The following is a 60,948-nucleotide window of genomic DNA, read 5'->3' as shown; positions in this document are numbered from 1 at the left end:
AAAGGCTTATGGTGGTTCATGTTACAGCTTAACAGATGATGTTGGTGGGTGATGTGAGTCTACAACTGCAGCAGTGGCTAATAAAGGTGGGACTGCCGACAATGGTGAAAATCATAACTTGGTTTTATGCAATGAATAAGAATGATAGTGTTTTGAGTCCAGAATGTGATTGTGATCGAGTCCAATGGTTGTAGTGGTAGCTAAAGGAATGCAAATATAGTAACATTTGTGTCTCTGACACAATTCAATCTGAGCCATATCATTTTTTGAAAAGTATTCTGCACCAAATTTTACAAAAGATAAGGTGAAATGAAACCATTGTCTCCTATTTTTTTTTTCTTAGTATTATCAATTTTCACTAATTGTAAGTGGCTATGTTTTGTAGTTGCACATCCCACTTGGAAAATGAATTCATTTATGATAATGACTCACAGTAAATAAAATAACTGTTGGTGATAGTGTGTTTGATATTAATACTATTGGTCCACATTCTTAAAGTATAAAAGCCCCTTAAATTTAAGGATTTCATACATGGTATTAGGTACTTGATTCAATTCTCGTAGACCTCAAGTTGTAATAGAAGCGGGCCAACAATAAATATAAAGTATACGAGTACCTACCCCTATCTGCAAACCTGCCCAACTACCTTGAATGGAATGCAATCCTAGCACATGGAGAACAGAAAAATTAACTGAATCTAGGTGGTCACAAAGACGTGGCTCAGAGACATTCAGAGCAAAGAGGCTGTTAACTTAGTTCCCTTTAATTCAAGTGGGTCATATTTCAGTCTCAAGAAAATAAAAGCACAAAGAGGTAGTTGGCCTGGATTTTCATAATTTGCAAAATCCATTAACTATCAAAATTTAGAAAATCATACATTTGGTTTTCCCAAAACTCAGGCAGGTTGGCAAATTCTTAACCTTCTATATTCTATCCCATTAATTACGATGGTAAAATCTATCACCATAATACATGATTCCACAATATAATTAGCCAAATAACCCCATCCTGAAAGATTAGGAACCAAATTCCAAGCCCTATAACCATAATCACTGGTAAAATATATCCAATCAAAATTTGTGTGTACCAGCCCACAACAAAATGTCCCCAGAATAACCCATACAATAACTGTAAATTAACATATAGCTACTCAATAAGTAATAAATGGTACTTTTTAGTACAATTCGTGAATGTATGTTTCTTGATTGGTACCAAATACAATTTTAAATTCCATGGCAGCATAGCTAAGTCAGTTTCTCCTTTGAATATTGTAACATTTTCATCCTAATATTTAAAAAAGGAATTCATTATTGATCTTAATTCTCGCAAGCATTAGAAAGACCATACCTCTAGATCTTTTAGATTTAACTACTTTCCTGCATGAGGCCATTCATGTTAGAAGGCTCCTTTTTTTGTCTCCAGATTGCCTGTACTTCATCAGTACGGAACCGCTGGGTGAAAGTCGATTCCTCCAGTGGAGTTACCATACCATGAACATAAGCAAGGAGACCAGTGTATGCAATCATTGCTCCGTTATCAATGCAATACCTGTCATCAGTAGCAAACAACTTTCCACCACGCTCTGAGCACATTGTTCTCATCATCTCCTGCAAATGCTCATTGCAACCAACACCACCAACAATAAGAACATCTTTTGTGCCACAGTGTGCCATTGCCCTTTCTGTAATCTCCACAAGCATTGCAAACAAAGTTTCCTGCAACATATTACATATCAAAATATTACACATAATATATGTCAGAATAATATAAATAAAGATAATTTTGGGTGTATAGGTAAAATAAAAGAGAGAAAACTGTATGGCCTAGTATATGTAACTTTAGAAAAGTCCCTCCCACAGAGGGTGAGTTAGCTTTTGAGAGGAAGAGAATTAAGGCAAAGAACTAACAAACATATGATGATACAACATCTAATGATTGAGATATGAAGAATAGCTTAGTTCAAATACAAAATATTTTATGACTACAGTTTACCTGCAAGGAGTACCACAAGTCCGCAGGGGTGCACTCATTATTTTTTTAGCTTCTCCACAGCAGTGGCTTCAATATAGCTCAATATGCCACTAAAAGATACATCCATCCCTTTTACAACATAAGGAAGGTCTATAAATTTTTCTCCTTTCTTTGCAAGCCGGTGAAGAAAAAAATAAAATAATATTAGGCATGTCAACATCATTTTTAAAAAGCTGAAAATAAACTGTAACAAATGAGTGTGGTCAAGCATTTAGAATGAATCAACAACCAAATCAAAGAGGCTCTAAAAAAATAATATGTGATAGAATAAAACATGAAACAGCATAGCAAACCCAACTGCAATCTAAACTTTTCTGAACTTTAAAGTTTAAATCTAAACTAAGCCACCCTAAAGCTTTAAAGAACCTGCTGTCAGAGTTTCTTTACATCTTGCTTTAAAAAATACAAAATAAAATCCCAATTTCCTTTAACTTTTAAGCTGTCAGGGATCAATCTTTTGTAACCTGATTTCAACCACAAATCCTCTAATTTCCTATCATATTTTTTAGAACATTAAAACTTTGTTCCCCAATTTCTAGGAAAATTCTACTTTGCTACAGCCCTATGTCTGCTCAGTTGCATATGTGGGAAGCAATTATTTGCACTGTATCAGACGATCTCCTAAACCATCAAACTTTGCACCAATGAAAGATCAAAGAACATTAGCACCAAGTGTTCTTCCTCTCTTCAACCCCTTCATAGACGGTTTCTATCCTCCATAAAATAGAATGAGGAAAAACAAAACACAAGTGCAATTTCCAATAATAGAAAAATTCATTTCCAGAAAAGAACCCTCCTTGCATCACCTTATAAATAAATAATTAATATTCTAGTAAACTAGCCATCACTATCCAATGAACTCTTCCTGCACTAACCCTATTCAGACTAAGAATCACTTCTATACACTAAAAAACCTACCAAAAATCACACTTCACTCCCACCTCATCTTCAAAGTCAAAAGACATCCCTCTCATTTGGTCTTGATTGCATTCACATCAGGAAGCTGTTAGCAATGAAGTATCATTGCATGTAAAAGAGACCAGAATTTCATTGCAAGAGTCTCCAAATTATTAACAGGTAAATTTCTCAATACATAGCAAACACAGGACAAATTCTCATCTGCATTATTAATCTTTTGATAAGTCATGTGCCATTAATCTATACTTAATGCCGATACAGCTACACCAATTGGTTAAAACCAGAGTAATCAAACCCTGTCGATAATGCATAGCGACACATTGTGCTGGAAATCCACTAGAGTACTGGACACCTTGGAGAACACATAGATTATGGCTATTATAGAATGAAGGCACTAACTGTAAATCTTCAAAGAAGAAGAAGAGAAACTCCATAAATGTAATATTAATATATTGTCAATCTAGATACAGGATATCATGAATCATCAAAGTATTGACTACTCTTATTTAACATTAGATTGCACGAAGTAAGATTTCTCAATAAAAATCATTTTGTTATTCTAGATAAACCAATTTGACCTTTTAAATTTTGGACCCAATAGAGAAGGCACTTAACTGTCCATACATATATCCTCCATAAATTGAAGTATTTTAAACAGTATAGTATGCTGAGTTTAGTATACATTATGATTAGCCTATGCAGATGCCAAAATGACAAGCACATCGCATTTTACATTGTATGATCATCTGAAGCAAATAAGGATATAAATATGTGTCTACATATTCAACAAGCAAACATTTTTTTTATAACCAAGTGCAAGTTACATATGCACACGGTGGATCTTAAATCCATGGCCTAACCATTCACCCAGGGGCGGAGCCACCTTATGCATTGGGGGGGCCATGGCCCCTCCAAATTTTTTTAAAACCTCTCTAATTATAGGTAAAACTAGGGTAGAATTCTTTTGAGTTAAGAGTTGGCCCCCACAAAATTAATAGATTGGCCCCCCTTCCAACACATCACTCATAAAATTCTTCCCATCCCAAATCCCAACTGTGCAATCATAAAAATTAACTCCTTTTGTCTTTTTCATTCTTCTCTAAAGCATGATAGCCACCTTCATATTTTTCTAGTATTTAATTATTCAATTTTTGTGAAGGGATAAAATTGAGGTGTAGTATATCAGATTACCTGATTAAAATCATATGTATTGAATTTAATTGTCCCTAAAAATAATAACATTATTTGTATTTTTTTTTTTTTTTGAGAAGCACATTATTTGTATTTTATTGGTCATGTTAAACATGTGCTTGAATTTAATTGAAGAACCTAATGTATTATACTTAGGATATTGTACTTAAATTTTGCACTTCCTCAAAACTATTACAATATCCCCTTCCACTTAAAAACCACTGAAAAGACTCTCCTCATCACTTGGTGCTCTCTCTTCGGTTACTCTCATTAACTCTTCCATGGGATGCTCTCATCTAATCACATTTTCATTAGTTTCTCCCCCATCCTTAACAAAGAGTTTTCTTATTTAAAGCTAAGCAAATATTGAGAAATACCAACTTCCTCTTTTTCTTCTTTTTCTGCAGTTTTGTTGTATACTTACATTTGATTTCTATGAATGTTGTGGACTTATGGTTTTTCAAAAGAATAGGAGAAACAAGGAAAAAAAGACTTAAGATGCTCAATTGGTCAATTAACTTGTTAGTATTTTGATATTTGAGTGCTATAGAATTACACCAACAAAAAAAATTCTATCAATAATCCTGTGTTATAAATATACTGTACTTTGAGTTTTTCGTTGAATTGCAAATCAAAATGATAGTTTTACCTTGGCCCCCCCAAGCAAAAATTTCTGGCTACGCCCCTGCATTCACCTTGCTTTTATAAGGGAAGGAGGTGCCATTTGGGCAAGAGCTTATTGGCCACGTTCCACACACTTACATGTATATTAATCTTAATAGTCCTCATAGTGAAAACGATTTTGTCTTAGTTATATTTAACAAATAAATTAAATATCAATATATTCAATAAATAAATCAATGAAAACAAATCTCTATATAAATAAAAAATAAAATAAAAAAAGGAACCAGATGAAGAAGCATTGAAAATATTTATATGCAGGGTCAGCTATATAAAGTGAAAACTCCACCCATGTTCAGATACATATCTGCTCAATGTTATATCCAGGGTTTGGATCATTGGAGAGTGTTAACACCCTAGCAAATAGATCCAAGAAATTTCCAACTGCAATATCAATGGTCTCCCGAAAGATCTGGTACCGCCCCTCACTATATGCTATTACCTGTGTGTTCCCACCACTAACGTACAATACAACAGGATCATCTGCCCCAGTCACAATCCTCCCCATCTCAATATGTGCCACACGGTGGTTAACTGCAACAATGGGCTTCTTCCACAGCTGCGAAAGAATCCAAACAACAACAGCAGCAACTTGTAGTGGTGCTCCCATGCCAGGACCCTTGGTGTAACATAGGCAATCTATTTCATCTGGGGTTATTTGGATTTGATCAATGGAAGAATGTGTTGGAGATGGTGTTGAGCAGTTTCTCGGGGAAGGAATCCTTGGCCAGGAGGGGTAATGTAGGTATGGTGTGGATTTGATAGAATGGTGCCATCTAAAGTTACAATCCAATACCAATCTTGTTGGCTGAACCCTCAAAGCCGAGGGCTATCATCTTCTTCATTTTTAAATTAATACCAAGAGTACCCTGTAATTCAAGTCCATAAACAAAAATTTAAGTATCTTCCACTAATTAAAATCTGTGAGAAAAGATGGATAAATTTACACACAGACAAGGAAATATGAAGATAACAAAGATATATATTTTTTTTGATAAGTAAAGATAACAAAGAACTCTCTCTAACAATAACATTGAATAAAACTTTACAAAGATCTTTGAAACATTATACTTAGCAAGTCTGTCTAGCTACAATTCAGTTTTAAAAGGGTCTTGAGATTGGGAAAATTAAAAGACAAGCCTAAGCCTAACAAGTCCAAAATAATATCATAATCATATTTAGTTAAAAGATGTAGCTCACATTAACATTTGGTACTTTATCATCAACATACTAACCATTAACTGCATCAGACCAAAACAATGACCCTAAACTGCTTCAATTATTTCAATGTAAAATGTAACACATTCCCTCTTTCAGTTCCTCAACCCGTGATTCAGTCAAATAGACAAGAAACTATAAAACCATCAAAAAAATATTTCTTTCAAATCCTACTTAACTCTAAACAGTTGTATTATATCCTTTTATCACCCTTGGAGTCATCTTGCCCATGAGCTATCAACATACTAATAGATTTTATTGCAATGAAGCCACCTCAAGAACATTACTTAGAAAAAGATAGCCTAAAGAGTATCTATAAAGAAAATTACACGCAAAAAGAAATAAAATTAGCAAATTCTGTTAGGGTACCACTGTCAATGAGACCTATGACTGTGGACCATCCACAGAGTAATCTAAGAAAAGAAAGCTTCAGTGAGCCAAAGCCATGGATTTCCTGTAATTAGAAACGCCCTATTTAAGATGTTTCCTATGAAGTCGCTTGATCATGATGGTTTTCCTGCTTTTTTTTATTTTATTTTATAAGTAAGTAATATTCTTTATTCAAATAGAACAGTACTTCATGTTCACAATGATGAACACAAAATACAAAATACAAAAAGGAAAAAAGAAAAAAAAGAATCATACATTCATATTGAAGAGGGTCTGATGTAATTTGAGCTGTGCTATCAGCGCTGAGTTTGGGCATATGTTATAGAAAATCAATCATACATTCATATTGTTCTCATTCCTAACCCAGAGAATATGGCTTATTTCAGACCAATGTCCTTATGTAATGTTTTGTATAAGGCGATTGCGAAGGTATTGTCTAATAGATTGAAGAGGGTGTTGCCTTGGATTATTTCGGACTCACAGAGTGCTTTCTTTCTAGGATGGCTTATAACTGATAATGTTTGCATTTGAGATGCTTCATTTGTTGAGTATGAGGAAAAAAGGACAAAATGGGCAAATGGCTTTAAAGCTTGATATGAGAGGTGCATGACAAAGTTGAATGACCTTAAACTTTCAGCTATATTGATTTTTTTTTTTCTGTCTCTGCTTGTCTGGTTTGGAATCAATGAAATAGTATTCTCTTTGAAGCTAAAATGATACTGTATCAAGTGGGTCATGGATTTTCAGTAGCAACAACAGCTGGGACATGTTCTTCTACTGCCAGATATTATAACCCAGCATATGCCACTGTGTCAAGAGCCTCAAATTATGTTTTTTTTATTTTTATTTTTTATTATCAATCCTAGGATGTTGTTGAGTGTGTTCTGTAAAATCATATAATGGGTTTTCGATATTTTTAATGAAATTCTACTATTTCTACCCAAAAAAAAGGAAAATCATAAAGAAAGCTACTTTTATATCTTAATATGTGTCCTGCCCATAATAAAAAAAGGAAATTTTATTACACATATTGGGTTAGGTTTCAAAAAGAATAACAGATTTTACTGGTGGTTTCCGCTGTAGCCGTGTAGCGGCGAGCGGTGGCGGGGCTCCTCGCTCTCTATCTCTACCGAACTGTCCTTTGATTGTTAGTTGCAAACGGTGTTAGAATAATTTGGGTAGGGGTTTACTTTAATTTATGGTTTAATATAATATTTTATGAATGGTAGGACAAGAAATCCGCTGTAGCACATTGGCAATCATGCTTTAGGAAAAACCTGAATAATTGATTCCGGGTTCAAATCCCGGCAGCGGAAGATCTTTTTTGCTCTTTTTTATTGGGTCCGTACAAGAGAATTGAGATCTTCTCATTAGGCCTGCACTTCCTACAAAACCCAATATGAGTGGCCCACTTTCTTTCCTTTTTTAATTTTATTTATTTAAAAAAAAAAATTAGTTGAAATCTAAAATTTTAGGGTGTAAAATTCAAACACTCCTAAACCTTTCGGAGTAAAATCCATTAGGCTTGCACTTCTTACTAAACCCAATATGAGTGGCCCACTTTCTTTCCTTTTTAAAAAAAAAAAAAAAATAGTTCATAAATGAAAACAAAATTTTGAAACTTTAGGGTATAAAATTCAAATACTCCCAAATTTTAGGGAGTAAAATCCAAAAACCTCTAAAGTTTAGGAGGTAAAATCCAAATTCTAAAATGTCAGAGTGTAAAATATAAATACCTCCAAACTTTATGAGTATAATTTATAATGAAGAGGGTTTGATGTCATTTGAGCTATGTTGTGAGTGTTGAGTTTAGGGCATATGTTATAGAAAACCAATCATATATTCACATTGTTCTTGTTCCTAAAGTTCGTAACCTAGAGAATATGATTGAGTTCAGACGAATTTCCTTATGTAATGTTTTAAATTAAGGTAGGCAAAGATATTGACTAATAGATTGAAGAGATTGCTACCTTGGATTATTTTGGACTTACATAATGCTTTTGTTCCAGGATGGCTTATAATTGATCAAGTTCGCATTTGAGATGCTTCATTTGATGAGTATAAGAAAAAAACGATGAAATGGGAGAAAGACTATAAAAGCTTGATATGAACAAAGCTTATGACAAAGTTGAATCGCCTAAAACTTTTAGCTATGTTGATTTTTTTTTCATGTCACTGCTTATCTGGTTTGGAATAAGAAATAGTTTTGTCTTTGAAGGTCTCAAGTGGGAAGTAGGTCATGGATTTTCAACAGCAATAATAACTGGGCCATTTTCTTCAACTGCCAGATAATATAATCCAGCATATGTCATTATGTCAAGAGCCTCAAATTGTGTGTGTGTGTGTGTGTGTTTTTTTTTTAATTTTTATTATCAATCCTAGGATGTTGTTTTGTGTGTGTTCTGTGAAATCATTTGTTGGGTTTTTGATAATTTTAATGAAATTCTACTATTTCTATCCAAAAAAAAAATAAAAAGCCCACTTTTTTATATCTTAAAATGTGTCCTACCATATGCCTGTATTAAAAAATCCGCAACTTTTATTGAGGAGAATGGTTTAAAGACAAAGATGAACAAATTTTACTGGTGGTTTCCCGTGTGAGGTGACAGAAGGCGTGCCACGTGAGGTGGTGTGTTGTGGCTGGGATCCTTAATCTCTCCTCTAGTAGAGTGAACTGAACTATCTTTTTATTGTTAAGTACAAACGGTGTTAGAATAATTTGGCTATGGGGCCTAGGGATTTAATTGTTATTTCAAAAAGTTCAGGGTTTAGCTCCTTTACTTAGAATTTTGGGTTTAATAGAATTTATAATGACAAGTATGACATGAAATCAGTTGTAGCACATTGGTAGTTCATAACGAACATTGAATTTGGATTCAAATCCCAGCAGTGGAAAATTCTTTTTTACTGTTTTTTTATTGGGTCTGTGCATGAGAATTGAGATCTTCTCTTTAGGCCCGCTTTTCTTACAAAACCCAATATGAATGGCCCACTTTTAATTTTATTTTTAAAAAATATGTTCATAAATAAAATAACTTATGCCAATCAGACACACCTAATATGCTCACTCTCATTGTTCGTTTTATTTTTATTTTATTTTGTTTTGTTTTTGACTACTTAGTTTATATACTCGCTTTCAAATTTCAATTAAGAGCACATGTTAGTGCCAATAGCCTTATAACTCAACCAAAACTTTTTGGTATTTTCAATGGAGACATATAAGGTTTAAATTTCCTCATTTCCATAACTGAAGAATAAAGCCTGTGTTAGTGGATTTAGGTGTGAGAGGTAGAGGTAAAGGGCTAATTAGGATATGTGCTAAAAAATGCAAACAGTTGTAAGATACAAAACATGATAAGTGAGTATTAAATTTGGGGTTTTTGTAAACCTAAAAATAGATAGAATATTTAGATCCAACTCATTAGTCAGCTCCCGATCAAGTATACCTCCTGATATCCCTGATATTATCAATGAAGAAAATTATTCTGTTGAAGAAGAAAGCTGCTTAGACTTTAATAAATGGACTATTCCTAAAATTAATGTTAATGCAATTTATAAAACAAGCTGGCTCAATTCTACTTTTAAAACTGAATTTAATGTTAAGACCATCAAACGGGCTTATGCTATATCTAGAGTTCACGAGAAATGTTGTTTGTTTAACAAGAAATCTATTCATGATTTTCTTACTAAAGGATATAGATTCTTGCATATTGGATTTGTTCAAGTTGCTGTTAAGCCACTAACTCGTAATAGTGTTAATGATTCAGTTAACACTAATATGTTAATGGTTCAATATTGGATACGTTTACGTGATGCTAGAGTTAGAAAATTCGAAACTAGCATACTTGGTATGATTCAGTCATCTTCGTTTAATGGCCCTTTTTTATTTTGATTGTTTCTAATTTAAATCTTGCTTTAGATGATCGTAATAGTGCTAAAGCTTTAACTTTAAATATCCTAACTTTTGGTTATGATATGGATGAAGGTTAGAAGGTGGTAAACCTCTTGCTATTGTTTATTATGTTTATTATAAATTGTTAAAAACCAATTTAAATCCTCATGCTAGAATTCAACATTCCAGTTATAAAACCTTACTAATTATGAGTTCTACCCCGAATGCTAAAATTTTACTGGTGGTTTTCAGCATGCTGTGGCGAAAGGCATGCCACGTGTGGGCGGCAAGCGTTGGCCGGGCTTCTCTTTCTCTCTTTCTTTCTATCTCTATTGTAGTAGCGTGAATTGAACTGTCCTTTTATTGTTAAGTACAAATGTTGTTAGAACTTCGAATAATTTGAGGGTTAATTGATATTTTAAAAAGTTCAGGGTAGCTCCTTTATTTGGAAGTTAAGGTTTAATAGAATATTTAATGATATATAAGACATGAAATCTGCTGTAGCACATTGGTAATTCCATTGATTCTATTGATTGAATTTAGGTTCAAATCCCGGTAGCGGAAAAATCATTTGGGTTTTTTTTTTACTTATTTGGTCAATGCATGAGAATTGAAATCTTCTCATTGGGCTTGCATTTATTAGAGAACCTAATATGAGTTAAAACCTTTTGGTACCATATTGATGCATGCTTTCTTTAGTTGCTTGCATTTCCTATTTCTTGTTTGTAACATGTGGGGGATTGTTGGTGTGGGTGTGTGTTCTAAACACTTTTTATTATTATTTATTTTTTGGCAGTTGGGCATTTATGAGTAAAATAGCCGTTAGGCAATAATGGACAATATAGCTGTTGGGCTTTTATGAGTTATTAGTAACCAATAACTATATAATACCTATCGTCACACCCTTTCCTATAATATATATTTTACTACACTATGTTTAGATATACACAATTCTATTCTCTTTCTATTCTGCATATTTTTCTACAATTTATATTTGTTCTAAGGAAAAGCAATAGATGGTTGTTCTTGAACCTTCGTGAGTGGAAGTGCGTCTATCACAAAGATTGATGCTATAGTCTAATCTTGAGGGATGTTTGGCCAAGACAACCAGTTGTTCGCATAAAAAAAGAAAAAAAAGAAAAAGAAAAGAAAAGACAACCAGTTGCACCGAGTTTTACCTCGGGTGGCATGAATCAACATTTAAAGACAATACTTTTGCAGTGTGATTCCTTAACACTGTGAGATTGTTCATATATATATGGGTGTGTGTGTGTGTGTGTGTGTGTGTGTGTGTGTGTGTGTGTACTTGTGATATTATTTGTTGTATCAAAACTTGTTTATTCACTAAAATATTTCCAACATAACACATAAATGACATGGGTATTTGTATGATACATAAATAGAATATGCATAAATGCAAGTCTTTCTTCCATAAGTAGAGACACAAGTTTTCCTCATTCATGTCAGTAAGTTACATATTTTGAAACTAATGAGTACTCGAGTTTATAAAACTTGAGTTATACGCGGCATCTTATATTTTTTAATTCCAAGTCAGCGGGTGCTACTATGGTAGATTTTTATGGAACTCAATTTTCATAAACTCGAATTTCAAAAAGATGGTAGATTGCAAAATATTTTCCAAACAGTAGTAGTTTGTTAAATATTTTGTTAAATAATGGTATTTGACCATTTTTGCCTCGAAATCAATGAAATAGTATTGTCTTTGAAGGTACAATGATATTGTATCAAGTGGATTTTGCCGAATAATGGTATTTAGCCATTTTGGCCTCAGAATCAATAAAATAGTATTGTTTTTAAAGGTACCATGATATTGTATATAGTGGGAAGTGGGTCGTGGATTTTTAGTGGCAACAACAGTTGAGACATGTACTTCTTCTACAAGATATAATAACCCAACATTTGATTGCACGAAGTAAGATTTCTCAATAAAAATCATTTTGTTATTCTAGATAAACCAATTTGACCTTTTAAATTTTGGACCCAATGGAGAAGGCACTTAACTGTCCATACATATATCCTCCATAAATTGAAGTATTTTAAACATTATGATTAGCCTATGCAGATGCCAAAATGATAAGCACATCGCATTTTATGTTGTATGATCATCTAAAGCAAATAAGGATATAAATATGTGTCTACACATTCAACAAGCAAACTTTTTTTTTATTACCAAGTGCAAGTTACATATGCACACAGCGGATCTTAAATCCATGGCCTAACCATTCACCTTGCTTTTATAAGGGAAGGAGGTGCCATTTGGGCAAGAGCTTATTGGCCACGTTCCACACACTTACATGTATATTAATCTTAATAGTCCTCATAGTGAAAACGATTTTGTCTTAGTTATATTTAACAAATAAATTAAATATCAATATATTCAATAAATAAATCAACGAAAACAAATCTCTATATAAATAAAAAATAAAATAAAAAAACAAACCCAAAAAGGAACCAGATGAAGAAGCATTGAAAATATTTATATGCAGGGTCAGCTATATAAAGTGAAAACTCCACCCATGTTCAGATACATATCTGCTCAATGTTATATCCAGGGTTTGGATCATTGGAGAGTGCTAACACCCTAGCAAATAGATCCAAGAAATTTCCAACTGCAATATCAATGGTCTCCCCAAAGATCTGGTACCGCCCCTCACTATATGCTATTACCTGTGTGTTCCCACCACTAACGTACAGTACAACAGGATCATCTGCCCCAGTCACAATCCTCCCCATCGCAATATGTGCCACACAGTGGTTAACTGCAACAATGGGCTTCTTCCACAGCTGCGAAAGAATCCGAACAACAATAGCAGCAACTTGCAGTGGTGCTCCCATGCCAGGACCCTTGGTGTAACGTAGGCAATCTATTTCATCTGGGTTATTTGGATTTGATCAATGGAGGAATGTGTTGGAGATGGTGTTGAGCAGTTTCTCGGGGAAGGAATCCTTGGCCAGGAGGGGTAATGTAGGTATGGTGTGGATTTGATAGAATGGTGCCATCAAAAGTTACAATCCCAATACCAATCTTGTTGGCTGAACCCTCAAAGCCTAGGGCTATCATCTTCTTCATTTTTAAATTAATACCAAGAGTACCCTGTAATTCAAGTCCATAAACAAAAATTTAAGTATCTTCCACTAATTAAAATCTGTGAGAAAAGATGGATAAATTTACACACAGACAAGGAAATATGAAGATAACAAAGATATATATTTTTTTTGATAAGTAAAGATAACAAAGAACTCTCTCTAACAAAGATCTTTGAAACATTATACTTAGCAAGTCTGTCTGGCTACAATTCAGTTTTAAAAGGGTTTTGAGATTGGGGAAATCAAAAGACAAGCCTAAGCCTAACAAGTCCAAAATAATATCATAATCACATTTAGTTAAAAGACGTAGCTCACATTAACATTAAGTACTATATCATCAACATACTAACCATTAACTGCATCAGACAAAAACAATGACCCTAAACTGCTTGAATTATTTCAATGTAAAATGTAACACATTCCCTCTTTCAGTTCCTCAACCCGTGATTCAGTCAAATAGACAAGAAACTATAAAACCATCAAAAAAAAATTTCTTTCAAATCCTACTTAACTCTAAACAGTTGTATTACATCCTTTTATCACCCTTGGAGTCATCTTGCCCATGAGCTATCAACATACTAATAGATTTTATTGCAATGAAGCCACCTCAAGAACATTACTTAGAAAAAGATAGCCTAAAGAGTATCTATAAAGAAAATTACACGCAAAAAGAAATAAAATTAGCAAATTCTGTTAGGGTACCAATGTCACTGAGACCTATGACTGTGGACATCCACAGAGTAATCTAAGAAAAGAAAGCTTCAGTGAGCCAAAGCAATGCATTTCCTGTAATTAGAAACGCCCTATTTAAGATGTTTCCTATGAAGTCGCCTGATCATGATGGTTTTCCCGCTTTTTTTATTTTTATTTTATAAGTAAGTAATATTATTTATTCAAATAGAACAGTACTTCATGTTCACAATGATGAACACAAAGTATCTAACAAAATACAAAATACAAAAAAGAAAAAAAAGAATCATACATTCATATTGAAGAGGGTCTGATGTAATTTGAGCTGTGCTATCAGCGCTGAATTTGGGCATATGTTATAGAAAATCAATCATACATTCATATTGTTCTCATTCCTAACCCAGAGAATATGGCTTATTTCAGACCAATGTCCTTATGTAATGTTTTATATAAGGCGGTTGCGAAGGTATTGTCTAATAGATTGAAGAGGGTGTTGCCTTGGATTATTTCGGACTCATAGAGTGCTTTCATTCTAGGATGGCTTATAACTGATAATGTTTGCATTTGAGATGCTTCATTTGTTGAGTATGAGGAAAAAAGGACAAAATGGGCAAATGGCTTTAAAGCTTGATATGAGAGGTGCATGACAAAGTTGAATGACCTTGAACTTTCAGCTATATTGATTTTTTTTTTCTTTCTATCTATGCTTATCTGGTTTGGAATCAATGAAATAGTATTCTCTTTGAAGCTAAAATGAGACTGTATCAAGTGGGTCATGGATTTTCAGTAGCAACAACAGCTGGGACGTGTTCTTCTACTGCCAGATATTATAACCCAGCATATGCCACTGTGTCAAGAGCCTCAAATTATGTTTCTTTTTTTTTTATTATCAATCCTAGGATGTTGTTGAGTGTGTTCTGTGAAATCACATAATGGGTTTTTGATATTTTTAATGAAATTCTTTTATTTCTACCCAAAAAAAAGGAAAATCATAAAGAAAGCTACTTTTATATCTTAAAATGTGTCCTGCCCATATTACAATCCACAATTTTATTACATATATTGGGTTAGGTTTCAAAAGAATAACAGATTTTACCGGTGGGTGTGCAGCGACGGAAGGCGTGCCGCGTGTAGCGGTGTGGGCAGCGAGCGGTGGCGGGGCTCCTTTGATTGTTAGGTACAAACAGTGTTCGAATAATTTAGGTAGGGGTTTACTTTAATTTATGGTTTAATATAATATTTTATGAATGGTAGGACAAGAAATCCTTTGTAGCACATTGGCAATCATGTTTCAGGAAAAACCTGAATAATTGAATCCGGGTTCAAATCCCGGCAGCGGAAAATCTTTTTTGCTCTTTTTTATTGGGTCCGTACATGAGAATTGAGATCTTCTCATTAGGCTTGCACTTCCTACAAAACCCAATATGAGCGGCCCACTTTCTTTCCTTTTTTATTTTATTTTATTTTTTAAATAAAATTAGTTCATATCTTAAATTTTAGGGTGTAAAATTCAAACACTCCTAAACTTTTCGGAGTAAAATCCATTGGGCTTGCACTTCTTACAAAACCCAATATGAGTGGCCCACTTTCTTTCCTTTAAAAAAAAAAAATTAGTTCATAAATAAAAGCAAAATTCTGAAACTTTAGGGTATAAAATTCAAATACTCCCAACTTTAGGTAGTAAAATTCAAAAGCCTACAAGTTTAGGAGGTAAAATCCAAATTTTGAAAAGTCAGAGTGTAAAATCTAAATACCTCCAAACTTTAAGAGTATAATTTGTAATGAAGAGGGTTTGATGTCATTTGAGCTATGTTGTGAGTGTTGAGTTTAGGGCATGTGTTATAAAAAACCAATCATATATTCACATTGTTCTTGTTCCTAGAGTTCGTAACCTAGAGAATATGATTGAGTTCAGACGAATTTCCTTATGTAATGTTTTAAATTAAGGTAGGCAAAGATATTGACTAATAGATAGAAGAGATTGCTACCTTGGATTATTTTGGACTTACATAGTGCTTTTGTTCCAGGATGGCTTATAATTGATCAAGTTCGCATTTGAGATGCTTCATTTGATGAGTATAAGAAAAAAACGATGAAATGGGAGAATGACTCTAAAAGCTTGATATGAACAAAGCTTATGACAAAGTTGAATCGCCAAAAACTTTTAGCTATGTTGATTTTTTTTTTTCATGTCACTACTTATCTGGTTTGGAATAAGAAATAGTCTTGTCTTTGAAGGTCTCAAGTGGGAAGTAGGTCTTGGATTTTCAACAGCAATAACAACTGGGCCATTTTCTTCAACTGCCAGATAATATAATCTAGCATATGTCACTATGTCAAGAGCCTCAAATTGTGTGTGTGTGTGTGTTTTTTTTTTATTTTTATTATCAATCCTAGGATGTTGTTTTGTGTGTGCTCTGTGAAATCATTTGTTGGGTTTTTGATAATTTTAATGAAATTCTACTATTTCTATCCAAAAAAAATAAAAAAATAATAAAAAGACCACTTTTTTATATCTTAAAATGTGTCCTGCCATATGTCCATATTAAAAAATCCACAATTTTTATTGAGGAGAATGGTCTAAAGACAAAGATAAACAAATTATACTGGTGGTTTCCGGTGTGAGGTGACAAAAGGCGTGCCACGTGAGGTGGTGTGTTGTGGCTGGGATCCTTAATCTCTCCTCTAGTAGAGTGAATTGAACTATCTTTTTATTGTTAAGTACAAACGGTGTTAGAATAATTTGGCTATGGGGCCTAGGGATTTCATTGTTATTTCAAAAAGTTCAAGGTTTAGCTCCTTTACTTGGAATTTTGGGTTTAATAGAATTTATAATGACAAGTATGACATGAAATCAGTTGTAGCACATTGGTAGTTCATAACGAACATGGAATTTGGATTCAAATCCCAGCAGTGGAAAATTCTTTTTTGCTGTTTTTTTATTGGGTCTGTGCATGAGAATTGAGATCTTCTCTTTGGGCCCACTTTTCTTACAAAACCCAATATGAATGGCCCACTTTTAATTTCATTTAAAAAAAATATGTTCATAAATAAAATAACTTATGCCAATCAGAGTTATCAAACACACCCAATAATGGTATTTGGCCATTTTGGCCTCAGAATCAATAAAATAGTATTTTTTTTAAAGGTACAATGATACTGTATACAGTGGGAAGTGGGTTGTGGATTTTTAGCAGCAACAACAGTTGGGACATGTACTTCTTCTACAAGATATAATAACCCAACATATGTCACTGTGCCAAGAGCCTCAAATTGTGCTTTTTTATTATTAATCCTAGGATGTTGTTGTGTGTGTTCTATGACATCATCTGTTGGTTTTTTGATAACTTTAATGCAATTCTACTATTTCTTTCAAAAAAAAAAAAAAAAACCATAAAAGCCCACTTTTATATCTTAAAATGTGTCCCGCCGATATGCCCTATATTACACTCCCCAATTTTATTAAGGAGGTTACCGTACCATGAGCATAAGCAAGGAGACCGGTGTATGCAATCATTGCTCCATTATCAATGCAATACTTGTCATCAAGGGGGCATATTGTACCATCAAGGGGCCTCCGTCAAGGGAATCCTTTATAACCTTATCTCTTTCTTTTATGTGCAGAGGGCTTGTCAGCATTGATAAGAAACTCAGTGCATGAAGGAAATATGGAAGGAATTGCTTTATGTCGCGGAGGACCAAAGCTCTCACATCTTTTCTTTGTTGACAATAGCCTAATATTTTGCAAGACCTCTGTATCAGAATGAACTCACTACAAAGAGTTTTACATGTCTATGAGCAGGCTTCTGGACAACAATTAAATAGGGCAAAAACTGCATTGTTTTTCAGTAAGAATACACTAAGAGAGGTCCAAGAAGAGATAAAAAACAAATTTGGGGCACAAGTCATAAAACAACATGAGAAGTATCTTGACCTACCTTCTCTTGTGGGAAGAGACAAGAGGAATACTTTCACTAGTATTAAAGAGAAGCTTGGAAAGAAATTGGTAGGATGGAAGGAAAAGACGCTATCAAAAGCTGGAAAAGAAGTGCTAATTAAAATAGTTGCTCAAGCAATCTCAACATACACAATAAGTTGCTTCAAGCTACCAAGCTCCTTATGCGAAAGGGCTAACAAGCATGATCCGAAATTGTTGGTGGGGCCAAAAGAATGATGAGAAGAAAATTGCATGGCTTCGTTGGGACAAGTTATGTGAGCCAAAGTCATGCGGTGGCATGGGTTTTAAGAAGCTAAAATAATTCAATCTTGCCCTTCTAGCGAAGCAAGGTTGGCGACTTCAAAATGACCATAACTCTCTTGTATATCGAGTACTAGAGGCCAAGTATTTTCCAAGGCATGACTTCATCCATGCTACTCTAAAAAATAATTCCTCATATACTTGGCGAACCATAATGACGGCTCAATCTCTTGTGAAAGAAGGGATGAGATGGAGGGTGGGCAACGGAATGAACATAAAGATTCGGGAGGACAAATGGCTTCCCATAGGCCCTACGTATGTGATTCAATCACCACGCCTATTCCTACAGTCTGATACAAGAGTGGGAGAACTGATAAATAAGGAGAATGGTGGCTAGAAAACGAAGGTCCTTGACTCACTGTTTTACCCACATTAGGCAGAGGTGATTAAATGAATTCCTCTAAGCACTCAACTGCCAAGTGATAAGTTGGTATGGACTGCTTCCTCACATGGCCGCTTAACTGTGCGCAGTGCATACACCCTTGCTGAGAAGCTAGCACAACCAGTGCACATTGGTTCCAGCTCAGACAGTAGCCAAGCCCGCCATTTCTGGAGGAAAATATGGGACCTTCCCGTGCCCCATAAAATTAGGCACTTTACTTGGAAATCATGTAGGGAGTTGCTGCCAACAAAGGCCAATCTTAAACGAAGGAAGATACAGCAAGATCCAATCTGTGACATTTGGAAATTGGAGGAGGAGACTATGGCCCATGTGCTATGGAATTGTGAGATTGCCAGAGAGACATGGGCATGCACAAAGGTGTCAATCCTTGTGGGTGTCTTAGATGGTTGGTCATTCCAAGACTTTGGCATATGATCATTATGGACAGTGTGGAGGCAGCAAGGGTTGCTATGGTTGTCACGGTTGCGTGGGCCTTATGGTGTAATAGGAACGTGACAAGGATTGGGGGAAAAAAGAAGTCGGGGAGAGAGATGGTTCATTGGGTAGCAACATACTTGGCAGAGTACACCACAGTAACGAAGTCACCAGGCCCGCCTACACCTTTGGAGGTGTTGAGAAGCTTGTGGGAACCTCCACCGGGAAATAGGTACAAAGTTAACGTGGATGGAGCACTCTTGACAGACCAGAAATCAGCAGGGGTAGGAGTGATCATTAGGGACAGCGAAGGCAAGGTAGAGGCATCTCTGAGTAAAAAGCTTGAGGTACTGTTGGGTGCATTGGAGGCAGAGGCAAAGGCTTTTGAGACCGGTCTACTTTTTGCCAAGGATATTGGTGTCCGTGATATCATATTGGAAGGTGACTCCATGATCGTGTATCAAGCTCTAACTGGACTTTCCAATCCACCATTATCTGTGGAATCACTCATAGCAGGAATGTTCCCTTTGCAAAGAATTTCGTGAAGTCCAATTCGCATGTTCACTTTCGCATTTTCAATAGAGTAAGATTATTTCACATAAAAAAAAAAAAACTTTCCACCACGCTCTGAGCACATTGTTCTCATCATCTCTTGCAAATGCTTATTGCAACCAACACCACCAACAATAAGAACATCTTTCGTGTCACAGTGTGCCATTGCCCTTTTGGTAATCTCCACAAGCATTGCAAACACCGTTTCCTGCAACATATTACATATCAAAATATTACACACAATATATGTCAGAATAATATAAATAAAGATATTTTTCGGGTGTATAAGTAAAATAAAAGAGAGAAAACTGTATGGCCTAGTATATGTAACTTTAGAAAAGTCCCTCCCACAGAGGGTGAGTTAGCTTTTGAGAGAAAGAGAATTAAGGCAAAGAACTAACAAACATATGATGATACAACATCTAATGATTGAGATATGAAGAATAGCTTAGTTCAATTAATTATTGAAGGGATGGTGCTACTGGGGCAATGCCCTTAAAGATCTAATGGATAGAAAAAAAAAAAAAAACTATAACACAAATCATCATTAAAATTTATTGCTAGAACCTAATTAATTTGAGAAAATATATATTATGATTAATGTATAGCCACAAACCTTATATTATTTCCTTGAATACTTTCTTTCTCATTCCTAATTAATTTAAAGTTAGGGAAATGAAAGGCATAAAAGTTGATACATGAAAAGAAGTGGTAAAAATTAGGTTTTAATTTTTACAAAACTTAGTTTTTAGATCTTCTTTTCCCTTAATTTTTTAGTTTTCTATGTTTTAAGAGGAGAGAGACATAAAAAGGTAACAAAAATACAAATTTACCCCTGTTTTTAGTAGATGTGGGTAATATGAGATAAACAGAGTTAACTTCAGGTGGGTAAAGTGCTAATATTTAAACCATAAGTAGTCGAGGTGTTTTCGGGTAAACCACATGCGGGTAAAATGTAATTTCCCCTAATATTTTGTAGATCAATCATTGATATCACTTTTTTACTTATCGTTTTTTATTATTTCTATCCATTTTAAAAATTGGCAATTTATAACATGATTTTAAGTCCTGTTGTATATACTGGCCTCTGAGCACGCGCGCGAGCGTGTGCTCAGAGGCTTTTCTATTTTTTGGATAAAGATTAATAATTTGCATTTATTATAATTTGGAATTTTTAGTTTTTTCAATCACAAAAAAAAAAAAAAAAAATCTAAGGGTGTGATGAAAACGTTGGGTGAGTTTTGTAGATTGGAGGAGTTTTAAAACTAATAAAAGAGCGATCTTATTTTGTAAGGAGTTAGTGAGTAGATGTAGGAATTTAAATCAACGTAAAAGTAGGAGTTTATTAGAAGCAGAAAGACATTTTTTTTTTTTGTTGAGAAACACACACACACACACACACATATATAGGGGAAGGGAAGCAGGAAGACATTTTAACATAGATATAGGAATTTATTATTTTTGTCAATTCCCTATTTTATCCCCATTATAAGTTTTAGGTAGGGGTATTTTTGACAATAAAAAAAGCAATAACTAACTTTCTTTTGCCAATTTACTATTTTAACCTCATTTTTAAATTGTTGGTTAATTAATTTAGGGTATTTTTGATAGGAAAAAAGTAATAAATAACTTTTTGAATCCTCTTAATATATACAGATAACGTGATTTTTCATTTTAAAATGCCAAATTTTATTTAAAATTCAGTTGTTTTTTTTCATAATTTTTATTAAAAAAAAAAATTCTAAGTTAATACCCTTAATATATCCATTAAGAAGCAACTATAACAAATTCCCCATTTTTAGGTGATTTTTTTTTTTGGTTATTTATATTTACCCTTTACCCTATTTTAGCTAGGGGTGTTAATTCGGGTTAGCGTTTCGAGTTTGTGTCGTATCGAGGTAGGGGTATTCGACTAAATAGCTCAGCCATTAAGCCGATCCATTTAATAATCGTGTCATGATCATTCAACTCTAACCCGACCTGTTAATAAGGCAGATTGACCTGACCCAGCCCATTTGACGCGCTTAATAAACGAGTCGTATTGGGTGGACACAAATGTAACACAACCCATTTCAACCTGCATAATATTAAATATAACATCCATCTAGAATTTTTTTTTTATCCCAAAAAGCTGTGCATACACTTCAAGTCTTTAACCCACATTCAAAATAATATAGTTCAACAAAAATATAACATTCATTTAGAAATAAGTTCTTTACACTCCAAAAGAAGTGTATACACTTCAACCCAAATTTTAAATAACAAAAATAAAATAATATAGTTCAAAAAAAATATAATATCCTTGGAACTCGTCAAATGCTAAGTATTAATATTGAAAGAATTTAAGCAAACAGCAGACTAATCCTGACTATGACCACAATTATTATCCATAGATTCTTTGTTGATGTCCAAATTCATAACATCTTCCACAAGCTCATCCAATTTCATTTGTGCAAGTTCTATGCCAAAAAAGAAAAAAGTATTAGTACTTCTAGGGTCTGTAAAGTTTTAATTTTCAGTTATATCCCTTGCAAATTTTTGTAATTACTTTTTTCTTTTTAAATTTAAAATATATGTTGGATATAAAAGGTATTTGACAAATCTAAAATAAAATAAATATTTATTTGTTATACGAGTTAAACGGGTTCTGTTAAATGGGTCATTTGGGGTTGACAAAAATAAATTGGTGTGTCAAATGTGTCTATTGCGGGTTACGGGAGTTGATTCGCTTATGACACGTTTCTTATTGTGTCGCTTTCGGGTCAACCCGTTTATGATTCAAACCCATTAAGGCCCAACCCTAATCCGAAAAAGCCCGTGTCGGGTTCATGTTGTGTTCGCGGGTTGGGTAGAAAATAATATTTAATTTTTCTTTGTAGCTCTAGATTTTTCCTTATTAATTTGCTGCTTTGGTGAGACGTGACCAAATTATTGATTTGATAATGATTATAGTGAAATCATTCTCCAATAGCCTTAATTAGTTTTTTTTTTTTTTTTTTTTTTCTGTTGAGAATAATGCTTTTAATTTCCTTGTATCGGGGTATCAAGGCGTGAATCACAGAGACATGTGATAACATGTCAATAGAAAGAAGAAGAGTTTGAATCCTTACGAGAACAATGAAATGGCTTTTTGTTCTTCTCTATCTGATAGAAAACAATTCAAATCATAAAGATAGCAGATATATCCAGGCTGCAATATTCTTCAGGTGCATAATTGCATATCAATACTCATATAAAACACAGCTAACAACAAACACTATATAAACACGTACACAACATGAACATATAGCTCAGTACTAGTAGTAGCTGTTCCACGAATAGTACAGTGAATGACAAGAAAGATAACATAAGTTGTAGCTCTTATTTCTAAATATTTAGCTATGCATTCAGTTGGCAGATGGGGGTTTGTGGGGTGACTAGTGAGAAGGACTTGGTGGCTTCTTTTCAGCAGTTGGAGGCTTCAAGTTCTTTCGGGGTGGCCTTTGCGAGTCTTTATGATCTTCTGGGTGATGATCATGTGGTGGCTTGTGCTCCGGTGGTGGCTTCTCTCCTTTACCCTTTGGTGGCTTGTGTTCTGGGAATGGTTTCTTCTCTCCCTCTTCAACTGAGGTTGGTGGTTTGTGTTTTGGTGGTGGCTTTGCTCCCTTGGGAGGAACTTTACCATCAATGGAAGATGACTCCAATAGAAGGTGTCCAGGGTGATGATCATGTGGTGGCTTGTGCTCTGGTGGTGGCTTCTCTCCTTTACCCTTTGGTGGCTTGTGTTCTGGGAATGGTTTCTTCTCTCCCTCTTCAACTGAGGTTGGTGGTTTGTGTTTTGGTGGTGGCTTTGCTCCCTTGGGAGGAACTTTACCATCAATGGAAGATGACTCCAATAGAAGGTGTCCAAGGTGATGATCATGTGGTGGCTTGTGCTCTGGTGGTGGCTTCTCTCCTTTACCCTTTGGTGGCTTGTGTTCTGGGAATGGTTTCTCTTCCTTGTCAAGTGGGGTTGGTGGCTTGTGTTTTGGTGGTGTCTTTTCTCCCTTTGGAGGAGGTTTGCCAATATGTGGTGGTGGCTTCTCTCCCTTACCTGGGGTTGGTGGTTTGTGTTCTGGCAATGGCTTCTCTTCCTTATTGAGTGAGGTTGGTGGCTTGTGTTTTGGGGGTGGCTTTTCTCCCTTAGGAGGTTTGTGCTCATGTTTGGGAGACTTATGGTGGTCAGCCAGTGAGGCAGTGCTCAGAAGCACCACTCCAAGGAGCAACACAAGGCTGTATTTGGTAGTAGTCATCTTTGGTCTTTGGATGGTTCAAAGCAAGAAGACTCTTGGCCTTTTATAAGGGACTAGAGAGCCTATATTGCGTTAGATCATACGTCATTCAACACTTAAAAATTAAAATAGGGTTGTGTTAACGGGCACGGTACAACCACCGCACGATGCTTATTAACATTTTATATTAAAGGGTTGTGTTAACGGGCACCGTAAGTTGCTCATTAACAACACACTTTTGGGTAATTTTTTGGTAACTTTTTCAGCTTTTTGACAGTTTTTCATTTTTTGGCAATTTTTTTTATCTCTTTTGGAAATTTTTTTGACAACTTTTTTTTTTCTTTTTTTGAGTGAAACACAACAAAGAAAATGTTAACAACCACGGCACGATACTTGTTAACATTTCCTATTAAAGGATTGTGTTAACGGGCACCATAAGGTGCCCGTTAACAACACACTTTTACGTAATTTTTTGGTAACTTTCTCAGCTTTTTGGCAGTCTTTTATTTTTTGGCAATTTTTTTTATCTCTTTTGGAAATTTTTTTTGACAAATTTTTTTCTTTTTTTTGAATGAAATACAAAAAAAGAAACGTTAACAACCATTGCATGATGCTTGTTAACATTTCCCATTAAAGGGTTGTGTTAACGGGCACCGTAAGGTGCCTGTTAACAACACACTTTTGGGTAATCTTTTGGTAACTTTTTTCAATTTTTTGGCAATTTTTTTTATCTCTTTTAAAAAATTTTTTAACATCTTTTTTTCATTTTTTTGAGTGAAACACAAAAAAAAAAAAAAAAAAACATTAAAAACCACCGCACGATACTTGTTAACATTTCCCATTCAAATACACCCTACCAGAGAAACAGTTCAAAATAGATATCTTTTCTTCTTTAATATTAAAATATAAATATTAATATATGGGGTCCAATCGGGTTCTACTGAGTTCAAAAGTTTGACAATGTACCAAAGCTGTTCTTTGCTTTCCATGCACAGATCTCATTTGCATGCAATCTTAGAATATTTTATGCTAAAGCTTAGTTCCTCATCAATTACCTTACTTTGAATTTTTATATCCTAAACATAGATATCATTCCCACAAGGAGGAAGTAAATCCACATACTGGTCACGTAATAATGTAATATGTACATGGTTCAACATCAACACTATACTGCAAGAAGCGTGTAAGCTAGGGAAAAAAGCACCTAACTTTAGAAGGCTTATCAATTATAAAATATATATATATATATATATATTCACTTTCTGTGTATCATTTTATCCTCCATCAATCATAATTTGTTATATATTAGTTGCTTTTATAAAATAATTAAAGTTGAAAAAAAAAAAAAAATCAAATATATGCCTATCATGATTGATAGAATATAAAGTACGCATAAGAAGTAGGATATAAAGTATGCATAAGGAGTATATGTCAATGAGCTACAAGCACATTGAGGCTTTTATGAATTTTTTACTTCTATTATATATTATCATCATTTTTCATAACATGGCGTTGAAGCCCCACATCGTGAGTAGATTATATGCATACACGTTGGCATGATAAATGTACAGTTTTAGCTATTTTTCAAAAACACTAAAAAAGTGCACAATGGTGTTTCTCGAATTCCCACTTAGGATGGCGACTTTACTAGCTACTAGACACTGCACCAGTGGTTAGAGGAAAGATGCAAACAAGTCATGTGATGGGGGCAAAAATCAAACTTATACAAAATATAATGTAGTAATCAAGCATCTTAATGGATAGCAAATGGATAACCATACACAATTTAGTGTGAACTGTTGGGATTAGAGGCACATTGATCTTGTATGGCTCGTTACAAATACTATTTTAGTCATATCGTATGATTCATACAGTTTAAAAGAACTTAAGTGAGACACGCAAGTGTCACGAGCTTTGTATCACTTTATTAATTTTTTTTTATTTTAAGAATACTAAGTATTTTAATACACCTATGGAGAAAAAAAGAAAGTCTTAAAAAAATTGATAATGGTGTATATTCAAAAGGAACACATTACTTTAGTAACTAAACATATGCATGTTTGTAAATAATTAATTGATTTGTTGGTAGGCATTAGAGTTTTTTTTAAGTTTGTAAGAGATGGATTAGCCTGTTATGCTCTGTTTTAATAGATAAATAACAGAGATGATTATAATTATAATAATATATAAATAAGACACTCGACCAATGAACTATGTTGTTGATGTGGTTGTCAAGTGATATGTGAGATAACCAATGAATTATGTTAATTCCTATGTTTCTTCTTTTCCCACTTAGGAGTGTGACCTTTGATCAGTGATTCAGTGGTAGAGCCAGGTCAGGTCATGGCCCCTAAAAATTTTCAAATAATTCTTAATTAATTTTGGGAGTAAACTTGTTTGTTGTGGTTGTTGTATTTATATGTGAATATTATATTAAATATTCTATATTGAAAATGAAATATTAATGACATTATTCATGAATTGATATGCAATTCTCAAATATCGGTATTTCTTGTGTCAGCCCAATTGCTAAAATTGAGTAGTTTTTCCATTTATCTATTCATTATAAATTTTTTTGTCTTAATTTTTATTATTTTTCTTTACCTATTATCTATGAAGCGCGCGTCGGTGCCACATATAATTTTTTTTTTTTTTCACGAATTCGCGCCAACTCAGCTTGATTTGCGCTGAACCGGGCCAATATTAGCCAACATAGGGCCGAATCGGGTTGTATCGGCCGGCGACCGAAACAGCCGAAACGGATCGAAATGGCCGAAACAGGCCGAAATCTGCCTTGAAACATGCCGGAACAGCCGAAATTGGCTTTGAATGAGGCCCAAACATTCTAAATCTATCCTTCCTCAATTTTATTATGAATATTCGTTGCTTCTTTTGAGTTTTCTTTTTTCTTTTGTGTTTTTTTTGTGTGTTTCTTGCCTTTTTCTTTCTTTGTTTTGTGAATCAAGGCATAGTAATGTGTTTTTTAAGGATATTTTAATAGTAAAAATATATAGAAAATATAAATATAAATAAAAATATTTTTAATAATTTTTTAATCGTCGCACCCGCACCCTACTTTTTCAAAAATTGCTGAGTCCCCCACCCGCACCCGTACTCGCACCCGAATCTAGAAACGCACCCGTGCTTCATAGCTTATTATGTTATATTTTTTGCTTAAATAACTATATATATATATATATATATATATATATATATATTTCTTTTTAATTGATTTTACTTTATTTTTATATATGAGTAGCGTATTTGCCTTTTTGTGAAGTTATTGGATTAGTGGATTCTTAAATCAATTAGCAAGCTACAAACTTAAGAATTTGTTAATTATTATATAAGTTTTAAACCTTTTAAAAAAATTAGTAGCATTAAAGACTAAAAAGAAAATTTTAAAAGTAGGTTTCATTTTTTGAAATTATTTAAATGTGAAAAAAGTATGTTTTGACAAATTAACTGGTCTCATCATAAATTGATTATGTATAAACGGAATAACAATATATTTTAATTTGACCCATATTTAATTTGATCAAGACATATCATACCTAAACCGTTAACAAGAGTTATATTTGTGAAAAGTGTTGGAACTCTTGGAATTGAAAAAGTTATAAGTTAATAAAAAAAAAAAATCATAAAGTTATTTTTTGTATGACATACTGTGGTATACTCATTAAAAATATTAAAAAGTATCTATTTACTCACTACAAAAAACAGGGTCTATAGTCGCGTTTCAAAAACGCGGCTATAGACCCCGAAAACGCGGCTATAGACCTGAAGCCGCGTTTTCTATGGCCGCATTTACAACCCCGGCCTAAGCGGAGCAACAAACCCTGTGGGTCTGTAGCCGCGTTTTTGAACCACGGCTATAGGCTTCAGGTCTATAGTCGCGTTTTTTAAAAACGCGGCTATAGTCAGCGACCTATAGCCGCGTTTTTAAAAAATGCGGCTACAAACTTGCTTTGAGCTGCGTTTAAACTGCGGCTATAGGTCTTTTCAAAAACAAAAACAAAAAATTTACTGGCAAAATCAAAATCAAACACAATATACTGACAGTACAAATGCAACGTGCTCCAAAATATAACAATACAAACCATGAATCTCCTCTCATTCAACAAAACCAACCCAAATTTAACACTAAATCCATTCAAAGAACACAAAAGCTCAAGAACACAAACCTATTTAAACATAAGCACAATATCAGCAACACAATAGCAAAAATAACTTCTAGCAAAAGTATAATACCCATAAAAAAATTAGAGAATTTTTAACTCACATAGTAGAGATGAGTGAGCCTTTAGCTTTTCTTATGAAGTTTTCCAGTGACCCTTGCTTGAAAAATGAAGTATATGGTGGTGTGGAGTGTACCGGTGTGTGCGTTGTGTTGAAAAAAAAAAAGAAGGAACGAGAGAAAAAAAGAAGGAAAGAGAGAAAAAAAGAAAAGAAGAAGCAGTAGCAAAGAAACAAAGACAAAAAAAGAGCTGTGTTGGAGTGAAGAAGGAAAAAAAAAAAAAAAAGAGAGAGAAAGAAAGGAGAGCTGGGCGTGACTTGCAGAGAAGAAAGAAAGAAAGAACCCAAGAAAGCAGACAACAATGACCAAAGAAAGAAAAGATAAGAAAGAAAAGATAAGAGTGGGGGTAGGTGGGAAAGTGGGGTTCTCGGTTTTTTTATTGGTGTTACCTATAGCCGTGTTTTCAAAAACGCGGCTATAGCCCTTCCCTTATATTAAAAAAATAATTTATTCGGATGCACGTACAGCTCATCCTTTTAAAAAAAATATATATTATTTCACTGGACCTATAGCTGCGTTTTTGAAAACGCGCTATAGCCCCTCCCTTATAAAAAAAAAATAATTTATTCGGATGCACAGGTAATCTTTTTAAAATATATATATTATTTGGCTGGACCTATAACCGCGTTTTTGAAAACGCGGCTATAGCCCCGCCCTTATATAAAAAAATAATTTATTCGGATGCACAGGTCATTATTTAAAAAAAATATATATGGACCTATATCAACATACTAATAGATTTTATTGCAATGAAGCCACCTCAAGAACATTACATAGCAAAAGATAGCCTAAAGAGTATCTATAAAGAAAATTACACGCAAAAGGAAATAAAATTAGCAAATTCTGTTAGGGTACCACTGTCATTGAGACCTATGACTGTGGACCATCCACAGAGTAATCTAAGAAAAGAAAGCTTTAGTGAGCCAAAGCCATGGATTTCCTGTGATTAGAAACGCCCTATTTAAGATGTTTCCTATGAAGTCGCCTGATCATGATGGTTTTCCTGCTTTTTTTATTTTATTTTATAAGTAAGTAATATTATTTATTCAAATAGAACAGTACTTCATGTTCACAATGATGAACACAAAGTATCTAACAAAATACAAAATACAAAAAAGAAAAAAAAGAATCATACATTCATATTGAAGAGGGTCTGATGTAATTTGAGCTGTGCTATCAGCGCTGAGTTTGGGCATATGTTATAGAAAATCAATCATACATTCATATTGTTCTCATTCCTAACCCAGAGAATATGGCTTATTTCAGACCAATGTCCTTATGTAATGTTTTATATAAGGCGGTTGCGAAGGTATTGTCTAATAGATTGAAGAGGGTGTTGCCTTGGATTATTTCGGACTCACAGAGTGCTTTCGTTCTAGGATGGCTTACAACTGATAATGTTTGCATTTGAGATGCTTCATTTGTTGAGTATGAGGAAAAAAGGACAAAATGGGCAAATGGCTTTAAAGCTTGATATGAGAGGTGCATGACAAAGTTGAATGACCTTAAACTTTCAGCTATATTGAATTTTTTTTTTCCTGTCTCTGCTTATCTGGTTTGGAATCAATGAAATAGTATTCTTTTTGAAGCTAAAATGATACTGTATCAAGTGGGTCATGGATTTTCAGTAGCAACAACAGCTGGGACATGTTCTTCTACTGCCAGATATTATAACCCAGCATATGCCACTGTGTCAAGAGCCTCAAATTATGTATTTTTAATTTTTATTTTTTATTATCAATCCTAGGATGTTGTTGAGTGTGTTCTGTAAAATCATATAATGGGTTTTCGATATTTTTAATGAAATTCTACTATTTCTACCCAAAAAAAAGGAAAATCATAAAGAAAGCTACTTTTATATCTTAATATGTGTCCTGCCCATAATAAAAAAAGGAAATTTTATTACATATATTGGGTTAGGTTTCAAAAAGAATAACAGATTTTACCGGTGGTTTCCGCTGTAGCGGTGTAGCGGCGAGCGGTGGCGGGGCTCCTCGCTCTCTATCTCTACCGAACTGTCCTTTGATTGTTAGTTACAAACGGTGTTAGAATAATTTGGGTAGGGGTTTACTTTAATTTATGGTTTAATATAATATTTTATGAATGGTAGGACAAGAAATCCGCTGTAGCACATTGGCAATCATGCTTTAGGAAAAACCTGAATAATTGATTCCGGGTTCAAATCCCGGCAGCGGAAGATCTTTTTTGCTCTTTTTTATTGGGTCCGTACAAGAGAATTGAGATCTTCTCATTAGGCCTGCACTTCCTACAAAACCCAATATGAGTGGCCCACTTTCTTTCCTTTTTTAATTTTATTTATTTAAAAAAAAAAAGTTGAAATCTAAAATTTTAGGGTGTAAAATTCAAACACTCCTAAACCTTTCGGAGTAAAATCCATTAGGCTTGCACTTCTTACTAAACCCAATATGAGTGGCCCACTTTCTTTCCTTTTTAAAAAAAAAAAAAAATTAGTTCATAAATGAAAGCAAAATTTTGAAACTTTAGGGTATAAAATTCAAATACTCCCAAACTTTAGGGAGTAAAATCCAAAACCCTCTAAAGTTTAGGAGGTAAAATCCAAATTCTAAAAAGTCAGAGTGTAAAATATAAATACCTCCAAACTTTATGAGTATAATTTATAATGAAGAGGGTTTGATGTCATTTGAGCTATGTTGTGAGTGTTGAGTTTAGGGCATATGTTATAGAAAACCAATCATATATTCACATTGTTCTTGTTCCTAAAGTTCGTAACATAGAGAATATGATTGAGTTCAGACAAATTTCCTTATGTAATGTTTTAAATTAAGGTAGGCAAAGATATTGACTAATAGATTGAAGAGATTGCTACCTTGGATTATTTTGGACTTACATAATGCTTTTGTTCCAGGATGGCTTATAATTGATCAAGTTCACATTTGAGATGCTTCGTTTGATGAGTATAAGAAAAAAACGATGAAATGGGAGAATGACTATAAAAGCTTGATATGAACAAAGCTTATGACAAAGTTGAATCGCCTAAAACTTTCAGCTATGTTGATTTTTTTTTTCATGTCACTGCTTATCTGGTTTGGAATAAGAAATAGTCTTGTCTTTGAAGGTCTCAAGTGGGAAGTAGGTCATGGATTTTCAATAGCAATAATAACTGGGCCATTTTCTTCAACTGCCAGATAATATAATCCAGCATATGTCATTATGTCAAGAGCCTCAAATTGTGTGTGTGTGTGTGTGTGTTTTTTTTTTTTAATTTTTATTATCAATCCTAGGATGTTGTTTTGTGTGTGTTCTGTGAAATCATTTGTTGGGTTTTTGATAATTTTAATGAAATTCTACTATTTCTATCCAAAAAAAAAAAATAAAAAGCCCACTTTTTTTTATCTTAAAATGTGTCCTGCCATATGCCTGTATTAAAAAATCCGCAACTTTTATTGAGGAGAATGGTTTAAAGACAAAGATGAACAAATTTTACTGGTGGTTTCCGGTGTGAGGTGACAGAAGGCGTGCCACGTGAGGTGGTGTGTTGTGGCTGGGATCCTTAATCTCTCCTCTAGTAGAGTGAACTGAACTATCTTTTTACTGTTAAGTACAAACGGTGTTAGAATAATTTGGCTATGGGGCCTAGGGATTTAATTGTTATTTCAAAAAGTTCAGGGTTTAGCTCCTTTACTTAGAATTTTGGGTTTAATAGAATTTATAATGACAAGTATGACATGAAATCAGTTGTAGCACATTGGTAGTTCATAACGAACATGGAATTTGGATTCAAATCCCAGCAGTGGAAAATTCTTTTTTACTGTTTTTTTATTGGGTCTGTGCATGAGAATTGAGATCTTCTCTTTAGGCCCGCTTTTCTTACAAAACCTAATATAAATGGCCCACTTTTAATTTTATTTTTAAAAAATATGTTCATAAATAAAATAACTTATGCCAATCAGACACACCTAATATGCTCACTCTCATTGTTCATTTTATTTTGTTTTGTTTTTGACTACTTAGTTTATATACTCGCTTTCAAATTTCAATTAAGAGCACATGTTAGTGCCAATAGCCTTATAACTCAACCAAAACTTTTTGGTATTTTCAATGGAGACATATAAGGTTTAAATTTCCTCATTCCCATAACTGAAGAATAAAGCCTGTGTTAGTGGATTTAGGTGTGAGAGGTAGAGGTAAAGGGCTAATTAGGATATGTGCTAAAAAATGCAAACAGTTGTAAGATACAAAACATGATAAGTGAGTATTAAATTTGGGGTTTTTGTAAACCTAAAAATAGATAGAATATTTAGATCCAACTCATTAGTCAGCTCCCGATCAAGTATACCTCCTGATATCCCTGATATTATCAATGAAGAAAATTATTCTGTTGAAGAAGAAAGCTGCTTAGACTTTAATAAATGGACTATTCCTAAAATTAATGTTAATGCAATTTATAAAACAAGCTGGCTCAATTCTACTTTTAAAATGAATTTAATGTTAAGACCATCAAATGGGCTTATGCCATATCTAGAGTTCACGAGAAATGTTGTTTGTTTAACAAGAAATCTATTCATGATTTTCTTACTAAAGGATATAGATTCTTGCATAATGGATTTGTTCAAGTTGCTGTTAAGCCACTAACTCGTAATAGTGTTAATGATTCAGTTAACACTAATATGTTAATGGTTCAATATTGGATACGTTTACGTGATGCTAGAGTTAGAAAATTCGAAACTAGCATACTTGGTATGATTCAGTCATCTTCGTTTAATGGCCCTTTTTTATTTTGATTATTTCTAATTTAAATCTTGCTTTAGATGATCGTCATAGTGCTAAAGCTTTAACTTTAAATATCCTAACTTTTGGTTATGATATGGATGAAGGTTAGAAGGTGGTAAACCTCTTGCTATTGTTTATTATGTTTATTATAAATTGTTAAAAACCAATTTAAATCCTCATGCTAGAATTCAACATTCCAGTTATAAAACCTTACTAATTATGAGTTCTACCCCGAATGCTAAAATTTTACTGGTGGTTTTCAGCATGCTGTGGCGAAAGGCATGCCACGTGTGGGCGGCAAGCGTTGGCCGGGCTCCTCTTTCTCTCTTTCTTTCTATCTCTATTGTAGTAGCGTGAATTGAACTGTCCTTTTATTGTTAAGTACAAATGTTGTTAGAACTTCGAATAATTTGAGGGTTAATTGATATTTTAAAAAGTTCAGGGTAGCTCCTTTATTTGGAAGTTAAGGTTTAATAGAATATTTAATGATATATAAGACATGAAATTTGCTGTAGCACATTGGTAATTCCATTGATTCTATTGATTGAATTTAGGTTCAAATCCCGGTAGCGGAAAAATCATTTGGGTTTTTTTTTTACTTATTTGGTCAATGCATGAGAATTGAAATCTTCTCATTGGGCCTGCATTTATTAGAGAACCTAATATGAGTTAAAACCTTTTGGTACCATATTGATGCATGCTTTCTTTAGTTGCTTGCATTTCCTATTTCTTGTTTGTAACATGTGGAGGATTGTTGGTGTGGGTGTGTGTTCTAAACACTTTTTATTATTATTTATTTTTTGGCAGTTGGGCATTTATGAGTAAAATAGCCGTTAGGCAATAATGGACAATATAGCTGTTGGGCTTTTATGAGTTATTAGTAACCAATAACTATATAATACCTATCGTCACACCCTTTCCTATAATATATATTTTACTACACTATGTTTAGATATACACAATTCTATTCTCTTTCTATTCTGCATATTTTTCTACAATTTATATTTGTTCTAAGGAAAAGGAATAGATGGTTGTTCTTGAACCTTCGTGAGTGGAATTGCGTCCATGACAAAGATTGATGCTATAGTCTAATCTTGAGGGGATGTTTGGCCAAGACAACCAGTCGTTCGCATAAAAAAAGAAAAAAAAGAAAAAGAAAAGAAAAGACAACCAGTTGCACCGAGTTTTACCTCGGTGGCATGAATCAACATTTAAAGACAATACTTTTGCAGTGTGATTCCTTAACACTGTGAGATTGTTCATATATATATGGGTGTGTGTGTGTGTGTGTGTGTACTTGTGATATTATTTGTTGTATCAAAACTTGTTTATTCACTAAAATATTTCCAACATAACACATAAATGACATGGGTATTTGTATGATACATAAATAGAATATGCATAAATGCAAGTCTTTCTTCCATAAGTAGAGACACAAGTTTTCCTCATTCATGTCAGTAAGTTACATATTTTGAAACTAATGAGTACTCGAGTTTATAAAACTTGAGTTATACGCGGCATCTTATATTTTTTAATTCCAAGTCAGCGGGTGCTACTATGGCAGATTTTTATGGAACTCGATTTTCATAAACTCGAATTTCAAAAAGATGGTAGATTGCAAAATATTTTCCAAACAATAGTAGTTTGTTAAATATTTTGCTAAATAATGGTATTTGACCATTTTTGCCTCGAAATCAATGAAATAGTATTGTCTTTGAAGGTACAATGATATTGTATCAAGTGGATTTTGCCGAATAATGGTATTTGGCCATTTTGGCCACAGAATCAATAAAATAGTATTGTTTTTAAAGGTACCATGATATTGTATATAGTGGGAAGTGGGTCGTGGATTTTTAGTAGCAACAACAGTTGAGACATGTACTTCTTCTACAAGATATAATAACCCAACATTTGATTGCACGAAGTAAGATTTCTCAATAAAAATCATTTTGTTATTCTAGATAAACCAATTTGACCTTTTAAATTTTGGACCCAATAGAGAAGGCACTTAACTGTCCATACATATATCCTCCATAAATTGAAGTATTTTAAACATTATGATTAGCCTATGCAGATGCCAAAATGATAAGCACATCGCATTTTATGTTGTATGATCATCTAAAGCAAATAAGGATATAAATATGTGTCTACACATTCAACAAGCAAACTTTTTTTAAATTACCAAGTGCAAGTTACATATGCACACAGTGGATCTTAAATCCATGGCCTAACCATTCACCTTGCTTTTATAAGGGAAGGAGGTGCCATTTGGGCAAGAGCTTATTGGCCACGTTCCACACACTTACATGTATATTAATCTTAATAGTCCTCATAGTGAAAACGATTTTGTCTTAGTTATATTTAACAAATAAATTAAATATCAATATATTCAATAAATAAATCAACAAAAACAAATCTCTATATAAATAAAAAATAAAATAAAAAAGGAAACCCAAAAAGGAACCAGATGAAGAAGCATTGAAAATATTTATATGCAGGGTCAGCTATATAAAGTGAAAACTCCACCCATGTTCAGATACATATCTGCTCAATGTTATATCCAGGGTTTGGATCATTGGAGAGTGTTAACACCCTAGCAAATAGATCCAAGAAATTTCCAACTGCAATATCAATGGTCTCCCCAAAGATCTGGTACCGCCCCTCACTATATGCTATTACCTGTGTGTTCCCACCACTAACGTACAATACAACAGGATCATCTGCCCCAGTCACAATCCTCCCCATCGCAATATGTGCCACACAGTGGTTAACTGCAACAATGGGCTTCTTCCACAGCTGCGAAAGAATCCGAACAACAACAGCAGCAACTTGCAGTGGTGCTCCCATGCCAGGACCCTTGGTGTAACGTAGGCAATCTATTTCATCTGGGTTATTTGGATTTGATCAATGGAAGAATGTGTTGGAGATGGTGTTGAGCAGTTTCTCGGGGAAGGAATCCTTGGCCAGGAGGGGTAATGTAGGTATGGCATGGATTTGATAGAATGGTGCCATCTAAAGTTACAATCCCAATACCAATCTTGTTGGCTGAACCCTCAAAGCCGAGGGCTATCATCTTCTTCATTTTTAAATTAATACCAAGAGTACCCTGTAATTCAAGTCCGTAAACAAAAATTTAAGTATCTTCCACTAATTAAAATCTGTGAGAAAAGATGGATAAATTTACACACAGACAAGGAAATATGAAGATAACAAAGATATATATTTTTTTTGATAAGTAAAGATAACAAAGAACTCTCTCTAACAAAGATCTTTGAAACATTATACTTAGCAAGTCTGTCTGGCTACAATTCAGTTTTAAAAGGGTTTTGAGATTGGGGAAATCAAAAGACAAGCCTAAGCCTAACAAGTCCAAAATAATATCATAATCACATTTAGTTAAAAGACGTAGCTCACATTAACATTTGGTACTATATCATCAACATACTAACCATTAACTGCATCAGACAAAAACAATGACCCTAAACTGCTTGAATTATTTCAATGTAAAATGTAACACATTCCCTCTTTCAGTTCCTCAACCCGTGATTCAGTCAAATAGACAAGAAACTATAAAACCATCAAAATAAATTTTCTTTCAAATCCTACTTAACTCTAAACAGTTGTATTAGATCCTTTTATCACCCTTGGAGTCATCTTGCCCATGAGCTATCAACATACTAATAGATTTTATTGCAATGAAGCCACCTCAAGAACATTACATAGCAAAAGATAGCCGAAAGAGTATCTACAAAGAAAATTACACGCAAAAAGAAATAAAATTAGCAAATTCTGTTAGGGTACCACTGTCATTGAGACCTATGACTGTGGACATCCACAGAGTAATCTAAGAAAAGAAAGCTTCAGTGAGCCAAAGCCATGCATTTCCTGTAATTAGAAACGCCCTATTTAAGATGTTTCCTATGAAGTCGCCTGATCATGATGGTTTTCCCGCTTTTTTTATTTTAATTTTATAAGTAAGTAATATTATTTATTCAAATAGAACAGTACTTCATGTTCACAATGATGAACACAAAGTATCTAACAAAATACAAAATACAAAAAAGAAAAAAAAGAATCATACATTCATATTGAAGAGGGTCTGATGTAATTTGAGTTGTGCTATCAGCACTGAGTTTGGGCATATGTTATAGAAAATCAATCATACATTCATATTGTTCTCATTTCTAACCCAGAGAATATGGCTTATTTCAGACCAATGTACTTATGTAATGTTTTATATAAGGCGGTTGCGAAGGTATTGTCTAATAGATTGAAGAGGGTGTTGCCTTGGATTATTTCGGACTCACAAAGTGCTTTCGTTCTAGGATGGCTTATAACTGATAATGTTTGCATTTGAGATGCTTCATTTTTTGAGTATGAGGAAAAAAGGACAAAGTGGGCAAATGGCTTTAAAGCTTGATATGAGAGGTGCATGACAAAGTTGAATGACCTTAAACGTTAAGCTATATTGATTTTTTTTTTTCTTTCTGTCTATGCTTATCTGGTTTGGAATCAATGAAATAGTATTCTCTTTGAAGCTAAAATGATACTGTATCAAGTGGGTCATGGATTTTCAGTAGCAACAACAGCTGGGACATGTTCTTCTACTGCCAGATATTATAACCCAGCATATGTCACTGTGTCAAGAGCCTCAAATTATGTTATTTTATTTTATTTTTTTATTTATATTATCAATCCTAGGATGTTGTTGAGTGTGTTCTGTGAAATCATATAATGGGTTTTTGATATTTTTAATGAAATTCTTTTATTTCTACCCAAAAAAAAGGAAAATCATAAAGAAAGCTACTTTTATATCTTAATATGTGTCCTGCCCATAATAAAATCCAAAATCTTATTACATATATTGGGTTAGGTTTCAAAAGAATAACAGATTTTACCGGTGGTTTCCGGCGTGCGGCGACGGAAGGCGTGCCGTGTGTAGCGGTGTGAGCGGCGAGCGGTGGCGGGGCTCCTCGCTCTCTATCTCTACTGAACTGTCCTTTGATTGTTACGTACAAACGGTGTTAGAATAATTTGGGTAGGGGTTTACTTTAATTTATGATTTAATATAATATTTTATGAACGGTAGGACAAGAAATCCGCTGTAGCACATTGGCAATCATGTTTTAGGAAAAACCTGAAAAATTGAATCTGGGTTCAAATCCCGGCAGCGGAAAATCTTTTTTGCTCTTTTTTATTGGGTCCGTACATGAGAATTGAGATCTTCTCATTAGGCCTGCACTTCCTACAAAACCCAATATGAGCGGCCCACTTTCTTTCCTTTTTTATTTTATTTTATTTTTTAAATAAAATTAGTTCATATCTTAAATTTTAGGGTGTAAAATTCAAACACTCCTAAACTTTTCGGAGTAAAATCCATTGGGCTTGCACTTCTTACAAAACCCAATATGAGTGGCCCACTTTCTTTCCTTTAAAAAAAAAAAATTAGTTCATAATAAAAGCAAAATTCTGAAACTTTAGGGTATAAAATTCAAACACTCCTAACTTTAGGTAGTAAAATTCAAAAGCCTACAAGTTTAGGAGGTAAAATCCAAATTTTGAAAAGTCAGAGTGTAAAATCTAAATACCTCCAAACTTTAAGAGTATAATTTGTAATGAAGAGGGTTTGATGCCATTTGAGCTATGTTGTGAGTGTTGAGTTTAGGGCTTGTGTTATAAAAAACCAATCATATATTCACATTGTTCTTGTTCCTAAAGTTCGTAACCTAGAGAATATGATTGAGTTCAGACGAATTTCCTTATGTAATGTTTTACATTAAGGTAGGCAAAGATATTGACTAATAGATAGAAGAGATTGCTACCTTGGATTATTTTGGACTTACATAGTGCTTTTGTTCCAGGATGGCTTATAATTGATCAAGTTCGCATTTGAGATGCTTCATTTGATGAGTATAAGAAAAAAACGATGAAATGGGAGAATGACTTTAAAAGCTTGATATGAACAAAGCTTATGACAAAGTTGAATCGCCAAAAACTTTTAGCTATGTTGATTTTTTTTTTCATGTCACTACTTATTTGGTTTGGAATAAGAAATAGACTTGTCTTTGAAGGTCTCAAGTGGGAAGTAGGTCTTGGATTTTCAACAGCAATAACAATTGGGCCATTTTCTTCAACTGCCAGATAATATAATCTAGCATATGTCACTATGTCAAGAGCCTCAAATTGTGTGTGTGTGTGTGTTTTATTTTTATTTTTATTATCAATCCTAGGATGTTGTTTTGTGTGTGCTCTGTGAAATCATTTGTTGGGTTTTTGATAATTTTAATGAAATTCTACTATTTCTATCCAAAAAAAAAATAAAATAAAATAAAAAGACCACTTTTTTATATCTTAAAATGTGTCCTGCCATATGTCCATATTAAAAAATCCACAATTTTTAGTGAGGAGAATGGTCTAAAGACAAAGATAAACAAATTATACTGGTGGTTTCCGGTGTGAGGTGACAAAAGGCGTGCCACGTGAGGTGGTGTGTTGTGGCTGGGATCCTTAATCTCTCCTCTAGTAGAGTGAATTGAACTATCTTTTTATTGTTAAGTACAAACGGTGTTAGAATAATTTGGCTATGGGGCCTAGGGATTTCATTGTTATTTCAAAAAGTTCAAGATTTAGCTCCTTTACTTGGAATTTTGGGTTTAATAGAATTTATAATGACAAGTATGACATGAAATCAGTTGTAGCACATTAGTAGTTCATAACGAACATGGAATTTGGATTCAAATCCCAGCAGTGGAAAATTCTTTTTTGCTGTTTTTTTATTGGGTCTGTGCATGAGAATTGAGATCTTCTCTTTGGGCCCACTTTTCTTACAAAACCCAATATGAATGGCCCACTTTTAATTTTATTTTTAAAAAATATGTTCATAAATAAAATAACTTATGCCAATCAGAGTTATCAAACACACCCAATAAGCTCACTCTCATTGTTCGTTTGATTTTTATTTTATTTTGTTTTGTTTTTGACTACTTAGTTTATATACTCGCTTTCAAATTTCAATTAAGAGCACACGTTAGTGCCAATAGCCTTATAACTCAACCAAAACTTTTTGGTATTTTCAATGGAGACATATAAGGTTTAAATTTCCTCATTCCCATAACTAAAGAATAAGGCTTGTGTTAGTGGATTTAGGTGTGAGAGGTAGAGGTAGAGGGCTAATTAGGGTATGTGCTAAAAAATGCAAACGGTTGTAAGATACAAAACATGATAAGTGAGTATTAAATTTGGGATTTTTGTAAACCTAAAAATAGATAGAATATTTAGATCCAACTCATTAGTCAGCTCCCGATCAAGTATACCTCCTAATATCCCTGATATTATCAATGAAGAAAATTATTCTGTTGAAGAAGAAAGCTGCTTAGACTTTAATAAATGGACTATTCCTAAAATTAATGTTAATGCAATTTATAAAACAAGCTGGCTAATTCTACTTTTAAAACTGAATTTAATATTAAGACCATCAAACGGGCTTATGACATAAATGTTGTTTGTTTAACAAGAAATCTATTCATGATTTTCTTACTAAAGGATATAGATTCTTACATATTGGATATGTTCAAGTTGCTGTTAAGCCACTAACTCGTAATAGTGTTAATGATTCAGTTAACACTAATAGTGTTAATGATTCAATATTGGATACGTTTACGTGATGCAAGATTTAGAAAATTCGAAACTAGCATACTTGGTATGATTCAGTCATCTTCGTTTAATGGCCCTTTTTTATTTTGATTGTTTCTAATTTAAATCTTGCTTTAGATGAATGTCATAGTGCTAAAGCTTTAACTTTAAATATCCTAACTTTTGGTTATGATATGGATGAAGGTTAGAAGTTGGTAAACCTCTTGCTATTGTTTATTATGTTTATTATAAATTGTTAAAAACCAATTTAAATCCTCATGCTAGAATTCAAAATTTCGGTTATAAAACCTTACTAATGATGAGTTCTACCCCGAATGCTAAAATTTTACCGGTGGTTTTCAGCATGATGTGGCGAAAGGCATGCCACGTGTGGGCGGCAAGCGTTGGCCGGGCTCCTCTTTCTCTCTTTCTTTCTATCTTTATTGTAGTAGCGTGAATTGAACTGTCCTTTTATTGTTAAGTACAAATGTTGTTAGAAATTCGAATAATTTGAGGGTTAATTGATATTTTAAAAAGTTCAGGGGTAGCTCCTTTATTTGGAAGTTAAGGTTTAATAATAATTTAATGATATAGAAGACATGAAATCTGCTGTAGCACATTGGTAATTCCATTGATTCTATTGATTGAATTCAGGTTCAAATCTCGACAGCGGAAAAATCATTTGGTTTTTTTACTTATTTGGTCGATGCATGAGAATTGAAATCTTCTCATTAGGCCTGCATTTATTAGAAAACCTAATATGAGTTAAAACCTTTTGGTACCATATTGATGCATGCTTTCTTTAGTTGCTTGCATTTCCTATTTCTTGTTTGTAACATGTGGGGGATTGTTGGTGTGGGTGTGTGTTCTAAACACTTTTTATTATTATTTATTTTTTGGCAGTTGGGCATTTACGAGTAAAATAGTCGTTAGGCAATAATGGACAATATTGCTGTTGGGCTTTTATGAGTTATTAGTAACCAATAACTATATAATACCCATCATCACACCCTTTCCTATAATATATATTTTTCTACACTATATTTAGATATACACAATTCTATTCTCTTTCTATTCCGCATATTTTTCTACAACTTATATTTGTTCTAAGGAAAAGCAATAGATGGTTGTTCTTGAACCTTTGTGAGTGGAAGTGCATCCATCACAAAAATTGATGCTATAGTCTAATCTTGAGGGGGTGTTTGGCCAAGACAACCAGTCGCTCGCATAAAAAAAGAAAAAAAAAAAAAGAAAAAGAAAAGAAAAGACAACCAGTTGCACCGAGTTTTACCTCGGGTGACATGAATCAAAATTTAAAGACAATACTTTTGCAGTGTGATTCCTTAACACTGTGAGATTGTTCATATATATATATGTGTGTGTGTGTGTGTATACTTGTGATATTATTTGTTGTATCAAAACTTGTTTATTCACTAAAATATTTCCAACATAACACACAAATGACATGGGTATTTGTATGATACATAAAAAAAATATGAATAGATGCAGGTCTTTCTTCCATAAGTAGAGACACAAGTTTTCCTCATTCATGTCAGTAAGTTACATATTTTGAAACTAATGAGTACTTGAGTTTATAAAACTTGAGTTATAGGCGGCATCTTATATTTATTAATTCCAAGTCAACGGGTGCTACTATGGCAGATTTTTATGGAACTCGATTTTCATAAACTCGAGTTACAAGTCAAACTCAAGTTTCCTAAACTCGAGTTTCAAAAAGGTGGTAGATTGCAAAATATTTTCCAAACAGTGGTAGTTTGTTAAATATTTTGCTAAATAATGGTATTTGACCATTTTTGCCTCGAAAATCAATGAAATAGTATTGTCTTTGAAGGTACAATGATATTGAATCAAGTGGATTTTGCCGAATAATGGTATTTGGCCATTTTGGCCTCAGAATCAATAAAATAGTATTGTTTTTAAAAGTACAACGATACTGTATACAGTGGGAAGTGGGTCGTGGATTTTTAGCAGCAACAACAGTTGGGACATGTACTTCTTCTACAAGATATAATAACCCAACATATGTCACTGTGCCAAGAGCCTCAAATTGTGCTTTTTTATTATCAATCCTAGGATGTTGTTGTGTGTGTTCTATGACATCATCTGTTGGTTTTTTGATAAGTTTAATGCAATTCTACTATTTCTTTCAAAAAAAAAAAAAAAACCATAAAAGCCCACTTTTATATCTTAAAATGTGTCCCGCCGATATGCCCTATATTACACTCCACAATTTTATTAAGGAGGTTACCGTACCATGAGCATAAGCAAGGAGACCGGTGTATGCAATCATTGCTCCATTATCAATGCAATACTTGTCATCAAGGGGGCATATTGTACCATCAAGGGGCCTCCGTCAAGGGAATCCTTTATAACCTTATCTCTTTCTTTTATGTGCAGAGGGCTTGTCAGCATTGATAAGAAACTCAGTGCATGAAGGAAATATGGAAGGAATTGCTTTATGTCGCGGAGGACCAAAGCTCTCACATCTTTTCTTTGTTGACAATAGTGTAATATTTTGCAAGACCTCTGTATCAGAATGAGCTCACTACAAAGAGTTTTACATGTATATGAGCAGGCTTCTGGACAACAATTGAATAGGGCAAAAACTGCATTGTTTTTCAGTAAGAATACACTAAGAGAGGTCCAAGAAGAGATAAAAAGCAAATTTGGGGCACAAGTCATAAAACAACATGAGAAGTATCTTGACCTACCTTCTCTTGTGGGAAGAGACAAGAGGAATACTTTCGCTAGTATTAAGGAGAAGCTTGGAAAGAAATTGGTAGGATGGAAGGAAAAGACACTATCAAAAGCTGGAAAAGAAGTGCTAATTAAAGTAGTTGCTCAAGCAATCTCAACATACACAATAAGTTGCTTCAAGCTACCAGGCTCCTTATGCGAAAGAGCTAACAAGCATGATCCGAAATTGTTGGTGGGGCCAAAAGAATGATGAGAAGAAAATTGCATGGCTTTGTTGGGACAAGTTATGTGAGCCAAAGTCATGCGGTGGCATGGCTTTTAAGAAGCTAAAACAATTCAATCTTGCCCTCCTAGCGAAGCAAGGTTGGCGACTTCAAAATGACCATAACTCTCTTGTGTATCGAGTACTAAAGGCCAAGTATTTTCCAAGGATGGAGCACTCTTGACAGACCAGAAATCAGCAGGGGTAGGAGTGATCATTAGGGACAGCGAAGGCAGGGTAGAGGCATCTCTGAGTAAAAAGCTTGAGGTACTGTTGGGTGCATTGGAGGCAGAGGCAAAGGCTTTTGAGACCGGTCTACTTTTTGCCAAGGATATTGGTGTCCGTGATATCATATTGGAAGGTGACTCCATGATCGTGTATCAAGCTCTAACTGGACTTTCCAATCAACCATTATCTGTGGAATCACTCATAGCAGGAATGTTCACTCTGCAAAGAATTTCGTCAAGTCCAATTCTCACATGTATGTCGGCAAGGGAATAAACCAGCCCATCTATTAGCCAAACATGGTCAAAGCGTTGTTGATTTCACTGCTTAAATTGAAGAGAACCCCTGCTTCATTGAGAAGGCTCTTATTCAAGATGTATTTTCTTTTTCGCATTTTCAATAAAGTAAGAGTATTTCACATAAAAAAAAAAAACTTACCACCACGCTCTGAGCACATTGTTCTCATCATCTCTTGCAAACGCTCATTGCAACACCACCAACAATAAGAACATCTTTCGTGTCACAGTGTGCCATTGCCCTTTTGGTAATCTCCACAAGCATTGCAAACATAGTTTCCTGCAACATATTACATATCAAAATATTACACACAATATATGTCAGAATAATATAAATAAAGATATTTTTCGGGTGTATAAGTAAAATAAAAGAGAGAAAATTGTATGGCCTAGTATATGTAACTTTAGAAAAGTCCCTCCCACAGAGGGTGAGTTAGCTTTTGAGAGAGAGAATTAAGGCAAAGAACTAACAAACATATGATGATACAACATCTAATGATTGAGATATGAAGAATAGCTTAGTTCAATTAATTATTGAAGGGATGGTGCTACTGGGGCAATGCCCCTAAAGATCTAATGGATAGAAAAAAATAAAACTATAGCACAAATCATCATTAAAATTTATTGCTAGAACCTAATTAATTTGAGAAAATATATATTATGATTAATTTATAGCCACAAACCTTATGTTATTTCCTTGAATACTTTCTTTCTCTTTCCTAATTAATTTAAAGTTAGGGAAATGAAAGGCATAAAAGTTGATACATGAAAAGAAGTGGTAAATGTTAGGTTTTAATTTTTACAAAACTTAGTTTTTAGATCTTCTTTTCCCTTAATTTTTTAGTTTTCTATGTTTTAAGAGGAGAGAGACATAAAAAGGTAACAAAAATACAAATTTATCACTGTTTTTAGTAAATGTGGGTAACGGGAGATAAACAGAGCTAACCTCAGGTGGGTAAAGTGCTAATATTTAAACCATAAGTAGTCAAAGTGTTTTCGGGTAAACCACATGCGGGTAAAATGTAATTTCCCCTAATATTTTGTAGATCAATCATTGATATCACTTTTTTATTTATCGTTTTTTATTATTTCTATCCATTTTAAAAATTGGTAGTTTATAACATGATTTTAAGTCCCGTTGTATATACTAGCCTCTAAGTACGCGTGTGAGTGTGTGCTTAGAGGCTTTTCTATTTTTTAGATAAAGATTAATAATTTGCATTTATTATAATTTGGAATTTCTACTTTTTTCAATCACAAAAAAAAAAAAAAATCTTAGGGTGTGATGAAAACATGGGGTGTGTTTTGTAGATTGGAGGAGTTTTAAAACTAATAAAAGAGCGATCTTATTTTGTAGGGAGTTTGTGAGTAGATGTAAGAATTTAAATTAACGTAAAAGTAGGAGTTTATTAGAAGCAAGAAGACATTTTTTTTTTTTTTTGAGAAACACCCACCCACACACACACATATATATAGGGGAAGGGAAGCAGGAAGACATTTTAACGTAGATATAGGAATTTATTATTTTTGTCAATTTCCTACTTTAGCCCCATTATAAGTTTTAGGTAGGGATATTTTTGACAATAAAAAAAGCAATAACTAACTTTCTTTTGCCAATTTACTGTTTTAACCTCATTTTTAAATTGTTGGTTAATTAATTTAGGGGTATTTTTGATAGGAAAAAAAGTAATAAATAACTTTCTGAATCCTCTTAATATATACAGATAACGTGATTTGTCATTTTAAAATGCCAAATTTTATTTAAAATTTAGTTGTTTTTTTCATAATTTTTATTAAAAAAAAATTTCTAAGTTAATACCCTTAATATATCCATTAAGAAGCAACTATAACAAATTCCCCATTTTTAGGTGATTTTTTTTTTTGCTTTTGGTTATTTATATTTACCCTTTACCCTATTTTAGCCAGGGGTGTTAATTCGGATTAGCGTGTCGAGTTTGTGTCGTATCGAGGTAGGGGTATTCGACTAAATGGCTCAACCCTAACCCGACCTATTTAATAATCGTGTCATGATCCTTCAACCCTAACTCGACCTGTTAATAAGGCAGGTTGACCTGACCCAACCCATTTGACGCGCTTAATAAACGAGTCGTATTGAGTTGACACAAATGTAACACAACCCATTTCATCCTGCATAATATTAAATATAACATCCATCTAGAATTGTTTTTTAATTCCAAAAAGCGGTGCATACACTTCAAGTCTTTAACCCACATTCAAAATAATATAGTTCAACAAAAATATAACATTCATTTAGAAATAAGTTCTTTACACTCCAAAAGAAGTGTATACACTTCAACCCAAATTCAAAATAACAAAAATAAAATAACATAGTTCAACAAAAATATAATATCCTTGGAACTCGTCAAATGCTAAGTATTAATATTGAAAGAATTTGAGCAAACAGTAGACTAATCCTGACTATGACCACAATTATCATCTATAGATTCTTTGTTGATGTCCAAATTCATAACATCTTCCACAAGAGCATCCAATTTCATTTGTGCAAGTTCTATGCCAAAAAAGAAAAAAGTATTAGTACTTCTAGGGTCTGTAAAGTTTCAATTTCCAGTTATACCCCTTGCAAATTTTTGTAATTATTTTTTCTTTTTAAATTTAAAATATATGTTGGATATAATAGGTATTTGACAAATCTAAAATAAAATAAATATTTATTTGTTATACGAGTTAAACAAGTTCTGTTAAGTGGGTCATTTTGGGTTGACAAAAATAAATTGGTGTGTCAAACGTGTCTATTGCGGGTTACGGGGGTTGATTCGCTTATGACATGTTTCTTATCGTGTTGCTTTCGGGTCAACTCGTTTATGATCCAAACCCATTAAGGCCCAACCCTAATCCGAAAAAGCCCGTGTCGGGTTCGTGTCGTGTTTGCGGGTTGGGTCGAAAATAATATTTAATTTTTCTTTGTAGCTCTAGATTTTTCCTTATTAATTTGCTGCTTTGGTGAGACGTGACCAAATTATTGATTTGATAATGATTATAGTGAAATCATTCTCCAATAGCCTTAATTAGTTTTTTTTTTTTTTCAATTATTTCTGTTGAGAATAATGCTTTTAATTTCCTTGTATCGGGGTATCAAGGCGTGAATCATAGAGACATGTGATAACATGTCAATAGAAAGAAGAAGAGTTTGAATCCTTACGAGAACAATGCAATGGCTTTTTGTTCTTCTCTATCTGATAGAAAAAAATTCAAATCATAAAGATAGTAGATATATCCAGGCTGCAATATTCTTCAAGTGCATAACTGCATATCAATACTCATATAAAACACAGCTAACAACAAACACTATATAAACACGTACACAACAAGAACATATAGCTCAGTACTAGTAGTAGCTGTTCCACGAATAGTACAGTGAATGACAAGAAAGATAACATAAGTTGTAGCTCTTATTTCTAAATATTTAGCTATGCATTCAGTTGGCAGTTGGGGGTTTGTGGGGTGGCTTGTGAGAAGGACTTGGTGGCTTCTTTTCAGCAGTTGGAGGCTTCAAGTTCTTTCGGGGTGGCCTTTGCGAGTCTTTATGATCTTCTGGGTGATGATCATGTGGTGGCTTGTGCTCCGGTGGTGGCTTCTCTCCTTTACCCTTTGGTGGCTTGTGTTCTGGGAATGGTTTCTTCTCTCCCTCTTCAACTGAGGTTGGTGGTTTGTGTTTAGGTGGTGGCTTTGCTCCCTTGGGAGGAACTTTACCATCAATGGAAGATGACTCCAATAGAAGGTGTCCAGGGTGATGATCATGTGGTGGCTTGTGCTCTGGTGGTGGCTTCTCTCCTTTACCCTTTGGTGGCTTGTGCTCTGGTGGTGACTTCTCTCCTTTACCCTTTGGAGGCTTGTGTTCTGGGCATGGTTTCTTCTCTCCCTCTTCAACTGAGGTTGGTGGTTTGTGTTTTGGTGGTGGCTTTGCTCCCTTGGGAGGAACTTTACCATCAATGGAAGATGACTCCAATAGAAGGTGTCCAGGGTGATGATCATGTGGTGGCTTGTGCTCTGGTGGTGGCTTCTCTCCTTTACCCTTTGGTGGCTTGTGCTCTGGTGGTGGCTTCTCTCCTTTACCCTTTGGGGGCTTGTGTTCTGGGAATGGTTTCTCTTCCTTGTCAAGTAGGGTTGGTGGCTTGTGTTTTGGTGGTGGCTTTTCTCCCTTTGGAGGAGGTTTGCCATCAATGGCAGTAGACTCCAATAGAAGGCGTTCGGGGTGATGATCATGTGGTGGTGGCTTCTCTCCCTTACCTGGGGTTGGTGGTTTGTGTTCTGGCAATGGCTTCTCTTCCTTATTGAGTGAGGTTGGTGGCTTGTGTTTTGGGGGTGGCTTTTCTCCCTTAGGAGGTTTGTGCTCATGTTTGGGAGACTCATGGTGGTCAGCCAGTGAGGCAGTGCTTAGAAGCACCACTCCAAGGAGCAACACAAGGCAGTATCTTGTAGTAGTCATCTTTGGTCTTTGGATGGTTCAAAGCAAGAAGACTCTTGGCCTTTTATAAGGGACTAGAGAGCCTATATTGCATCAGATCATACGTCATTCAGCACTTAAAAATTAAAATAGGGTTGTGTTAACGGGCATGGTACAACACACTTTTGGATAATTTTTTGGTAACTTTTTTAGATTTTTCGTAATTTTTTTTTATCTTTTTTGAAAATTTTTTTGACAAATTTTTTTTTCCTTTTTTTTTGACAACTTTTTTTCCTTTTTTTTAGTGAAACATAAAAAAAGAAATGTTAACAACCACCGCACGATGCTTATTTGCATTTTCCATTAAAGGGTTGTGTTAACGGGCGCCTTACGGTGCCCGTTAACAACACACTTTTGGGTAATTTTTTGGTAACTTTTTCAGCTTTTTGACAGTTTTTCATTTTTTGGCAATTTTTTTTAATCTCTTTTGGAAATTATTTTGACAACTTTTTTTTATTTATTTTTTTGAGTGAAACACAACAAAGAAAACGTTAACAACCACCGCACGATGCTTGTTAACATTTCCCATTAAAGGATTGTGTTAACAGGCACCGTAAGGTGCCCGTTAACAACACACTTTTACGTAATTTTTTGGTAACTTTTTCAGCTTTTGGCAGTTTTTCATTTTTTGGCAATTTTTTTTTTATCTCTTTTGGAAATTTTTTTGACAAATTTTTTTTCTTTTTTTTGAGTGAAATACAAAAATAGAAACGTTAACAATCACCGCATGATGTTTGTTAACGTTTCCCATTAAAGGGTTGTGTTAACGAGCACCGTAAGGTGCCTGTTAACAACACACTTTTGGGTAATTTTTTGGTAACTTTTTTCAGTTTTTTGGCAGTTTTTCATTTTTTGGCAATTTTTTTTTTATCTCTTTTGGAAAATTTTTTAACAACCTTTTTTCATTTTTTTGAGTGAAACACAAAAAAAAAGAAACGTTAAAAACCTCCGCACGATACTTGTTAACATTTCCCATTCAAATATACCCTACCAGAGAAACAGTTCAAAATAGATATCTTTTCTTCTTTAATATTAAAATATAAGTATTAATATATGGGGTCCAATCGGGTTCTACTGAGTTCAAAAGTTTGACAATGTACCAAAGCTGTTCTTTGCTTTCCATGCACAGATCTCATTTGCATGCAATCTTAGAATATTTTATGCTAAAGCTTAGTTCCTCATCAATTACCTTACTTTGAATTTTTATATCCTAAACATAGATATCATTCCCACAAGGAGGAAGTAAATCCACATACTGGTCACGTAATAATGTAATATGTACATGGTTCAACATCAACACTATACCGCAAGAAGCGTGTAAGCTAGGGAAAAAAGCACCTAACTTTAGAAGGCTTTTCAATTATAAAATATATATATTCACTTTTTGTGTATCATTTTATACTCCATCAATCATAATTTGTTATATATTAGTTGCTTTTATAAAATAATTAAAGTTCCAAAAAAAAATCAAATATATGCCTATCATGATTGATAGAATATAAAGTATGCATAAGGAGTAGAATATAAAGTATGAATAAGAAGTAGGATATAAAGTATGCATAAGGAGTATATGTCAATGAGCTACAAGCACATTGAGGCTTTTATGAATTTTTTACTTCTATTATATATTATCATCATTTTTCATAACATGGCGTTGAAGCCCCACATCGTGAGTAGATTATATGCATACACGTTGGCATGATAAATGTACAGTTTTAGCTATTTTTCAAAAACACTAAAAAAGTGCACAATGGTGTTTCTCGAATTCCCACTTAGGATGGCGACTTTACTAGCTACTAGACACTGCACCAGTGGTTAGAGGAAAGATGCAAACAAGTCATGTGATGGGGGCAGAAATCAAACTTTTACAAAATATAATGTAGTAATCAAGCATCTTAATGGATAGCAAATGGATAACCATACACAATTTAGTGTGAACTGTTGAGATTAGAGGCACATTGATCTTGTATGGCTCGTTACAAATACTATTTTAGTCATATCGTACAATTCATACAGTTTAAAAGAACTTAAGTGAGACACGCAAGTGTCACATGAGCTTTGTATCACTTTCTTAAATTTTTATTTTTTATTTTTAAGAATACTAAGTATTTTAATACACCTGTGGAGAAAAAAAAGAAAGTCTTAAAAAAATTGATAATGGTGTATATTCAAAAGGAACACATTACTTCAGTAACTAAACATATGCATGTTTGTAAATAATTAATTGATTTGTTGGTAGGCATTAGAGTCTGTTTTAAGTTTGTAAGAGATGGATTAGCCTGTTATGCTCTGTTTTAATAGATAAATAACAGAGATGATTATAATTATAATAATATATAAGTAAGACACTCGACCAATGAACTATGTTGTTGATGTGGTTGTCCGTACATGAGAATTGAGATCTTCTCATTAGGCCTGCACTTCCTACAAAACCCAATATGAGTGGCCCCCTTTCTTTCCTTTTTTATTTTGTTTTATTTAAAAAAAAAAATTAGTTGATATCTGAAATTTTAGGGTGTAAAATTCAAACACTCCTAAACTTTTTGAAGTAAAATCCATTAGGCTTGCACTTCTTACAAAACCCAATATGAGTGGCCCACTTTCTTTCATTTTTTTAAAAAAAAAAATTAGTTTATAAATAAAAGCAAAATTCTGAAATTTTAGGGTATAAAATTCAAACACTCCCAAATTTTAGGGAGTAAAATTCAAAAACCTCTAAAGTTTAGGAGGTAAAATCCAAATTCTAAAAAGTCAGAGTATAAAATCTAAATACCTCCAAAATTTAGGAGTATAATTTGTAATGAAGAGGCTTTGATGTCATTTGAGCTATGTTGTGAGTGTTGAGTTTATGGCATATGTTATAAAAAACCAATCATATATTCACATTGTTCTTGTTCCTAAAGTTCGTAACATAGAGAATATGATTGAGTTCAGACGAATTTCCTTATGTAATGTTTTAAATTAAGGTAGGCAAAGATATTGACTAATAGATTGAAGAGATTGCTACCTTGGATTATTTTGGACTTACATAGTGCTTTTGTTCCAGGATGGCTTATAATTGATCAAGTTCGCATTTGAGATGCTTCATTTGATGAGTATAAGAAAAAAACAATGAAATGGGAGAATGACTTTAAAAGCTTGATATGAACAAAGCCTATAACAAAGTTGAATCGCCTAAAACTTTTAGCTATGTTGATTTTTTTTTTCATGTCACTGCTTATCTGGTTTGGAATAAGAAATAGTCTTCTCTTTGAAGGTCTCAAGTGGGAAGTAGGTCATGGATTTTCAACAGCAATAACAACTGGGCCATTTTCTTCAACTGCCAGATAATATAATCCAGCATATGTCACTATGTCAAGAGCCTCAAATTGTGTGTGTGTGTGTGTGTGTATGTTTTTTTTATTTTTTTATTTTTTTATTTTTTTATTATCAATCCTAGGATGTTGTTTTGTGTGTGTTCTGTGAAATCATTTGTTGGGTTTTTGATAATTTTAATGAAATTCTACTATTTCTATCCAAAATATAAAAAAATAAAAAGCCCACTTTTTTATATCTTAAAATGTGTCCTACCATATGTCCATATTAAAAAAATCCACAATTTTTATTGAGGAGAATGGTTTAAAGACAAAGATGAACAAATTTTACTGGTGGTTTCCGGTGTGAGGTGACAGAAGGCGTGCCACGTGAGGTGGTGCGTTGTGGCTGGGATCCTTAATCTCTCCTCTAGTAGAGTGAACTGAACTATCTTTTTATTGTTAAGTACAAACGGTGTTAGAATAATTTGGCTATGGGGCCTAGGGATTTCATTGTTATTTCAAAAAGTTCAAGGTTTAGCTCCTTGGAATTTTGGGTTTAATAGAATTTATAATGACAAGTATGACATGAAATCAGTTGTAGCACATTGGTAGTTCATAACGAACATTGAATTTGGATTCAAATCCCAGCAGTGGAAAATTCTTTTTTGCTGTTTTTTTTATTGGGTCTGTGCATGAGAATTGAGATCTTCTCTTTGGGCCCGCTTTTCTTACAAAACCCAATATGAATGGCCCACTTTTAATTTCATTTAAAAAAAAATATGTTCATAAATAAAATAACTTATGCCAATCAGAGTTATCAAACACACCCAATATGCTCACTCTCATTGTTCGTTTTATTTTTATTTTATTTTGTTTTTGACTACTTAGTTTATATACTCGCTTTCAAATTTCAATTAAGAGCACATGCTAGTGCCAATAGCCTTATAACTCAACCAAAACTTTTTGGTATTTTCAATGGAGACATATAAGGTTTAAATTTCCTCATTCCCATAACTGAAGAATAAGGCTTGTGTTAGTGGATTTAGGTGTCAGAGGTAGAGGTAGAGGGCTAATTAGGGTATGTGCTAAAAAATGCAAATGGTTGTAAGATACAAAAGATGATAAGTGAGTATTAAATTTGGGATTTTTTAAACCTAAAAATAGATAGAATATTTAGATCCAACTCATTAGTCAGCTCCCGATCAAGTATACCTCCTGATATCCCTGATATTATCAATGAAGAAAATTATTCAGTTGAAGAAGAAAGCTGCTTAGACTTTAATAAATGGACTATTCCTAAAATTAATGTTAATGCAATTTATAAAACAAGCTGGCTCAATTCTACTTTTAAAACTGAATTTAATGTTAAGACCATCAAACGGGCTTATGACATATCTAGAGTTCACGAGAAATGTTGTTTGTTTAACAAGAAATCTATTCATGATTTTCGTACTAAAGGATATAGATTCTTGCATATTGGATATGTTCAAGTTGCTGTTAAGCCACTAACTCGTAATAGTGTTAATGATTCAGTTAACACTAATAGTGTTAATGATTCAATATTGGATACGTTTATGTGATGCTAGATTTAGAAAATTCGAAACTAGCATACTTGGTATGATTCAGTCATCTTTGTTTAATGGCCCTTTTTATTTTGATTGTTTCTAATTTAAATCTTGCTTTAGATGATCGTCATAGTGCTAAAGCTTTAACTTTAAATATCCTAACTTTTGATTATGATATGGATGAAGGTTAGAAGGTGCTAAACCTCTTGCTATTGTTTATTATGTTTATTATAAATTGTTAAAAACCAATTTAAATCCTCATGCTAGAATTCAACATTTCGGTTATAAAACCTTACTAATTATGAGTTCTACCCCGAATGCTAAAATTTTACCGGTGGTTTTCAGCATGCTGTGGCGAAAGGCATGCCACGTGTGGGCGGCAAGTGTTGGCCGGGCTCCTCTTTCTCTCTTTCTTTCTATCTTTATTGTAGTAGCGTGAATTGAACTGTCCTTTTATTGTTAAGTACAAATGTTGTTAGAACTTCGAATAATTTGAGGGTTAATTGATATTTTAAAAAGTTCAGGGGTAGCTCCTTTATTTGGAAGTTAAGGTTTAATAATAATTTAATGATATATAAGACATGAAATCTGCTGTAGCACATTGGTAATTCCATTGATTCAATTGATTGAATTCAGGTTCAAATCTCTACAGCGGAAAAATCATTTGGTTTTTTTACTTATTTGGTCAATGCATGAGAATTGAAATCTTCTCATTGGGCCTGCATTTATTAGAAAACCTAATATGAGTTAAAACCTTTTGGTACCATATTGATGCATGCTTTCTTTAGTTGCTTGCATTTCCTATTTCTTGTTTGTAACATGTGGGGGATTGTTGGTGTGGGTGTGTGTTCTAAACACTTTTTATTATTATTTATTTTTTGGCAGTTTGGCATTTATGAGTAAAATAGCCGTTAGGCAATAATGGACAATATAACTGTTGGGCTTTTATGAGTTATTAGTAACCAATAACTATATAATACCCATCATCACACCCTTTCCTATAATATATATTTTTCTACACTATATTTAGATATACACAATTCTATTCTCTTTCTATTCTGCATATTTTTCTACAATTTATATTTGTTCTAAGGAAAAGCAATAGATGGTTGTTCTTATACCTTCATGAGTGGAAGTGCGTCCATCACAAAGATTGATGCTATAGCATAATCTTGAGGGGATGTTTGGCCAAGACAACCAGTCGCTCGCATAAAAAAAGAAAAAAAGAAAAGAAAAGAAAAGACAACCAGTTGCACCGAGTTTTACCTCGGGTGGCATGAATCAACATTTAAAGACAATACTTTTGCAGTGTGATTCCTTAACACTGTGAGATTGTTCATATATATATATATGTGTGTGTGTGTGTGTGTGTGTGTGTGTGTGTGTGTATACTTGTGATATTATTTGTTGTATCAAAACTTGTTTATTCACTAAAATATTTCCAACATAACACACAAATGACATGGGTATTTGTATGATACATAAACATAATATGCATAGATGCAAGTCTTTCTTCCATAAGTAGAGACACAAGTTTTCCTCATTCATGTCAGTAAGTTACATATTTTGAAACTAATGAGTACTTGAGTTTATAAAAATTGAGTTATACGCGGCATCTTATATTTTTTAATTCCAAGTCAGCAGGTGCTACTATGGCAGATTTTTATGGAACTCGATTTTCATAAACTCGAGTTACAAGTCAAACTCAAGTTTCCTAAACTCGAGTTTCAAAAAGGTGGTAGATTGCAAAATATTTTCCAAACAGTGATAGTTTGTTATATATTTTGCTAAATAATGGTATTTGACCATTTTTGCCTCGAAATCAATGAAATAGTATTGTCTTTGAAGGTACAATGATATTGAATCAAGTGGATTTTGCCAAATAATGGTATTTGGCCATTGTGTCCTCAGAATCAATAAAATAGTATTGTTTTTAAAAGTACAACGATACTGTATACAGTGGGAAGTGGGTCGTGGATTTTTAGCAGCAACAATAGTTGGGACATGTACTTCTTCTACAAGATATAATAACCCAACATATGTCACTGTGCCAAAAGCCTCAAATTGTGCTTTTTTATTATCAATCCTAGGATGTTGTTGTGTGTGTTCTATGACATCATCTGTTGGTTTTTTGATAAGTTTAATGCAATTCTACTATTTCTTTCAAAAAAAAAAAAAAACCATAAAAGCCCACTTTTATATCTTAAAATGTGTCCCGCCGATATGCCCTATATTACACTCCCCAATTTTATTGAGGAGGTTACCGTACCATGAGCATAAGCAAGGAGACCGGTGTATGCAATCATTGCTCCATTATCAATGCAATACTTGTCATCAAGGGGGCATATTGTACCATCAAGGGGCCTCCGTCAAGGGGATTCTTTATAACCTTATCTCTTTCTTTTATGTGCAGAGGGCTTGTCAGCATTGATAAGAAACTCAGTGCATGAAGGAAATATGGAAGGAATTGCTTTATGTCGTGGAGGACCAAAGCTCTCACATCTTTTCTTTATTGATGATAGCCTAATATTTTGCAAGGCCTCTGTATTAGAATGCAACTGACTACAAAGAGTTTTACATGTATATGAGCAGGCTTCTGGACAACAATTGAATAGGGTAAAAACTGCATTGTTTTTCAGTAAGAATACACTAAGAGAGGTCCAAGAAGAGATAAAAAACAGATTTGGGGCACAAGTCATAAAACAACATGAGAAGTATCTTGACCTACCTTCTCTTGTGGGAAGAGACAAGAGGAATACTTTCACTAGTATTAAAGAGAAGCTTGGAAAGAAATTGGTAGGATGGAAGGAAAAGACGCTGTCAAAAGCTGGAAAAGAAGTGCTAATTAAAGCAGTTGCTCTAGCAATTTCAACATACACAATAAGTTGCTTCAAGCTACGAGACTCCTTATGCGAAAGAGCTAACAAGCATGATCCAGAATTTTTGGTGGGGCCAAAAGAATGATGAGAAGAAAATTGCATGGCTTCGTTGGGACAAGTTATGTGAGCCAAAGTCATGCGGTGGCATGAGTTTTAAGAAGCTAAAATAATTCAATCTTGCCCTCCTAGCGAAGCAAGGTTGGCGACTTCAAAATGACCATAACTCTCTTGTATATTGAGTACTAAAGGCCAAGTATTTTCCAAGGCGTGACTTCATCCATGCTACTCTAAAAAATAATTCCTCATATACTTGGCGAACCATAATGACGGCTCAATCTCTTGTGAAAGAAGGGATGAGATGGAGGGTGGGCAACGGAGTGAACATAAAGATTTGGGAGGACAAATGGCTTCCCATAGGCCCTATGTATATGATTCAATCACCACGCCTATTCCTACAGTCTGATACAAGAGTAGGAGAACTGATAAATAAGGAGAATGGTGGCTAGAAAACGAAGGTCCTTGACTCGCTGTTTTACCCACATTAGGCAGAGGTGATTAAAGGAATTCCTCTAAGCACTCAACTGCCAAGTGATAAGTTGGTATGGACTGCTTCCTCACATGGCCGCTTAACTGTGCGCAGTGCATACACCCTTGCTGAGAAGCTAGCACAACCAGTGCACATTGGTTCCAGCTTAGACAGTAGCCAAGCCCGCCATTTCTGGAGGAAAATATGGGACCTTCCCATGCCCCATAAAATTAGGCACTTTACTTGGAGATCATGTAGGGAGTTGCTGCCAACAAAGGCCAATCTTAAACGAAGGAAGTTACAGCAAGATCCAATCTGTGACATTTGGAAATTGGAGGAGGAGACTATGGCCCATGTGCTATGGAATTGTGAGATTGCCAGAGAGACATGGACATGCACAAAGGTGTCAATCCTTGTGGGTGTCTTAGATGGTTGGTCATTCCAAGACTTACTTTGGCATATGATCATTATGGACAGTGTGGAAGCAGCAAGGGTTGCTATGGTTGTCACGGTTGCGTGGGCCTTGTGGTGTAATAGGAACGTGACAAGGATTGGGGGAAAAAAGAAGTCGGGGAGAGAGATGGTTCAATGGGTAGCAATATACTTGGCAGAGTACACCACAGCAACGAAGTCACTAGGCCCGCCTACACCTTTGGAGGTGTTGAGAAGCTCGTGGGAACCTCCACCGGGAAATAGGTACAAAGTTAACGTGGATGGAGCACTCTTGACAGACCAGAAATCAGCTGGGGTAGGAGTGATCATTAGGGACAGCGAAGGCAGGGTAGAGGCATCTCTGAGTAAAAAGCTTGAGGTACTGTTGGGTGCATTGGAGGCAGAGGCAAAGGCTTTTGAGACCGGTCTACTTTTTGCCAAGGATATTGGTGTCCGTGATATCATATTGGAAGGTGACTCCATGATCGTGTATCAAGCTCTAACTGGACTTTCCAATCCACCATTATCTGTGGAATCACTCATAGCAGGAATGTTCACTCTGCAAAGAATTTCATCAAGTCCAATTCTCACATGTACGTCGGCAAGGGAATAAACCAACCCATCTATTAGCCAAACATGGTCAAAGCGTTGTTGATTTCACCGCTTGGATTGAAGAGAACCCCTGCTTCATTGAGAAGACTCTTATTCACGATGTATTTTCTTTTTCGCATTTTCAATAAAGTAAGAGTATTTCACATAAAAAAAAAGACTTTCCACCACGCTCTGAGCACATTGTTCTCATCATCTCTTGCAAACGCTCATTGCAACCAACACCACCAACAATAAGAACATCTTTCGTGTCACAGTGTGCCATTGCCCTTTTGGTAATCTCCACAAGCATTGCAAACATAGTTTCCTGTAACATATTACATATCAAAATATTACACACAATATATGTCAGAATAATATAAATAAAGATATTTTTCGGGTGTATAAGTAAAATAAAAGAGAGAAAATTGTATGGCCTAGTATATGTAACTTTAGAAAAGTCCCTCCCACAGAGGGTGAGTTAGCTTTTGAGAGAGAGAATTAAGACAAGAACTAACAAACATATGATGATACAACATCTAATGATTGAGATATGAAGAATAGCTTAGTTCAATTAATTATTGAAGGGATGGTGCTACTGGGGCAATGCCCCTAAAGATCTAATGGATAGAAAAAAATAAAACTATAGCACAAATCATCATTAAAATTTATTGCTAGAACCTAATTAATTTGAGAAAATATATGATTAATTTATAGCCACAAACCTTATGTTATTTCCTTGAATACTTTCTTTCTCTTTCCTAATTAATTTAAAGTTAGGGAAATGAAAGGCATAAAAGTTGATACATAAAAAGAAGTTGTAAAAGTTAGGTTTTAATTTTTACAAAACTTAGTTTTTAGATCTTCTTTTCCCTTAATTTTTTAGTTTTCTATGTTTTAAGAGGAGAGAGACATAAAAAGGTAACAAAAATACAAATTTACCCCTGTTTTTAGTAGATGTGGGTAACGTGAGATAAACAGAGCTAACCTCAGGTGGGTAATTTGCTAATATTTAAACCATAAGTAGTCAAAGTGTTTTCGGGGAAACCACATGCGGGTAAAATGTAATTTCCCCTAATATTTTGTAGATCAATCATTGATATTACTTTTTTACTTATCATTTTTTATTATTTCTATCCATTTTAAAAATTGGTAGTTTATAACATGATTTTAAGTCCCGTTGTATATACTAGCCTCTGAGCACGCGTGCGAGTGTGTGCTTAGAGGCTTTTCTATTTTATGGATAAAGATTAATAATTTGCATTTATTATAATTTGGAATTTCTACTTTTTTCAATCACAAAAAAAAAAAAAATCTAAGGGTGTGATGAAAACGTGAGGCGAGTTTTGTAGATTGGAGGAGTTTTAACACTAATAAAAGAGCGATCTTATTTTGTAGGGAGTTAGTGAGTAGATGTAAGAATTTAAATTAACGTAAAAGTAGGAGTTTATTAGAAGCAAGAAGACATTTTTTTTTTTTGAGAAACACATACACACACACACACACACACACACACATATATATATATAGGGGAAGGGAAGCAGGAAGACATTTTAACGTAGATATAGGAATTTATTATTTTTGTCAATTTCCTACTTTAGCCCCATTATAAGTTTTAGGTAGGGATATTTTTGACAATAAAAAAAGCAATAACTAACTTTCTTTTGCCAATTTACTGTTTTAACCTCATTTTTAAATTGTTGGTTAATTAATTTAGGGGTATTTTTGATAGTAAAAAAAGTAATAAATAACTTTCTGAATCCTCTTAATATATACAGATAATGTAATTTTTCATTTTAAAATGCCAAATTTTATTTAAAATTCAGTTGTTTTTTTCATAATTTTTATTAAAAAAAATTTCTAAGTTAATACCCTTAATATATCCATTAAGAAGCAACTATAACAAATTCCCCATTTTTAGGTGATTTTCTTTTTCTTTAGGTTATTTATATTTACCCTTTACCCTATTTTAGCCAGGGGTGTTAATTAGGATTAGCGTGTTTAGTTTGTGTCGTATCGAGGTAGGGGTATTCGACCAAATGACTCAATCCTAACCCGACCCATTTAATAATCGTATCATGATCCTTCAACCCTAACCCGACCTGTTAATAAGGCAGGTTGACCTGATCCAACCCATTTGACGCGCTTAATAAACGAGTCGTATTGGGTTGACACAAATGTAACACAACCCATTTCATCCTGCATAATTTTAAATATAACATCCATCTAGAATTTTTTTTTTAATCCCAAAAAGTGGTGCATACACTTCAAGTCTTTAACCCACATTCAAAATAATATAGTTCAACAAAAATATAACATTCATTTAGAAATAAGTTCTTTACACTCCAAAAGAAGTGTATACACTTCAACCCAAATTCAAAATAACAAATATAAAATAACATAGTTCAACAAAAATATAATATCCTTGGAACTTGTCAAATGCTAAGTATTAATATTGAAAGAATTTGAGTAAACAGTAGACTAATCCTGACTATGACCACAATTATCATCTATAGATTCTTTGTTGATGTCCAAATTCATAACATCTTCCACAAGCTCATCCAATTTCATTTGTGCAAGTTCTATGCCAAAAAAGAAAAAAGTATTAGTACTTCTAGGGTCTGTAAAGTTTCAATTTCCAGTTATACTCCTTGCAAATTTTTGTAATTACTTTTTTATTTTTAAATTTAAAATATATGTTGGATATAAAAGGTATTTGACAAATCTAAAATAAAATAAATATTTATTTGTTATACGAGTTAAACGGGTTCTGTTAAGTGGATCATTTTGGGTTGACAAAAATAAATTGGTGTGTCAAACGTGTCTATTGCGGATTACAGGGGTTGATTCGCTTATGATATGTTTCTTATCGTGTCGCTTTTGGGTCAACCCGTTTATGATCTAAACCCATTAAGGCCCAACCCTAATCCGAAAAAGCCCGTGTCGGGTTCGTGTCGGGTTCGTGTCGTGTTTGCGGGTTGGGTCGAAAATAATATTT

At 33.9% G+C, this 60,948-nt stretch overlaps 2 protein-coding genes and 3 pseudogenes across 3 annotated transcripts in view; all 5 read right to left on the bottom strand.

Moving 5' to 3' along the window:
* Nucleotides 1-1,048: 1,048 nt before the first annotated feature.
* On the bottom strand, nucleotides 1,049-5,696 carry LOC142609499 (uncharacterized; annotated as a pseudogene).
* A 6,787-nt stretch (nucleotides 5,697-12,483) lies between these two features.
* Nucleotides 12,484-30,348, bottom strand: LOC142609498 (uncharacterized; annotated as a pseudogene).
* Nucleotides 17,559-38,039, bottom strand: LOC142609231 (uncharacterized; annotated as a pseudogene).
* LOC142609497 (uncharacterized) lies at nucleotides 23,118-24,031 on the bottom strand. The gene has a single exon (XM_075781090.1). The coding sequence runs from the start codon at nucleotides 24,015-24,017 to the stop codon at nucleotides 23,163-23,165; it is 855 nt and encodes a 284-aa protein (XP_075637205.1). The 5' UTR covers nucleotides 24,018-24,031; the 3' UTR covers nucleotides 23,118-23,162.
* A 9,552-nt stretch (nucleotides 38,040-47,591) lies between the features above and the next one.
* The window catches only part of LOC142609495 (uncharacterized), a 14,881-nt gene continuing 1,524 nt past the window's right edge, over nucleotides 47,592-60,948 (bottom strand). For both annotated transcript variants that reach the window (XM_075781087.1, XM_075781088.1), the window contains one exon: nucleotides 47,592-48,447. In XM_075781087.1, the coding sequence (XP_075637202.1) occupies nucleotides 47,636-48,447 (812 nt within the window). In that variant the 3' untranslated portion in view covers nucleotides 47,592-47,635. The remainder of the gene's footprint in view (nucleotides 48,448-60,948) is intronic.

This window comes from Castanea sativa, chromosome 9, assembly GCF_040712315.1.
Source record: "Castanea sativa cultivar Marrone di Chiusa Pesio chromosome 9, ASM4071231v1".
Lineage (NCBI taxonomy): Eukaryota > Viridiplantae > Streptophyta > Magnoliopsida > Fagales > Fagaceae > Castanea > Castanea sativa.
Note: the sequence above shows the minus strand (reverse complement) of the source record. Positions and strands in the feature narration are given on the sequence as shown.

What these genes read in the sequence shown, in the direction of transcription:
- LOC142609497 (XM_075781090.1), bottom strand. Translation starts at nt 24,017, where the DNA reads ATGACTACTACCAAATACAGCCTTGTGTTGCTCCTTGGAGTGGTGCTT.